General features: G+C 41.9%; 2 protein-coding genes across 3 annotated transcripts; one reads left to right on the forward strand and one right to left on the reverse strand.

Annotated features, from left to right (window-relative positions):
* The first annotated feature begins 4,508 nt into the window (after positions 1 to 4,508).
* Positions 4,509 to 52,227, forward strand: ESM1 (endothelial cell specific molecule 1). 2 transcript variants are annotated; one of them, XM_047092599.1, is made up of 4 exons: positions 4,509 to 4,726; positions 43,434 to 44,236; positions 47,992 to 48,141; positions 51,736 to 52,227. In XM_047092599.1, exons 2-4 carry the CDS (start codon positions 43,936 to 43,938, stop codon positions 51,831 to 51,833), a joined length of 549 nt encoding a protein of 182 aa, XP_046948555.1. In that variant the 5' UTR covers positions 4,509 to 4,726; positions 43,434 to 43,935; the 3' UTR covers positions 51,834 to 52,227. The 2 variants fall into 2 exon arrangements, with proteins under 2 accessions (XP_046948555.1, XP_046948563.1); XM_047092607.1 differs by lacking the exon at positions 4,509 to 4,726 and adding an exon at positions 41,425 to 41,830.
* GZMK (granzyme K) lies at positions 8,394 to 18,711 on the reverse strand. Its single transcript, XM_047092587.1, has 5 exons — positions 18,580 to 18,711; positions 18,071 to 18,218; positions 11,299 to 11,449; positions 10,251 to 10,520; positions 8,394 to 8,786 (listed from the first exon to the last, which is right to left on the reverse strand). The coding sequence occupies exons 1-5, from the start codon at positions 18,638 to 18,640 to the stop codon at positions 8,613 to 8,615; spliced, it is 804 nt and encodes a 267-aa protein (XP_046948543.1). The 5' UTR covers positions 18,641 to 18,711; the 3' UTR covers positions 8,394 to 8,612.
* Positions 52,228 to 72,089: the final 19,862 nt, after the last annotated feature.

Below are 72,089 nucleotides of genomic sequence, written 5' to 3' on the forward strand. Positions count from 1 at the left end.
TATATTGTGGATTTTTTCACCATGGAGCTCTAAGAATTATCAAATAATCAGGGACTTTTTGGGTTACCTACTTTACATCCAACATCATCTTACCCCTTGCCTTAACGAAGAAGTTTTAAAAGTGATTTCAAGCATATTATCATTACATTCTTAACTGGTTCCAGAAGTAGAGATTTAGTAATTCATCATTTATTTTTTTTCAATGAATTGTTCACCAGTATAATAACTTTTCCGTTCACCCATCCATTCACCCACCCACTTATCTAGCTACTTACAACTGTTTCTTAAACAGCCACCACAAGGGAGGTCTTATGCAGGTCTCAACGCAGACATGGGCCCCAGCTCTCACGGAACCAACGATATAGTGAATTCTATAGCATAAATTCTAGTAAGATCTCTATAATTATACTGTTTCCATCTAAAATATTTTTTGAAATATATTTTTCGCAATTAAAACTCAGAAAATTAATTTGAGATATATAATATAAACTACACAGATATAAAGGTAAGGACACTTCGAAAGAGAATGGAGTCCTTGTGTAAAGATAGCTGAGTTCAACAGACCCTGACCTGTGCAGGCTGAAGTGATTAGAACACACAATGAGTTGTGCCCATCCCCCACTTGGCAAAGCAGGGTGGTGGCCCGTGGAAATCAACAGAGTAGTCAACTTCTGTTTTAATGTTTTGTTGAAATGCCTTTTATTTTTTATTTTTTTATTTTTTTAATTAAGAGAACAGAAGCTACAGGCAAGGCAAAGTTTGGGCTGAGTCTGTCCTAGATTCCCATGTCAAGTTAGGGTTCACAAATTCTTCTGTTTCCTGGTCTCTGAAGCGTCTAAAAAGGCAGATTAATAATTATTCCTGATTCACAGGACAAACTGAATCATCATGCTAAGAGAAATGGAACATTTCCTCCTGAGAGATATCTACACATATTGCTTAGCTTTGGATGTCTCTCTGGGGGGATTAGCTCACAGAGAGAGAGAGAGTTCTTAACAAGAGTCAATGTATTCACCTTCATTGACATGGCTTCACTATAGCAATTGCCATAGCTGTTTTCTTTTATCTGGATTAGAGGTGGGTGATACAAATCTGGTAGTTTAGATCTTTCCCTCCCTCTGCCTTGGGAAATTGTTGACAAAACTACAAGAGAATCACTGGGGAGCCTGGGTCGCTCAGTCAGTTAAGTGTCCAACTTCAGCTCAAGTCATGATCTCACGGTTCGTGAGTTCGAGCCCCGTGTCGGGCTCTGTGCTGACAGCTCAGAGCCCGGAGTCTGCTTTGGATTCTGTGTTTCCCTCTCTCTCTTCCTCTCCCCTGCTTACACTGGGACGCTTTCTCTCTCTCTCTCCCTCTCTGTCTCTCAAAAATAAATAAACATTAAAAAAAAAAAAAGAAACAGCTACAAGAGAATCAGGCTTTAAATGTATAGACCCAGAATGACAGAATGAATTGTCCTGTAGGAATTCTGAATGACTCACACGAGCTTTCTGTTCTCATGCTCATGTCTCAATTATAACAATTTTTCGGATCATAGTGTAATTGTTTTGACATTCTCTCCATTATCACTATTTTCTGTATGTCACCTTTGTAATAATTTTTGGAGCATGGTGTATTTGTTTATTTGTGTGTCCATGTTTGCTCACTAGGCTATGAGTTTCTGCAGGGCAAGAGTTGTGTCTTTTCCCTTTGGTATCTCCAGCGACCAGCACAGAGCCCTATACACAGAGGAGCTCAGTTAAGCATTTGTTGAGTGAATGAATGAATGAATGAATGATTGGGAGAATTGCTCTGAATGCTCAATGGTGAGGATTCAGGAGTCTATATCCATTGGTTGTTAACACAGTCGCTCTGCACAGTGGGCTGGTCTGACCACATGTGGGCCTGCTTTGCTTTTCTATAACATTATTAATATTCAGGGTATTACTATATCCCACTATCTTCTAATGGAGTTATTTTTGTAGCTTGGATGAAAAAAAACTGCTATATTATTTCAAACGATTGTGAAATAATAAAACAAACAAAAACCTCAAATGCCAGAAAACATAATTTTCATGGAACTTCATGAAAAACAGCTCTGCCAGATCCACTCACAAATTATACCCACAAGGAGAAAATGGCCTTACAGAGTACCGAGTGCCATCCATTATTTGTATAATAGGAACAAGAATGTTTGCCATGCAGCACTGTGTGGTTAAGATAAAAATATCTTCTCAAGTAAGCCAGGGCATTTCCTCCACGTTAAGCCACATGATGGAACAGTGAGGGAGAAATGATTTATTGATTATAACAGTGAAAAGTTACTTTTCTGAATCAATTCTTGTTTAAATAGGACAAGGTTGAAAGCTAAAGCCATTTGAGATTTAGGATTTGGACACAGGGGCATAAAGAAATATGCTCGTCATTGTTTGGAGCATACATCAGGAAATTTTAGGTTTCTGGTTTTATCTATTAGGATTGAGTGGGGACGTATTTAACAGAAAGCTCCAAATAATAGTGGATTAAACCTAAGTGTTTATGATCTTTCATGTAAAAGAAGTCTTCAGGTAAAGAGTACAGGATTGACATAAAGGCTCCTCCTCCTTTCTGCTTCACCATCATAAACACTTGGTTTCGATTCAAGTTTGCCTCGTGGTTTCAGCATTGCTGCTGGCGTCCTAGCGACCACATCTGCACTCCAGGCAGTAGGAGGAAGGAAGGGGGAAAGGTCACTCCTTCCTGCCGAATCAGCTCTCTTTAAAGGAAATTCCTGGAAGCCCCCATCCAATGATTTTCACTTACATCTCTTTGACCGCTTCTAGCAGTGAGAGAGGCTGGAAAACACCATTTTCATTCTGTGTACATGTGTGACTCCAAATAAAATTTGAGTTTTGTTACCAGAGAAGAGAGGAGATGGCTGATGGGTAGCAAACCAGCAGCCTCTGCTACAAGAAGAACCAGACAGAACACAGCTAAAACAAAACATCATTTTTTCTCGGAGTTATTGGATAATCAGGGTACTAATGGGATCATGTATGCAGAGATACTCCAAGTGTGAGCACATTTCATGCCTGAGGCCAGAGCAGGGATGCGCAGAGTACTCTCTAGGGGAAAGGCAGGCTATTGATCTGTTGAAAAGTCTCATGGGGTAGTTAATATTCATTACCTTGGTGAATTTACCAAAGTTCAGGGTTTGGTCTCCATTATCGTGGGGATTGAGACTTGAGACTTGGCACAATGAGAGTGAATTTGACTCTTTAAAAAGATTTTTTTGGGGGGGGTAGGGAGGGCGCCTGGATGGCTCAGTCGGTTAAGCATCCGACGTTGGCTCAGGTCATGATCTCATGGTTCGTGAGTCCAAGCCCCGCATCAGGCTCTGTGCTGACGGCTCAGAGCCTGGAGCCTGCTTCGGATCCTGTGTCTCCCTCTCTCTCTGCCCCTGCCCTGCTCACATTTTGTCTCTGTCTCTCAAAAAGTGAATAAACATTAAAAAAACATTTTTTAAAATGTTTTTATTTATTTTTGAGAGAGAGAGAAAGACAGAGCATGAGTAGGGGAGAGGCAGAGAGAGAGAGAGAGAGAGAGAGGGAGACACAGAATCTGAAGCAGGCTCCGGGTTCTGAGCTGTCAACACAGAGTCCGATGCGGGGCTTGAACTCGTGAACTGCGAGCTCATGACCTGAGCCGAAGTCAGAAGCTCAACCGACTGAGCCACCCAGGTGCCCCAAGAGTGAATTTGACTCGTAAAGAGAAGTTCAAATAACCCTAATTTAGAGGTTAAAAAATATTATCACAGATAGCAAAATGTTTATTTATATGCAATAAGAAATGCCTGTTACAGGGAGAAAAACAGTCACAGAGGTTTGCTTGGTGAGTGTGGGATTAGGAAAAGACCAGGTAAGTCAGCTGAATGTTTAGTGGAATTGGGCTACAGTGAAAATGGTCTTGCTGGTCCCTCCTTCCCTTTCTCATCATTTCTGGTTGGTCCACTGCCTGTGTTGCCTCCTTTTCCCGGTATCCACAGCTGCCCTCCTCCCCTTCAGCCTGGGCTGCTAATCTTAAGAATTTTTGACCTTCAAACAGCAGTCTTGCAGGCTTGGGAACCTCACCATCTCTTCAGGGCGATCTTGTGGGTCTCTGCTTTGATCCCATATATACATGGAGTTTAAATTTTAACTCTCAGAGGACAATTTCCTTCTACTTACTTCTAAGTTCTCAAGACAAGCCTCAGGGTAAACCTCGAGTAGGCTGTTACATAGACGTGTACCGTCAAAACCAGAACATGAACAATCTTTTCGCGGTAGGGAATAAAAGGTGATGAGGAGAGGGTGCCATTCTGGAGCTGACCGATGTGACTCAGCAAAAGAGACTGAAGAAGTTAACGTTAGTAAACAGGAAGTCAACGTGTGAAACCTTAAAAGCAGGGCTGAGTCACTCAAGATACAAAGAACCCAAATGTGCAGTCAGAGTGCATTTGGTGCTCAAATAACTCGCAAGATGACATACGAATGGCTGTGCAGGTGTGCCTCGGTAATCCTATGAAAGGGTAACCTTTGGAGAGATCTAGAAGCATTACCCTAAGACAGGTGGAGCTATCTCCTTTCTCCATCACATGTGTTCCCTGTCCCAAACAGAGAGCTTAGTCAAGAGGAAGAGAGTGTCTGGCAGACTGAGAACAGCTCTCCTTTAATGAGACACCTTTCTGAAGTAATCAAGTTTGAAGCACTTCTCTTCCTATCATTTCAGGGTAAGTGGAGATTTATTACGTGCAGAGGGTCAGACAGTAGGACTAATTCTGCTACCTGGTTCTGGACTGGTTTAGTCACTCACCTGAATGCGTATCCGTTTAGTTCTTGCATTATATTGGTCCTAATTGCTTTTAGGGCTGTCATGTTGTGTTAAAAATGGTTGGACGTAAAGTGAAGCATGAAGCTCTTTTCAGTATCTGTGGAGAAGGCAAATGTGATCCGTCCACAGTCGCAAAGAAGGGAAACAGTGGGATCATTTAGAATGACAGCAGCCAAGCATATTCCCCTACAGTCTTTGAGCAGTTTTTAAAATCTAGGTATTTACCTCCTTTTGGCTCTCAGCTTTTCTTAGAGGCCATAGAGGGACTCAAATAATCTCTCAAAGATGAAATTACCCAAACTAAAACACTATAATTTTTTTTAATGCTTGTATTTATTTTTGAGAGGGAGACAGCATGTGAGTGGGGGAAGGAGCAGAGAAAGAGGGAGACACAGAATCCGAAGCAGGCTCCAGGCTCTGAGCTGTCAGCACAGAGCCCGACGCGGGGCTCGAACTCATGAACTGAGAGATCATGACCTGAGCGGAAGTCGGAGGTTTACCGACTGAGCCACCCAGGCACCCCCCAAGCTAAAACACTATATACTTTTAGTCTAGTTTGGGAAGATTTTGGTATGTTTCATAAAATACTACTTCCCTGGGAGGATGAGGGATACTTTTCAATTGTGGGCTCCATCATCAGTACTCGTCAAAATAAACTGTTGATCTTCCAGTCAAAGAGTCACCAGATGTACCATAGCTGTTGACAGAAGCTTCCTCTCTGGCGGTCTTATCTGGTTTGACTATTGGATGGGAACAGCATGGAGTCTAAAATCAAAACAAGTCTCAGGTTTTAGTGAAAGTTTTCAGGATACTCACCAACTGTAATCAGAGGGCATCTCAGTAGTCCTTTGGCTAGATTAAAGAGACTAGCAACCGTATATTCCATAGATTTGGAATTTAGATGAAATGTATAATACCTTCTAAAAAATGCTTATTTATTTATTTATTTTGAGAGAGAGAGAGACAGCAGGGGGGAGGGGCAGAGAGGGAGAGAGAGAATCGCAGTCTCCTTGCTGTTAGTGCAGAGCCGGATGTGGGGCTCTGTCTCATCAGCTGTGAGACCATGACCTGAGCCAAAATCAAGAGACGGATGCTCAAATGACTGAGCCACCCAGGTGCCCCTAATGGTGACTCCAGAGTCTCAATTTCCCCTCTTTCTTCTCTTAGGAAATATAGTCTGGGATTTATGGGTCAAAATCAGTATATTGTTAATGAATCAAAATGACACAAAATGGAATACCGAAACAACCTGTTTACTACTTACTTTCAAAGTGGTGCTATAATTTTAATTAGGTTCCTTTTTAACCCAGTGCATCTGCTCGTCTGAGTATTTCTAGTAGAGTAATCTTGGTGACTGATTTCTAAGAACCATGACAACAAACAACAACAACAACAAAACAAATAAAAGCATCCACCTTTATGTGAATGTAAGAAAACCCAATGGTGGCACCTAGAAATGAGCACTATTTATCCTCTGGAACCCAAATGAAATATGGAGGCTGAGATTGACTCTTTGGTTTCTGACTGTTGACGGAGAAGCCTGAATGACTCCCCCCATCCTCCACCACCAAATTAGAAATTGTCAGAACTCTAATCACGAATCAGGGGACAGTCACGGTCAAGGACAGTGAGACCCTTGGGTGCCCTTACTGAGTTGCACTCTGGTCTTCAGTTCGCAGTTCACACTGTAGGATTCATAAAAAACAATCCTAAGACACTTACTGTCCTTTTCTATTAGATGTTTTTAAGGGTGGCTTTATCAGTGGCTTTCAGAATTGCTCTTTTATCAGAATCAATTGAATTGCTTTTCAACAGTGCAGACTTTCAGGCCCACCTCAAGCCTATTAAATCTGAATTTCTGAGCGAGGGATTGGGACAATGTGTGTTACAAAAGTATCTTCACAAGGGATCTGATGCAGCTGAGAAGGATACGCTGACACAAGGTCCTTCGACACAGATCACCCCAAGTTCTCTCCAGGCTCTGTGCCAGCCCCAGTGGTCCTACTTCTGGGCAGATAAGTTTATTTTTATTTCCTGGATATCGTAATTCATATAACTGATTGTGTTCCTCTTTTTGCATCGACTGATGTGAAGCATAAAGGCAAATATGGCTCCTTTGAGCAACAGTGTGGGAAGAAAATTGTGGCCCTTTGGGTATTAACACACCTGTCTTCATCATTCTTCAAAGCTCTCATTTCCCCTTTGCCTCGGTTTCTTTACCAAATTATTTCTTTGTTTATAATTTAAAAAGTTCTTTTTTTACCTTTTTACCCCCTTCACCCGTTTCTCCTCCCCCCCAACTCCCCACCTCTGACAATCTCCAATCTGTTCCCTATATCTATAAGCGAGAAGATTCTGCATAGAAGAGAGATCATATAGTATTTGTCTTTGTCTGACTTATTTCACTTAGCATAATGTCCTCAAGGCCCATCCATGTTGTCACAAATGGAAAAATTTCATTCTTTTTTATGGCTGAATATTATATATATATATGTATATATATATATATATATACACACATATAGAACAGATAAAGAAATTATATATATATATATGTGCATACATATATATATGTGTGTGTGTGTGTATATATATATATATATATATATATAATTTCTTTATCTGTTCTTCCATCAATGAACACTCAACTTCTTTCCATATCTTGATCATTATAAATGATGCTTCAATGCAGATATTTCCTCTCAAGTTAGTGTTTTCCTTTTATTCAGGTAAATACCCAGAAGTGGAACTTCTGGATCACATAACATTTCTACTTTTAATTTTTTCAGGAAAAATATTTTTATTTTCATATTTTGTTTTACTGAAGGTATTTTTATACATTGCCTTAAACCCTCTTTGGAACAAAGTGACATCAGTAAATAATACTATTTATAGACCTTGATGATTCTTTCTTAACTTGAGTTGGAGTGTTTGCACTTACTGTTTCTTATTTTATTTTATTTTATTTTAAAGTTTACTTGTCTATTTTGAGAAAGGGAGAATACCAAACAGGCTCCATGCTGTCAGCACCGAGCCTGAGGTGGGGCTCAAGCCCACAAACCACGAGACCATGACCTGAGCCAAAATCAAGAGTCGGATGCTTAACCGACTGAGCCACCCAGGCGTCCCACTGGTGCTTATTTTAAAAATGCAGTTTAGGGGGCGCCTGGGTGGCTCAGTCGGTTAAGCGCGACTTCGGCTCAGGTCATGATCTCGCGGTCCGTGAGTTCGAGCCCCGCGTCAGGCTCTGGGCTGATGGCTCAGAGCCTGGAGCCTGTTTCAGATTCTGTGTCTCCCTCTCTCTGACCTTCCCCTGTTCATGCTCTGTCTCTCCCTGTCCTAAAAATAAAACGTTAAACAAAATAAAAAATAAAAAAAATTAAAAAATAAATTAAAAAAAAGTGCAGTTTAGGATAAAATCCACGGCAGAAATCACAGCATAAACCTGGCTGAAGGTGGAGCCTGGCTAAGGCCTTGCTTAATCACCTTTTGCCCTTTGTGAGAGTGTGAGTGGAGTGGGGGTTATATCGTTTGCCGGACCTCATTTCCATAAAAAGAAAACGCCATAGTCTTCTAACTTTTATTCAGAATGAAATCAGCATAGTAAAAATACAGCAGTTATAGATGTGGAAAAGAACTTGATTCCTTGACAAAATCAGTCCTAAGGGTCAGGAGTGGTCCCTGACTGAGTTCCACTTAAACGACACCCAACTACATATGAAGACAAAGTGGCCTCTGGAACATCTTATGAAAACACAACAAGCCAGCTGGTGGATCCAAGAAAATCACTGGTGGTCGTAGTTTGCATGAGATGGGGCAAGCTTGCTTTTAATCCAAGCCTGGTATTTCTGGGTTATTAGGGTGTAGATTCCAGGCTTCTTGGGATGGCCACATTGATGACCTCCAGAGACTAAAGCATGGAAGGCACCTTTGCAAACCAAGGGGCCACCCGAGTCACCCTGGAAAGAAGAAAATAGACAGATACTTGGTAAGAAGCTGTTGAACTTTTTCTACCACCAATTATTGATTATTCAAAGGATTATTACATGGGCCCTTGGTTTGGTCGTATCCTGAAAGAGGGCCGATACAGCCTCTTTCTCAGTATGGGTTGCCTCCGTTTCTGGCCAGGACAATGATTCTGTCCATCTGTCTGCCTGTCTGTCTGTCTGTCTGTCTCTCTCTCTCTGCCCACGTCTCTGTCTAGGACTACATGTAAAAACAACCTTTGGTAATCCGTGACTATAGAACTTTAATCCTTAAGGAATGAGTAAGTGCAAAGTTTAAAATAACCCACTGAAATGAGAGAAATGTTTCAAACTGTAAATTTCATGTTGGTGCTCCTGGATCTGAAATCAAGTTGCTATAGGAACAGGCAGTAAAGAGAAATATATTGTAGCAAATATGTTGGTGGCAGGGACTCTATCTTACTTTTTTCCCTTTTTGCATTCTCGCGTAATTGAACGTAATGCCCTACACGTACACAACACTTCGCGAAGACTTGCTCAATGAACTGATTCCAGAGGACTCGGTTAAACATGTAACTAAGATCTGTCAAGGAAAGTGACAGAATGATAAGAGGGGGCTTTCAAGTCTGGAAAGCGACCTTTGCCTCTGCTGCCACTCACATTGCAAATCACAGCATGTTGTGCTCTGGTCAGCCATGACAATAGAGGTGTAGGGGGGTGACAGTGTTGGGACACTTCAGATACACGTGGTCTCTGAAATCATTATACCCTCCCCTTGATAATGCTTAATACAGCATGATGCGAATAGTGCATTCTAATGTCTTAAAGATCAGAAATTCATCTGCACCATTTGTCACTTGTAAACACGAATACCTGTGGTTTTTTTGGTTTTGGTTTTTTTTTTTTTTTTTTTTACTGCCTCAGGAAACCAAAGATTCTGAAAAGTATAACTATGGTTCCTTTTAGTCACTTTATCAACATTATTGAAGAAACACATACTATATATTTCAGGTGCAGTCTGTTATCCTGATTAACAAATTTATGTATTTATGTATGTATGTATGTATGTATTATGTATGTATGTATGTATGTATTTATTCTTTCTTAAGTAGGCTTCCCACTCAGTGTGGAGCCCAGTGTGGGGCTTGAACTCACAACCCTGAGATCAAGATGACCTGAGCTGAGGTCAAGAGTTAGACACTTAATCGACTGAACCACCCAGGCACCCCCTGATTAACAAATATTTGGAGGGTGCTTATGTCTGGGGGAAGTTCTTATGACTCATTCACATGGGAGGATGAGAAAGAACAGAGAACTCAGTGGAGAAATGGAGAGGAACTTTCTGGGGTTGTGATTTTGTGTTCTCCTTACCTCCCCTCTGGGCTGGGGAGCGAACGGAGCCTTTGATTGCACACAACACAGCACTCTGAGATGCCCGTTTGCCTGATAATCTCTTACCTGGCAGGAATCTTTGTGGCCTCTGTCATCTCCTGCACATATCATGCCTTTAGTTATAACAGGGCTGTGGTTGTAATAACTCGGGCTGTTGCAAAGTTTTCGACTTATGACAGTAACGGTGACTTCATGCAGGGTATCAGAGATCCTTAAAAATTCTGGGTCGGTGGCTCCCCAGCCAGTAACCTGGCATTTTGTTCCAGCTCTAATATCATTTTTGGAGCTTGGGTGCAGCAGCTGAACATGTTGGTTGAGTGTTGCAGCCGTGTGAAGCTGACAGATTGAAAAGAGAATAAATAATCATTCGTTCCCAGTAGTATTCTGCTATTAGTCTAAGCGATGTATGTGTGGTCCCTTTGGTCTAGGAAGGCATCCCTCTTCTTGAATCTACTTTGGTGGTAGCCTGCAGCTGTATTTGTGGCTGTTGCTTTTCTGAAATGCTCCCCATTCCCTGTAGAGCTCAATGAGGCTTGGGGAGGGAGCTTACACAGAGCAGGAATTTTTGCCCAGTCTTAAGCAAACTGGCCTTTGCTCTGCATTGGATGGGTTTCTGTGGAATAACATCCATAGGTCATGACTTTGAGGGCTGGGCTGTTTCCGCTGGATAAGACCCTTGAGTATGGTCTAGACTGAGTTTGGACTAGACTAAGTATGGTCTAGACTAAGATATAACTCACTTCCGTGTCCCTGAATTCACTTGGTTGGCTCAGTTGTATAAAGGACTTGTATTTTTCATTTGCTAATGATAAAAGCATTTGGGAAAAAAGCTTTCAGTGGGGATCCTTGGGCTTGCTGGGATGTTCCCTTCCCACATGTGTGAGCATCATGGCTGCTTTTCCTTGTATAAACACAGCCCTCATGCATTTGTGATCAATTCTTGTTTCTTTTAAGGCTGTATATAGAGTAGAATGGGCCTTTATAGAATATGTCACAGTTACCTCAGACGTGGGGATGATGCTAACAAGATGCTTTTGATTGACAACTTAACAACTGAAATATGCTATGCTATATAAGAATGCTGGAGAAATTGAAAGAAGGCAATACTACATACCTGAATTAGCATAATATCATTTGATTTACGATATGATGTAAGTCTTGAGAATGGTATGAATTTTTTAATATCAAACATTTGTTTGGAGGCCTCATTCTTTGAGAGAGAGTGTGCTCCTAAAATCACTTTGAAAAGCTGGACTTTGTGATTCCTAAAAAAGAGCAGAGAATAGAAGGAACAGAATAAGTACCAAATACCCCAATGGGGGGTAAAAATGGTGGACAAAGAACAAGGACCGTCTCCAAGGTAACACATCTAGGATTAGGTGGAGTGACAGAGGTCTTTGTGGGCCCAAGCATGAATGGACAATATCAAAGGCCAAAGGTCTGCTCTCAGACTCACCCCAATTCAAAATTCCATAGTATTGGAAAAGGATATCAGAACTTATACCCTACTGTGGGGAAAAGGAATGAAGTTCTAACTGACTGAGATCAAGTTTACAACAAAATTATGTTAATTTACGTAGAAATACATTCTATTTCTTGAGTTGTGGGTTGAAATTTATATCCATCAATGTTAATTTTTTTAATTAAGGTAAAATATACATAAACATAAACTTTAAACCATTTTGAAGCGTACCGTTCTGTAGCATTAAATACACTTACACTGTTGTTCATGTCTCACTGCCATCAATCTCCAGAACTTTCTCATCTTCCCAACGTTAAGTGTTTTAATAACTAAAAGGTAAAACTCAACTCTGCATTTGCTAATCTTGTATATCTAGACCTCATCTCAGGGCCATTTGGAGAATAAGATCCATTACATGGCTGTCAGATAAGCTATGTTCTGTCCCTTCAATTAGAAAGGGTATTTGGACAAGAAAGGGAAAATGTTCCTCAAGGTGAAAAATAATTGCTAATTTGAAATAAAGACACTGTAGGGTTGGTAGACATTGAAAATTCCATTCTGGAGATTTAGAAGATATAAACAGGTGAGTCAGATAAAGAAACAATAGTTTTGTTTTGTTTTGTTTTGTTTTGTTTTGTTTTGTTTTACCCCTGGTCACACACAGTTGTAGTACCATTGTTTCAATAGTGCCACAATTGATTTGATTTACTGCATGTTGGACAAAATTACATTTACATCTAGTTATGACAATAGAAACAATTTTTTTTAAGATCTTGACAAAACCTTGGGGCTTTTGGCATACTGTAAAAAAATCCCATTTTAACATGTGCCTTTAGGAAGCCACTTCAAATCCTTTAGGAAGGAAGGAAGGTTATGAAAGGACATTTGTTTACATACAACTATTTCATTGTCACTTGACAAAGGGATCAAGACAGATTACAATAAAAACATCCATACCCACATGAGTCAGACGGAGAAAGACAAATGGTTTTTGCTTGTATGTGGAATCTAAAAAACAAAACACACGAACAAACAGAAACAGATTCATAGATACAGAGAACAAACTGGTGGTTGTCAGAGGGGAGAGGGGGGGATGGGCAAAATAGGTGAAAGGAATTAAGAGGTACAAACTTTCAGTTATAAAATAACTCAAGGGGATGAAAAGTACAGCATAGGGAATATAGTCAAAAATATTGTAATACCTTTGGTAACAGATGGTAATTACACTTATAGTGACCATTTCATTGTGCACGTAATTGTCGAATCTCTATGTTATACATCTGAAACTAATATAACATTGCATGTCAACTATACTTTAATTAAAAATTAAAAAACCACACATTCCCATACCTACAGATTAATAAAGATTAATAAGAATTTTTTAAAAATACAAAAACATATAGGAAAAGGAAGAAAGTGTTGTTTCAGCTTTGAAGAATAAGCTCATGACTATGGTAGGGTAGTTTTGAATATGGTGGGACTGTGGCTGCTGGGAATGATCACTGTTCAGTTTCTACCAAAAGAGTTTATTTTGGTTTATTTGGGGAATTTCAGCTCTATTTGTTGAAAAGTTTTCCTATTGCAAAATCAGGATGGGGATGAGATTTCTCAAAGGATGTGGATCAGATTTCCTAGGATTGATTCAAACTCAAATTCAACATACTCATTAAATCCAAACTTTGGGGGTGGGGGTGGGGAGGGTAGAAAATGATACCAAAGCCCCGGGACTACTGCTTTAACAGAAAAGTTGGATACATGCATAAATAACTAACACAAGGAAGCCTGTGAGGTTCAAATGCAGGGTGTGGAAGATGAATTTTGATTAGGGGATGGATGCCGAAAATTTTTCTGATCTTCCTCATCTTTTACCAATTTCCTTGATGAGTTAATGCCTTTGAAATGTTTTGATTATTTTCATTTCCACTGGGACATGTTAATATCAAAAACAACCCAAGCAGACCACGAACGCTCTCTGACTTCCCATTTCCGGGTACACTTCATCTGTAATCTATACTACAAAGGTCAATTTTTCTTCCCACAGAATACCTGGAATTACCTGAGTTCTAGGTTCCCCCTCCTTAGCTAAACCCACGTCTGAATTCACATAGAAAAGAAGTCATGATACCGGCGTTTTTCATTCATTTGTTTGTTGTAGGGTTTTTCTTGGACCACCTGCTTCAGAATCATATGGAGATGTGTGTTTATATTTTTTTAATTTTTTAAAGTTTATTTATTTTCAGAGTGAGGGAGAGAGAGAGAGAGAGAGAGGAAGAGGGAAGACAGAGAGAGTGAGAGAGAGTGAGAGAGAATCCCAAGCAGGTTCCGTGCTGACAATGCAGAGCTTGACACGGGGCTCAAACAGTGAGATCATGACTTGACCCAAAATCAAGAGACGGACACTTAACTGACTGAGTCACCCAGGTGCCCTTGGAGTGTTTAAAACAAAATACAGCTTTCTGAGTCCCACCCTGGACTTACCTGGAACAGAACTACATGCAGAACAGGAACAAAAATATTGTTTGCAGTTTTTTCTTGACATCCAGGCTTCTACTGAAACACCCTCACTATTGGGCCTAAAGATAACCCTTTTACTCTTCTCAGTATTGCTCAAGTTGATGTGCTGTATACTCCTCACTGGTAAAAGGGTTCTTTGGCCAAAGGTGACACACATGATAAGTAGGGAAAGCAGGACTCAAACCCAGCTTTCGTGATTTCAAGTCCAGTGCTCTTTCCATGACACCTCTGTAAGCCCCATGCCAAGCCCCTTTGAGACTCTTGTTTCCTCTGCCATTTGCCTTGGCACTGAGCCATGTTTCTGCTTAGACACTCCTCCAGGGCAGACAAAGACAGGGTCCTTATTTCCTGGAGGTCTCTTTAGTCTAAGAGAGGAGGGAATTACCTGGTTGTCAGAGAGGGGCTATTACAGTCCCATCCTCAACACGACTGGATCATCGGACTTGTGCCTCAGTGACTACCATGGAAAGTACAGATAATAACGTAATGACATTATATGCCATTTACTAGGTTATTGTGGTGTATCAGGTTTTGTGCTAAGCATTTTACATATTTTCCCTCATTTAAACCTCACAGCAGTCCTGTGAGGGAGGTATTACGATTATCCCCACTTTTCAGATGAGAAGACTGAGACGCAGGTAAATTAACAAACTTGCGAAAGTCCCACAGACATTAAGGGGAGGCTCCAGGATGCAATGCAGGCAGGACTGAAGTTCAGCTGGTTTGAGTCTGGGGTCTGAATCCTCACCATTTACTCTGGGTGCCCCGAGTTGTCTGAGGTGGGATGAGGCCATGTGGAAGGAGCGGGGGTGGGGGGGACGGGGAGGGGGGCGGCAGTCATCTAATTACAGCCCAAGCAGGTGAGAGGAGGGGTGCTCCGTGAGGGAAGGCATTAAGAGGGGATTCAGGAAGACGGTGGACAAGAGTTGGTGAGAATTTTGCTTCTGATAAATCGAAAGACTGAAAATAAGATTAGACAAAAGCCTTTTTACTGGTTTGCTTTTATAGTTGGCATGGCAACTAGTGGAGGGGCCAAGAGACGCAGTGGGGAACGGCTAGTGAGATGGGGGCACCCCAGGTTTGGCCTCCTTCACAGTTTTGCTGAAAGAGGGGCCTGGAATTAGTAAGCTATTCCCCCAGGATGCTTGGGAGTACATTTGTGGGAAGCCACCATTAAACTATTTCATAAATATTTTGGATTTCATAAAGCTTAATATTTTTCTAAGCATCAATCCGCCTACATTTTTACACCCAAGTGTCCTGTACAGGAAATGTGATCCACATATTCTGGAGTTCTTTAAACTCTGGCCATTGAAAATGGTATTTAGCAAGAGTTGGTTTTTCTTTCTTTCTGTCTTTTTTTTAAATTTAATTCCAAGACCTCTCTTCCCTAATTTGTCAGTTTGAGGACCCACTCCTACTGAGTTAAGTTCATTTGACAAAATTTTAAATTCAAATTAATACTATTATTTTGGATAGCACTTTATGGCTTGTGAAGGACTTCACACACTGTGTTTTTGGCTTAGGAAAAAAAAAGTCCTCCAATTTCTCTCCTTCCTTCTATCTGGCCTTTGTTGAGCATTTATAATAAGTCAAGCTCTGTGTCTGGGTAGGTTAGAGTCCACTTGAACGTGTACCATAAGAATATTTGAAGATGTGCATATTTTGAATTGGATGAACATTTATTGGTAGTCACCCTCTGCCTAGCTGGTCCCCGGGGGCCACACATGCTTTGAATAGGGACATAAGGGTGACTTCTATGACAGCAAACCTTCATTTGAATGAGGTAGCCATTTTAAATTGGAAATCAGTGGCTTGCTATTTAGAAATAAAACAGAAGTCCTCACTTTCCACAGGCTTCAAAATTCCTAATTTGTGTCTAGTCTTATTAAAAGGGGGGCAAGTCAATTCAGTTGTTCTGCAGCCTGGAGAGCAAACCATTGTGGCCAAGAGATTCTTAAGTGAAGCGCTCTAATGTTCGTCAGGAAAGAAGTCCCCATCTCTTCTTGGCTTATGTGGGCAAGAAACATAAGGAAGAAACACAAACAACAACAAAAACAAATAAAAAACAAACAAAAAACACCCTCTCCCCAAACCAAACAAGTAAACAAAACAGCAGCAAACAGCAAATTGGTTTTCCATTGCTTTTCTTTTTGCAAAGGTTACAGCACCCCAAGAAGAGTGTTGGACTTTTTTTTAGCTGACGTAAGAGAATCACAGACCAAAATGTAGCATGAGAGGTTATGATCTGTCTTCGGAAAAGCTTTGTTCTAAGTATTCCAGAAAAAATAACTCTTTCTCTCCCTGTGCAAATCAGCTATAACTTTTCTGTTTTTTTTTTTTTTTAATTTTTTTTTTCAACGTTTATTTATTTTTGGGACAGAGAGACACAGAGCATGAACGGGGGAGGGGCAGAGAGAGAGGGAGACACAGAATCGGAAACAGGCTCCAGGCTCCGAGCCATCAGCCCAGAGCCTGACGCGGGGCTCGAACTCACGGACCGCGAGATCGTGACCTGGCTGAAGTCGGACGCTTAACCGACTGCGCCACCCAGGCACCCCAAACTTTTCTGTTTTTAACTGGGAAGTCTGTTGTCCCTCTCCAGCTGTGATTCCCAAACTGTGGGCCTCAGGCCTCTGGGGTGGAAGGTGATGCAGAGGCATTAACATAAGGGGTCTAAAAATCCATTTAACAAAGCAGGCTTCTTGTACACATAACAATAACAGCTGCGATTTATTCGTACTTACTCTGTGCTAAGCAGACCAAAATCTTTAAAATTTTTTTTAACGTTTATTCATTTTTTGATAGAGAGAGACAGAGCGTGAGTGGGGGAGGGGCAGAGAGAGAGGGAGACACAGAATCCGAAGCAGGCTCCAAGCTTCCAACTGACAGCACAGAGCCCGATGCGGGGCTCGAACTCACGGACCGTGAGATCATGACCTGAGCTGAAGTCGGACGCTTAACTGACTGAGCCACCCAGGCGCCCCAGCATACTAAAATACTTAAATAGATACTATTTAATCCTCAAAACCCCACAAAGTAGGTACTGTTATTATTACTACCCTTTTGTAAAACGGGAAAGGGAAGGTGCAAACTCAAGTTGTCTGAAAAGTTCTGGAATGCCACTCTCCAACTACTACTGTTGCTGTCTTCCCTGGCATTACACGGAGGACTTGGATTTGTCCAATGGCTTGCCTGGGAAGGGTGGCCCAGCTCTCCCTGAAAAGGAAAACTCAGGGCAGAAAACTTGGGTGTGCAAGAGGCTAAGTGAGCTCCACCAGTTGGTCAGTGATCACAGCAGCTAAGGGTAGATCAGAATCTTGCCATTCACATGGCACAACACGGATGGACCTAGAGGGTATTATGCCAGGAGACAGAAGCCAGAGAAGGACTAATACCTTATGATTTCACCTACATGTGGAATGTAAAAAACAGAAACAAAAACAGTGAACCAATAAACAATAACAACAAAAAAGAGAGAAACAGACACAAAAATGTGGCGAACAAAATGGTGGTTGCCAGAGGGAAGTGGAGGGGGGGCTGGACAAAATGGGTGAGGGGGATTCCTAAGTCACGGGGATGATGAATACAGCATAGGGAACAGAGTCAGTAATATTGTAATGCACTTAATCGTGTTGAGCCTGTCAGAATATATTTAATTTTTGCATCACTGTGTTGTACATCTGAAACTCCTTTAATATTGTATGTCAACTCTACTTCAACTAAAAAATACGTATGTATATATGAACAGAACTGTCATGGATACCCCTTGATATCACATGTGTATTCATCAAACGTTTCTGTGCTCATCACATTTAGAATGCTCAAAAACAAAATTGTCTCCCGGGACAGGGGAGCTTCTCTTTTGGCCAGTCGAGGTAGAACACGAAAGCCCAGAGCAGGGACTCACCGGGAGCGGCAGTGGGCTGCCGAAAGCACCCACTGTGGGTGGATCAGCACTCCACCGCAGACATGGTGGCCGCTGTACTGGATGGAAGCCATGAATGGCCTGGAATGTGGCGACACTTCTCTCCCTCCAATAATCTCCGTGCTGAAACCTGCAGAAGAAAACCCAAAGATTCAATCAACATGAGAGATCTGAGCAGATTATTTCACGTCATTCTTCTTTTGACAGTAAATATATCATTTCAAGGATGAAAAAAAACGAAAAACCCTACAGTCACCTAAAAGTTATTACAATTTTACTGGTAAACAATTGTAAAACACATTTAATAATATTTAATGATATATTGGTTTAATCATATGTAATTTAACAATGATATAATCAACAGAAGAATTTAATCGTGCAGTTTAGAGGGATAGACATGGTTGTGAGAAATCATTTCATTTATAAGAAACAACACAATCACTTAGAAATTCATTTAACGCTCAGATGTGGGAAGTATAGGAGATACTTACACTCTGGAGTCATAGAAACGCCAGCTGTTAGGAAAATTAGAGAAAAGTAAAACTCCATCATTTCAAAGCCTTGATTTAAGAAGCGCAGGTGAAATATCCTGACTGCACTGGCAAAAGAAAGAAGATTCTGAAGACTGAGTGTTGATTTTGAAAGTTTTAACTGTCTCACCACAAGTGCTCCAGAAGTAAGGTTTTTTTCACACCTATGTGTGAAAGTGTACATCTGTTTGAGGAGATGGGATCCAAGGTGTTAACACTTTTTTGATGTGTTATGCGATAACGATCTCATTTCCTGTAACATCTTCGATATCTGAGTACTCGTGTTATAAAAGGTGAAAGAATAATAAATATCCAAGAGCTTAATGAAGTGGCAAAGTCCCAAGGTGTTTATTGCTCTAAATCAATACTTACTATTTTCCTGGCAGAAAATGGTGCCTATCATATTTGGTTTCTCACCATTTTTCATTTGGACATAGATGTATTAGGTAGAGAGACATGGAACTTTGCACGGAGCATGATTGCATTGCAATAAGGCTTGGTTGAAACCTGAACACCATCCAGAGAAAACCAGCTATATTTTGTAGCAAACTTATTCGTAGTCATGCCGTTTACTTTAAATTTGACTAAATCTGGGTTAACTTTGGTTACATTTTGGCGGGGGGGGGGGAGATTTCATCATGTATTAGAAAGGAACATTAGCAACATATTTGTAATTTGGAGTCTCTCCTTTACCCATTTAAAAAAATTTTTTTTTAATATATGAAATTTATTGTCAAATTGGTTTCCATACAACACCCAGTGCTCATCCCAAACTCCTTTACTCATTTTTAACTGAAAATTATCATACGGTTTTCCAGGGCCTTGATAATAATATCTTTTCAAAATGAAAGACCACATTTTGTCGTTCTCCCCGGGAACAGATGATACTGTATTATACAGCCTTTCTATGGTACTTTCTCATCACCAGCAAAGCTATTAGACTTCATATTCCTCAAGATGCTGTTTGTGCTTCATGCTGATCAAGAGCATACATTTAAAAAAATTTTTTTTTCAACGTTTTTTATTTATTTTTGGGACAGAGAGAGACAGAGCATGAACAGGGGAGGGGCAGAGAGAGAGGGAGACACAGAATCGGAAACAGGCTCCAGGCTCTGAGCCATCAGCCCAGAGCCCGACGCGGGGCTCGAACTCACGGACCGCAAGATCGTGACCTGGCTGAAGTCGGACGCTTTAACCGACTGCGCCACCCAGGCGCCCCAAGAGCATACATTTTATAAGATGAGTACAAACAGGTAAATCAGGCACTGGAACCCCAATCCAGAGATACCGACCAAAATTTACCTTGAATTAACAGACCTTATTTTCTTTTCTCTAAGATACATGCGTCTTATCCTCTATTTTTGTCATCAAGGAGAATTGAAATCTAGAGCTATTATGCTTGGTAGATTGCAAGAGAGTCCTACCAAACTGGTGTTTTTTAGCATAAGACAGTGGGGAAAATAATAAACAATTTTATAATTGTATATTATATCTTATACTTCAAAAATATAAGTGAAGTGTCTTAAATTATTTCCAAAGTTCTCTTTACATGATCACTGATATCTTTTCAATTCTTATGTCTGTGAGGAAGGCAGGTCAATTATACTCACATTACAACTGAAGAAACAGGCTCAGGGATGTTAGGTAATTGATCTAAGGTCACACAGCATGCAACTGGGACCAAATCATTTGCCTGACCTGAAATACCTTGTTTGTTAACAAATACATTGCCAGAGCACAGCCTTTGAAAAAGATCCTGTTTTCACTTCACAAGGGTGCAGCACTGGTGAAGGTCTTCTGAGTGTCAAATAAGCAGAATTAACAAAACCAGTTCAGAGCAGCGACTTCCTGTTGCAGAGTCCCATGGGTGAGACAAGGAGCCAGATCAAGAAAAGCCACGTAATAAACCAAACTTGTTAATTCCAGCCAAATGTCCCTATGAATTTTCGAGTCGTCTTTATCACCGCTGATGTGCCTTAGATCCCTCACAAGCCACTTTTCCAAACTGTAAAGTGGACCTGATGACGCCAGCTCCCTACTGTGTTGGGAACATAAAGAAAATAATGTGTGACACCCGGCAGTGGTTTGAACTCTGAGGAGGAAATGAACTGTGTAAAAGACAGAACTTCATTTCTGGAGGGGTCAGGGGCATGGTGAAAAACATCTGTGGGCTGATTGTTTCTGTGGAGTGAGGACTCACATCCACATAGGTCCTTGCAAATGACAGGGCATTTTCAACTGAATTTCCAGGGAGGTGGCCGTCAGTCTTGTTTTGTGGATAAAGACCTGCTGGAGATGACCGAGTTAGCAGGTGGCTGCGTCAGTTCTTAAACCCTTATGTGCCGGTCCCAGGCTCCACGTTGCCTTCAACCTGATCACATGCCTGCCCTGCTTTGAGAAGTCTCTGGGGTTCAGGAGTGCTAAGCGGCAAGCTGGCTGTGCAGAGGGGGAAAGGATTTAGCCATATACCTTGCAATTTGACATGGGTGAGATTTAGTTCAGTCGGGAGGACCAGTCTCCTAACTCTTTCTTGTAGCTGAGCTGGAAACTTCTGAGAATCAGTTTGGTTCCTAGTAATGAGTCATTCGCTTTTGGCTTTTGGACCAAGGCACCGGTTAATAGTATCATTTGTTATTATATTCAGGATCCTGGATTTGAGAACAGTGAGTTGTGTAACATGATGAGCTCGGCGATCCAATTCATTTCTGGGTGTTGGTTTTGTTCTGTTGAGTCTGCTGTGGGGAGAGCCGTGTTTGCTTTGGATGGCTTTTGCAGCAGCTGTGCCGGGCTGAGAGTGCGTGAGGTGATGCTCAGCGCGGGACTGGCTTCGCGAATTAGGGAACGTGTGGCCTGCTTTTGCTACGTGGTGTTCAGTGGTCCTCATTGGTTGCTCTTGGAGGTGCCGTTTTTTGAGCACAGAGTTTTTGTTTTCTTTCATCCATCCTCTCTTTTGATCCTCCAATATTTTGGGAGACCCTTACAGAACAGCTGTCGGTCCAGAGACCGTGGGTGGTTCTCTCAATTCTCTCAATGGGGCTGTTTTTCCTTTACCAGCCTAAACACCTGCTTGGTCACTTTCATTAGCCACGCCCTCTAAAGCCACGCCACTCAAAACGTGGCCCCAGAACTGTCTCAGTCTGTGACCTGTTCGTTACCTATCTTGGGTAAACTGAGGACAGAAATTGAGAGTCAGTTTAGAAGCTCTTTATGGCCATTTACCGGGGCTCCATACTGCTTAATTTTAGTTAATGAAATGCTCTTTCATATGTGTTCCATCTAATCATAAAATAGGGCATATTTTTTTATGCCTATTATAAAATTTAATGTTTCTATTCACTTGTGTTACACTGAATAGAAGTATCAGTCCACAATGGACTAAAACTGAAACCAAACAAATTAACAAACAAAAAGCCAAAACAAAACAAAAACCCAAAACACACCTAGTCTTCCCTGAAGGTAGTTTGACCGCTGCTCTGTAGATACAGCTACAAAGCAGATCTGTTTCAAGCTTTTTCTGTCTCTTCCCTCTTAGCCTCCTTTGAAAAAATTTCCCAACACCAAGGCTTCTGAGACTCCCCTGGCTGTCCCATCCTTCTCAGCCCCAGGCATGTGAGATCAGGATTAGGCAGAATTCCCCTGGGTCCTTCCTTTATGGCCCACCACCCTACTAGCCTTGACTTCTGTTCAGTAATGGTTTAGCTCATTTGAGAAATGAATCTGCCAACAATTATGATGAAATTATGGCAGTTTTTAAAAAAAAAATTTTAATGTTTATTTATTTTTTGAGAGAGATACAGAGACAGAATGTGAGCGAGGGAGGGGCAGAGATAGAAAGAGAGAGAGAGAGAGAGAGACGCAGAATCTGAAGCAGGCTCCAGGCTCTTGAGCTGTCAGCACAGAGCCCGATGTGGGGCTTGAACCCACAAGCTGTGAGATCCTGACCCGAGCCGAAGTCAGATGCTTAACTGACTGAGCCACCCAGGCGCCCCGAAACTATGGCAGTTTTGAAAATTGGATGGGAACGGCCATTGGGGTGCTGTATGATGACATCATGTCCAAAGGTCCCAAGGCAATATATACGCAGCATCAGATTTCAGCCATCCCTGCCAGAGACTTCTTAAAATAAATGAGCTTGAGAAGAACCACTAAGGAAAGCAAAGTACCCCTTGACTCAGACCTGGGCTGGGGCTTTGGCCTGAACCTCAAGGGCAGAGGTTTTTCAGTGGTCTCAGTAGTCAACTGTTTCTCTTTGACAGAGAAACTGGGTGACCTGGGTTGCAGCATGTGCAGCACTGGTTTTTCCTAAGCTACTTAAAACCTTCAGAGACCTCCCCTTGGTGGAGCGGTAGTGGGGTGGGAGAGTGGGATGGTAGGAAATTTATCATGCCTTCCTCCATCTTAACTTTTCATCAAAACATATTTTGCCTCTGAATCACCTTCCTTTCTCAAACATGAATATATTTCCTACCCACCACTGCTGAGTGAAGTAACACAGTAGGCCTTTCACCTCCTCCTCCCTTAATTCCAAGTCAGCTATGGAACAACGAACAACGGCAGGGGATGAGAAGGGCAGTGGGTAAATACAAGATCTTGGCATAAAGAGCAACCGCAGGAAAACACTTGACAATGGCAGAGGGGGCTCCTAGTGCTCCTGGAGCTGGCTGCCTGGTCAGACACTGTCTTTACTTTCTTTTTGTTTTCTTTTTTATCTTCTTTTCTCTTTCTTTCTTTCTTTTTTTTTTTTTTTTTGAGAGAGAGACAGAGACAGTGTGAGTGGGGAGTGGGGGAGGGGCAGAGAGAGAGACAGAGACAGAGACAGAGAAAGAAAATCCCAAGCAGGCTCCATGCTGCCAGGGCAGAGCCCGATGCAGGGCTTGAACTCACGAAACATCGAGATCACGATCTGAGCCAAAACCAAGAGTTGGCTGCTTAACTGACTGAACCACCCAGCCTCCCTGACACTGTCCTTACTTGTCTCAGCTGGGTCTCCAGGCCACAAGCTGCCCTTCTGTGACATCTCTTTTTCTTTTCTTCTTCAGGGTGGCTTTTGAGGTTCATTTTCACTGAGCTGAAATGTTATGGGAGACATGAAGAAAGTTCCACATGGGGTGGTCCCTGTGATGTCCTGGACCTGATGCAGATCCAGAAAATCTTGCACTCACACTGTCTGCAATCTTTGTCCTAAAAGATTTACACATGTGAAAATCCTTTCACCGGGGATGACTGCCAAAGGAAGGTTTGTAGCCCTGACCTCTCTTCCCGGCACCAGGCCTGTGGGGACACTGGCCTTGCACAGAGGAATTGAGGACTTTTGAGCCTGGTGGGGTTTTAGGGAAAAAACTTGGGTCGGTATGTAGGTCAAGTCAAGGAAAGAGCCAGGTGATAAAAATCAGAAGAAAGGTGGAAGCAGGAAGGGAAGGGAAGGAAATAAACATGGAAGAGAAAGATGGAAACAATCATCTGAGGACGGAAGAGCACGTCCATTTATATTTGAACATCTCAGATACTGTGGTGTGTCCCAAGCCAAATATATCATCCTTCTACGACTGAAACAGATCTTTAAAAAGGGCTTGTGTTATTATTTTCAAAGCAAGTCAGTTGTTGGAACTAATCACAAGGGTTTCATAAAATAAATAAAGTCACAACAGACAAAATGGTAGGTATTTAAAAGGGGATGATCAGATTTGTTAATGAGAGAAACAATGCATTGGCCTAGCTGGAACTCAGAAAAATCAATTGTTTCGTTTAGATGAGGTCAAGTAGAAATTGTCACATACACTAGTTCTAAGTATGATAGCAATACTCTTACCAAAGGTTGGTGGCTGACCAAACAACACTCATGCACACACACACGTGCTCTTGAACTTCTCCATCTCCTGCCCCGACTATCACTGATTCCCTATCCTATTCTTTCTCACAAATTCCGGGTGGATCAAAGACTGTCTATGAAAAACTGAAATAGTTATAAACCTAAGTGAAATGCAGATTTAAAATACCGTTTGAGAGAGGAACGTACAAAGGACCATCAATGTTAGAGCGTAAAAAGTTTTATGACTTACGTAAGGGAAACGATAGGTAACATCCAAAGACATTCCAAAATGTTTGTCATTTGTATCGAAAAACATCCCCCCCAATAATATCTTTAGTATATGAAGTTGTCTTACAGATCAATCAAAAAAGATAAGAGTAGTAATAAGTGGGTTCAGTTGGTGAGCAAATCAATATAAATACAAAGAGTGCCTGGGTGGTGGCTCAATCAATTAAGCATCTGACTCTTGATTTCAACTCAGGTCATGATCTCACAGTTTGTAAGTTTGAGCCTCATGTCGGACTCTGTGATGCCAGCATGGTGCCTCCTTGGGATTCTCTCTCTCCTTCTCTCTCTCTCTCAAAAATAAATAAACATTAACAAATTAAATAAATAAATATATATATATACACAAATAAAATAATACTTTAGTTAGGTGTCTTCAATAGGGACCTATCAATAATATTTTAAGTAATTATTTAAAATTATATTTTAAAATCTTGGTGATTATAGGATAAAAAATAAAGCACATTGCACAGTTTTTGAAAGCTTAGTAAGTATAAGTTTGATATGCTAACAGCATAACAACAATAGCATGTACTGATGAAAAGACCACTGGGCTAAGAAGAGAGAAGTCAACAAAAGCAGAATCTACTAAATTCTCAAGGTTGACAGGTCAGTTGATGGATTTTTAGCAATGGTGTAATTGTGATATTTCTTTTAGGTCTTGAACTGTAAATCGTCTTTCCTTCTACTGATTCCTTAGTTCACCTCTTCTTCTCTCCAAAGTCCAAAATACATTCTATTCTCACCAGAATTTTGAATCACCAACCTTCTTGCAATGTGGCCATGTCCACTAGCTCTCTTCTACACACGCCTGACCTCTTTTCAGTCTAGACAAGACAGTCATGCTAACAAGGCCCATATATCAACTCCAGGTTTCTCTACTCTCTTAACTTTCTACTGTGGAACTGCCCAACTCCATGGCCCCCTTACCGTTTGCTTTCTCAGATGCTAGCTTAAGGAGTGCTGATGCAGAAAACGCGGTCCCCGAGTGGTCTACCCCATCAACTTAAGAGCAGGGTGTTCACTGCACTCTAGAAAGTCTTTCCCTCATCTCTTATCCATTCTCTAGGTCACAGGCCACAGGACACAATACCCTTTCCATGCCTTCTTCATCTTCCCCAGGACCCCATTTCCCACTTTACTAGATTCCATCGTGCTACCTTGTGCTTCAGAAGAAGTTGAAGGAGAATCTGTCCCTTTAACTCATTCTCTTTTCTTCCTGGTCAAGTGGGAATACCTCTGTAGAGGGACACCTCTATTCTTTACCCCATCTCCTGGGGACTTTATCTTTTAATTATTCTTCATACAGCAACTTGAATTTCTACTTGTTCACTAGCTCATTCCTTCAATATTCAACCGTCCATCCACCATCCATCCATCCCTACATTAATTTTGTTTATGAGCTTACACAGACCTATCCATTCATGAAAGATATTCACTTGAACATGTTCACTCCTCAGTTAATTACTCCTTTTCTTTCCTTCTTTCTTTCCGAATCAATTTCTCACTGTCTCTTGTCATCCTGACAAATTGGTTTTATTTCTCACTTCACTAGTGAAACGTATTTTCAGTGACTCTTGTTGGCTTTTCTCAGTCCTCATTCTTTTTGATTTCTTTGCATCCTTTTACTCTGCTGACCATCTTTTCCTTGAAGCATCCTCTATCCCTGACTCCTGATACCCTGTCTTTATATTTTTCACCGCTTTGATCACTATGCGTCTCTTTACTGCCACTTCCTCTTCCTGTTCTCCAACTTCTTTCTCGAAGTCTCTCTACTCTCTTCAGCCCAGCCTTTTCCAGAGTGTGTACCCATAGCACTAGCCATAGGTGCGATGATGCAGTTGTCCTGAAGCAAAAAGCATTCTGTTGTCCAAGCAGCTTCCGCAACAAATAGGCAATTCAACAAAGTTAAGTGTAGTTCTGGTCTTTAGGACTTCTTTTAGCCTTTAAATGGTAATGTGCATTGTTCAAACCCAGGGCGATATGTAGAACTAGAGAATGTTCAGTTTCTCAAACTTACTTTGCCACAGAACATTTCTTTTTACAGAATGTCTCAGGACACCTGAATTCTATAGAACTCATGATGGAAAAGAGTGCACGTCTTCAGTCTTCCACCTTGACCTCTCTTTATAATATTGCTTCAACAGCTTTTTCTTCTATGGCTCTCCTGTAGCCTCTCCTGCTCTCTTCCACATGCTGCGTTTCCTGATCATTCCAAGTGGAAGTGTTTTTCCCTCTTCCAAAAGCAAGAGGAAGGGTTAGACTTAATATTTCACATCTGGCTTGATATTATTATATTTATCATATCCAGCATATTCATCTGAGATCGTTAGCTTCTTGAGAACTGTGTCTATGCCCTTGGTACCAGCGAGAAAGGATTTCAGTTGCAAGTAGCATAAATCTCATCCTAGAGGGACTTAAACAACAAGGAAATTCACTTTCTCATATAACAAGAAGCTCAGGGGTAGGACAGCGCCAAGGTTGATTAATTCAGGAGTTCAATGTTACTATCAAGACTCAAGTGTGCATCCTCAGTCCTTGTGTTCACTAACCCCATGACCCCAGGCGTCCCTTTTGGGTACAAGGTTAAAGGGAAGATTAAAGTACACAGCATTTCCTGCAGGTGTATTTTAGGATGCCACGCCTTTCCCGGAAGCACGCAGGCACATTTCCCTCCCACAAATTAGGGGTTCTGTTGGCAAGGTGGGAATGAGCAGAAGGGAATTTATATCTCAGTGTCTTGCTCCACTCCCCACAGAGAACAATGCACACTCTACAGACTTGCTAAGTGAACAAATGAACAGATGGACGGTTGTGCCAAGTAATGTGTTTAGTCAAGATTTTATAACTTGTTACCTGTTGATTACTTTTCCTGACTTTTTAGGAAGAAGACTCAGAATTTATCTAAGAAGGAATATTCATAAGTGAGTAGTTATAGTTGCTAACTCCATATTTGAAATATTAAAGCTTTTGTCCTCCCTATACTCTTTATATCAGTAATATCAGGAACAAGGAATAGAATAGAGCCATTTTGAGTAAATGTCTCCAAGGGAGTTCATAGTGCTAAAATCAAAATAACATAAAATAGATTCTAAATTAAGATTTTCATTGTTCTCATCCACAAAATTACAACGTTGGGAAGCTTCTTTTTCTTTTCCCTCATATTCAAGATAGCAACCATATTACATTGTAAGGGATTTGATGCCAATAGTTGAATCAGTCTGTACTTTAATTTAGTATTTCCTCCAGACATTCTTTGAACATGTGTCAACAGGAAAGAACATGTTTCAAAATCCACTTCTACTCATTTATCTCCTAATAAACAAAGTTTGAATATGTCTTTTAGTTCTGAAATTTGCCAAACTGTACACACACACACACACACACACACACACAGAAAAACACCAAAAACCAAACAACTCTCAGAACTGGTGAAGGCCAAATTCCAAAGAAGGTAAAATTGACCATGGGGACCCTTCCACCTCCACTGTCAGTATCGTCATTTCTCTTAACGATCCTCATCCATAAGGATTTATAGTCAGCAAATACCTGCCAACATCTCACAGCTCAAAAATATTTTAAGGTGTTGCCTCTTTGTAGCGTGTTCTCATTTTATTTAATGTTTCTTAAGTAATAATAATAAACTGTACACATTCAGAGGCAACATCTTTAATGATGGGCTGTCAGGGATGGTGGCAGGAATGAAGAAGGTTTGGGTAGAGATATGCCTTGCTGTGCTTAAGTCACACCACATTGGCATCAGCTACTCTGGGTAAGTAACGGGTTGGCTCTGGACAGATTTTGTTTTTGCATATTATTGGGAAACCAATAAGACAGAGGCCCCTGAACTGCCAATGCTGAGATGTCTATAACTGTTATTACAACTAGAAGTGTTAAGGCACATGTGTTTCTGCCCAGTGTGTGTGTAGGTTGTGCGGGAGGTGGCCAGAGAAATATTTTAAAGTTCGGATTTCAACCAGAGAGTACTCTTCTCACTAGAATGAATTTTGAATGCTTCTCTGAAAAAGCAAGAAGGTGAAGAGTGAGGTCCCAGGAACTATGGGCTTCCGATTCAGGGACTGTAGTCACACACACAGAAAAGCCATTTCCAGGTAATACATAGCAATTATAGAGGAAACTGGGCAGTGGGATAGCACGGCATTAAAGAAGAAGGCCCTTCTCTGAGTGACACTGCCCTTGTTTTACTAATTTCCAGACACCTGCTGTAAGGACAAAGTCTCATGCATTCAGAAGTCTTAGAAAAGTGTCCTTGTGACTCACTTGACAGGATCCAGGCCAGCAGATCACAGCACCTACTGAAAGATTCAAAGACACCAACTCAACCGAAGCCTAGGATGCTTGGTGTGGGATCTAAATCATGGTGCTTAGTATTCTATGAGATGAGGAGGCTTTTAATGATTCATAGTTCAGGGAAGAATAAAAACTCTCTTAGCAGACCAGTCCCCTTTCCATCCCAGACATCTAGAACAGTGTTCACTGTTTGCTCTTTAGGCTTTCATTTTGTGAAGGTGTCAGGAGAGATCCACAGAAAGAAGAGATCAGTAATGAGAAAGGTCATGTGCATCAAAATGACCAATTCTCTTGAAGAGAAGGATTACAAAAAAAAAAAAAAATGGATATAAAATCTCTTGGTCAAAACCAACATACGGTATATCTATTATTTTATCTTAAAAAAAGAATTTTCTGGGGGAAAATCTCTTCATACTCAAGTTTTAAACTACTAGTAATTACCACTGTCAACAATTGGCATCCAGAACTATATTTTTAACTTATTAAATACAAGATTTCGGTTCCAATGGGAAAACAAAGAATATAAGAAGTAGGAAGCCAGAATTTTGCCAAATGCATCAGAACGAAGCCAAGACTCCATAATCATTTAGCAGTGAAGGCTTAGTCTTTGCTGACATTCATTTCCTAGACAGAGAATCGAGTCCTGGGCACAAAACAAGGTCAACATGGAACATACACAAAAGGATTATCTGAATATGGACAATGCTAGTAGGAGACAACGGACAGTTCAGATAAGTATATAACAGGGTTTATTGTTTTCTCCAATACATTAGTAAACACAAAGTTTAAGCTTGAACACTTAGCAATAATACTATTTAGTTGAGATACATACATACATATATATATATTCATATATGTAATTTTCAAGGTAACTGCTTAGTAAACAACATAATTGGACTTAACCATTATCAACAGATCCTTTTATAGTTTAAAGTTCTGAGTTAAAGAAATAGCCTATGTGGAGTTACTTATCCACCTGAATCAGAAGTCCTAATTCTGGTGCCCATAATGTATGGTGCCTATCTTTCAGGATGTTGTTTCAACAAAGCATATTTATGTCTGTTTGGACCACAAGTGTGAAAATCACAGGATATTATTGCTGAAAGATACTGTTTCGATCAGATCCTGGCAGGAAACAGAATGTGACTCGGGTGGTTCAAATGAAGAGACTTTCATGAAGGGACTACTCACAGATGTGTGGGGAAGGCAAAGGACTTGATCGTGCAAGGACGCAACAGCAGGGAGCCCCTGCGACTTCTGGTGGTCCATGAGATCTCAGCTGTGGAGGAAGGTGCCCAACCGGAGCTGTAAGCATGGAAGGACACAGCCCCCACCATAAAGGCAGGCCAGAGCAGGGAAGGAGTAGGGAAGAAAGCCAAAACCTTCTCTCCTCCTCTGATCAACCCAACAGAAACTGGAAGGCAACTCAACCCAACAGAAACTGGGTGAGGTAGACCATGGAGGGCATGAAACACAGAAGAAAGAGGCAGAGACTAGATTTGGGGTGGGTGGGACAAACGGTGGAAAGCCACCTAGTACCTTAAAAATCTGTCCTTTGTGCTCAGACGGTCCATAGACAGGGCCCCAGGGGGGCAGAGTAGGTAACAGGTGTGTGACTATATGAAGCGGCTTACACCTGCTAGAGAGAAGTGTTCACTTGTTAAAGGTGAGCAGGCTGGCCTCTCCGTGGACACTTGGATGCCCCAGTGCTTAGAGCAGTTAGTCCTGGTCAGCCCATGATCATGCCAGGAGAGGGGCTGAGGCTTCCCCAACCACCAATGCTTCTAAGGAAATTCTGCAGCTGGCTTGTGGCATCTCGGTCCTCAGCCAAGAAAGACCAGTCTCTCCCCAAGCACAGATGCCTGAGTTGAGGAACTGACATGTCTCGTTACTCGTGTGTGCAGCCTCTGATGACGCCAGGTGAGAAGCTGGTGGTCCCAAATCACGCAGCCCAGGGTATAGATCTGTCTGGCTCTTGGTGCACTGCTCTAGGATGGGCCACAGGGAACGTGATCTCGTCTCCCCAGTGAACTCTGCTCTGTCAGATCTGGTGCATGTGTACTTCTTTGCCAGTTGCCCTTGTTTACAAGAAACCCAGGCAGGAACCGACAGGGTAGTGTGGGTGGCAGCAAGGCTCCCACAGCAGACGTGGAGAGTCCCCTTGTTCCCAGCAGTTCAGCCAAAATCTTTTTTAAACAACTGCATACCCACTCATGAGGCCAAGATGACTGTGCAAAGCTCATCTACATTGCTTTGCAAAGCGAGGTGATCCATGGGGTGGATACTGAATGTCGTGACCCAGTATGTGTGACATTACTCTGGCACCTGACCTGTGGCTGGTGGGCAGACATCATATCGGGACAAAGAATTAAACAGGAAAACAAAATACATGTGCCCTTTGAAAACAGTTACATAAGCGTCCTCAAATAAATAAGTAACGTTTATTTGTGGTGCACTGCGAGTTGCTCAATGCCATCTGCATTTATTTTTGATGGCTTGACCCACTGCTCAGTTATGTCTTTAATCTCTTCATCACAAGGAAGGGTTCGACTTCCATACATTTTGTTGTTAAGAAAAACGTCGCTTCTCCTTATTCTGCTGAAGTCCACTTTGTCAGGGATCCAAGTGCTTAGAGCAACTAAATCTCCTGTTGACTCCTCCTCTCAACTCAATCCCTGAAAATTAGTTGGAACAGATTAGAGCGAGCCCTCTGACAGTCGTCTTTTGGTTTGAGAGGGGCAGGAGCTGGAAGGCTCATCTGTTCTTTGATCCTCTGTGACTTCTCTGATCCTGGGAGTTGGGATGACTCATCTCATGCAGTCTGGTTGTTCTGCTCCCCTGGAAACTTCAGACTGTGATAAATAAAGCCCGCTCCTAGCCGCCTTGACCTTCAGCCTTGCAGCTGTATTCTGCGGACCCCAGAGCCCACCCCCCACCCTCCCCAAACCCCGGACCAATGCTGAGCTCTTTCTACATGTACAAGGCCATGCCTACAAAAATAAACCACTTTAACACTTTGGGGCTAAACTGACTTTTTACTGTATAAATTAAGCTTCATCCACACCTGTTCCCCCCAGTAAATAAATGGCATCAGACAGGTTAGTGGGTTGCCATATAGCCTGAGCATCTGTCACTTCCTGGGGACCTTCTCTCTCCCCTCTTTTTCCATTGTGTACATCCAGTTGGGTGCTCTGAGACCAGGAATCATGGGGTCACGGAGATCCGTGGCAGGAGGAGACATCTGGTAGAGCCCCAGCCCAAGGTCACCGTGTTATTAACCCATTTTGAGCGCTCACTGCTTGCCAGGAACTGGGCTCCGTGTGGCAGTTCCACCCTGTGACCCACATTCTTGTGTGTTTCTGCGCCTGGGGACATCAAGGCTCATAGATTTAAATGCTGGGCTCAGTTTGTAGTGTTAGTAAGTTGTACAGTCAGGATTGGCACTCAAGTGGCCTGGCTCCCAAAATGGATGTCCTTAGCCACTACTGCATATGGTGAAATAAATTTGCTGCTTCCACCCTTTACTTCCTGACAGAGGAGTGAGGAGTCACAGGGAGTAGCGGGCTTGGTGCTGGAGGGGGCGGCGGAGGCCGCAGGCACAGGGTAGAAAGGAAAGTGATCTGATCGATGTTCCCACTAACGGGCCAGTGATGTCTCGCAGGCACTGCTTCCGGCCTGTTCATTTTATAAGAGGGGGAAGTGAGAGCACGCTCCTTAAAACATGGCTCCTCGAGGCCACGGGCAGGGCGGGAGGACGCGGGGGCGGGGGGGGGGGGGAAGGTCCATCCCCTTCAGTATCACTTGAGGAGCTGGGGTTTGTGAGGCTGTCTCTGAAGCTTGCTTATTTCTTCTCAGAGGCTTTGCCTTTTCTTGACCCCGTTGGATGCGCAGAACCTGAGCCAAGCACTGTGAAGACCACGGCAATAATCATAAAATGATTTCTGCTCACAGGAACTGGGTGGCCCCCTGGATGTAAAGGGCAGGGCTAGAAGTGTAGAGATGCCAAGGTGGGTGAGGGATCGGGGAGGAGATCGGCCAGGGCAGCACACAGCCCCTGGCATCTCAGCCTCGAGGGACAAAGTATTTTGATGGATGGAGAAAAGGAAGTTAAGCGGGTGGATGGAGGGGCCAGCCTAGGCCATATTGGTCATTGACTGCGGACCCATTGGCCTACAACCCGGTCATTTTTGTTTCCGATGAAGAGAACATTTAGTCACTTATTAACCTATAAATACTAATGTTGTATGTCTATTACAGGGCAAGATTTTTTAAAACTAAAAAGTTTAAAAAATATATTTACTTAAAAAGTAAATAATAAAATTCAGAGGTATTAAGTGTTTCCTAACTCTGGTTTCCTTAGTAGCTGAGTAAGCAACTTAACCTGAACCACTTCTTCAGCCAGACTTTTTCCGGATCTAAGCTCAGAGCTCTGGTGTATTTAGGGCCTAAGAAGCTTTCTGGTGCCACATTTATTGCTTCTACCCACTCCTCCTCCTTTCAGGTACTACGGGTCTTTGATTGCCTGTTCATGCTAATTGCCCTGGCAGTGGGACTGTATGTGGAGGAAAGCATTACTTTGCATTTCGAAGACTTGGACTCTTCTAATTGAATGTCAAGTGCTCTGATGATGTACCTTCCCCCTCGAAAGAGAAGCATGTCTTTCTGCAGGGGGTTTGTGTAGCTTTCCAACTGCAAGTGCACGCTATTAAAGACTCACCATGTAGGATTGTTCAACAGGGTGGGTGCCTCACCGTTCTTGCTGTTGCTGCTGTTGTGTGGGTTGTGTGTGTGTGTGTGTTAGCCAGTTAGGAAGAGGTTATCATGGCAAGTGTGCCACACACGTTGTCCCCTTTTCAAACAGCTTTACTAACTGGTTTCCTCGAAGGTCCCTTCAAAAGTGCCCATCAGCTAGTCCCTGGGAGGATCAGATACCCTACAATTTCTTGTTTTCAATATAGGCTCTTGTCTGGGTATGGGATGCTTGAAAGGTGATCATTTATGGCCTTATTTGAAGTTCCATAATTTTAAGTTCATGAAATGAAGGCATTAATACTGAAAAATTAACATGGGTCAGTGCTCATCAACTTATCCATTATAATACGTGCTGATCCCTTATAAACCAGCTTTGTAGACTAGACCACATATAGGTTAAAATTTTGATTTGCCATCCTGAGAACACTTTGAAAATCTACAGAAAGCTGAAAGTACGTTGGATTCCTTTCATTCACGGAGACATTGTTTGGTGTTTTATTCAGTGAGTACTTCCTAGGTATATTTACAAAGGAGCCAGGCTCAGCATGTTGTCTAAAGTGGTAATGTGTGCAACAGGCTCACGATCCACCATTAGAAATGTGAGCTGGGTGTATTTGTGCACTTTGGAACTGAAAGTAGGATATTAAACTTGGGCACGTGGATCTCATATGTGGGCACACACATATACAAACATGTAGATATGTACATATGTGTACACACATATACGTATATGTACAGCACATGTATTTCACCCTAAAATACCTCTAGTCTGATCAATGTCAGGCAGCTTGCGAGAGTTAGGTGTTCAGTTCCATCATGCAAAGTTGTAGTGGATTAAAGTTTGGTAACAACATTTGCTAAGCAAACTGTTGGCGGTGAGTCAACAAAAGTAAAAGCAGGTCTATTTATTTGGAAACTACCATATCTCACTGAATCTAAGACGTTATCAGTATAAGAAGGCCATTATTTTTTTGTATGTCATTAAGGGAAAAATATTCTTCCCGTGAAACTCTTACATAATGCTTTTATATCTCGGGAATTTGTAATTTGTGCTTTACAAATAGTGTTTGTATTTATTGAAAGCACTCGTGGGGGGTTATTTGGGTATAGATTTCCATTATTTAGAACTTTTGAACATTCATAGGAAGAAAAATATAAATTCAATAAAGTGGTTAAAATATTTCCAAATGACTCTAAATTCGTGTCTGGTCCTTCTGAATCACATGTCAGTATCACGTCTTTTTCAGAGAGTATAGGCTCTGGGCCATTAAGATCATCAGTAATGCAGCATGACTTAGAAGCCAACCCTGCTACTGTCTGAGGTTCTCTTCCAAGTAACTGGCACACGTCTTCCAAGTTTTGATGTGTACACGTAGGCAATGACTTACATCATAATGGCAGAATTCCAACTTCAGTGATGTTAACATGTGAAAGAAAATGTGTGTCTCAGAATGAGAAAAATATGCTAAAAATTTTGTAAGTGTATTATATAGTTAAAAAATTCTAGGTCAACCCCTCAGAGACAGGCTTTGTCTATCAGAGATCTCCAGACCAAGGATTAAGTACTAATTCTGCTGACATGTGCCTGGGAGAAACCATTGGTCTAGAGGTTTCTGAAATTTTTAAGTTTGTCAGAATCGAGTGTCTTGTTAAAAATGTTGATTCCTGGGGCACCTGGGTGGCTCAGTCGGTTAAGCGGCCGACTTCGGCTCAGGTCATGATCTCTCGGTCTGTGAGTTTGAGCCCCGCGTCAGGCTCTGTGCTGACAGCTCGGAGCCTGGAGCCTGTTTCAGATTCTGTGTCTCCCTCTCTCTGACCCTCCCTCGTTCATGCTCTGTCTCTCTCTGTCTCAAAAATAAATACACATTAAAAAAAAATTAAAAAAAAAATGTTGATTCCTGGGGCACCTAGGTGGCCCAGTCGGTTGGACATCTGACTTCAGCTCAGGTCATGGTCTCGCAGTTTGTGGGTTTGAGCCCCGCACCAGGCTCTGTGCTAACAAACAGTTCAGAGCCTGGAGCCTGCTTCAGATTCTGTATCTCTCTCTCTCTCTCCCCCTCCCTTGTTCATGCTCTGCCTCTCTCTGTCTCTCAAAAATAAATAAACGTGAAAAAAAAAAAGTTGATTCCTAAGTCCACCCCTGACCCATCCAACTGGAATACCTGGCTGTGCCATTTTGACATCAGGACACTCTGATGCACATGGTCTGGGCAACTGCACTTTGATGCACCCGGCCCCAAGCCCTGTCTGAGGCACCGTCAATGTGCATTAAGCTCTCAGGTTGTAGGCTTGGAGGCTTCATGAAGTCTGTGTCAGTCAAAAGAAAGTAAGATGCTAAGAGGAAGGAGAAGGAAAGGAAAGGAAGAAGGAGAAGAAGAAGAAGAAGAAGAAGAAGAAGAAGAAGAAGAAAGAAGAAGAAGAAAGAGAAAAGAAGAAGGAGGAAGAGGAGGGAGAGAGAGGGGGAGAAAGAGAGGGAGAGGGAGAGGGAGGAGAAGAAGAAGAAGGTCACAACATGGCCCTTCACTGGGAGGATTCCAGGAAGAAAAGAGCCAAGATATTTCAACACCAGATTAGAAAGTGAGTCTGAAACTGCCAATTCGTTTAAAAAATTCTAAATAAGGGGCTTGGAAGTTACACTTCTTATTTATCTTCTGGTGCTTACCTTGAACTTTTAAAAAAAATCACTCAATTATTTATTCAACCCGCATATCATGTAAAGGCTAAGGCTCTTCATCACCAGACAAATTCCAGTGAGTCTGATGAGGGTGGTCCTGATTAATATTTTATTACATTATAAAAGAGGTCAGCTTAAGGTTAGGCCAAGGAAGTGCCATGTTATTAGAGAAGCAAAGTAGCAGAATCATTTCCTATGATTCGTGTGTTAATCAGAAATCCCCGTCCTTCCAAAATTCCGGGTGAAAATTCCAAACGTCTTAGCACTAACTTCTAACACGACTTTTTCAACCTATGTTCTCTTATGTCAATAGTTCCAATGTCTAAAGGACTTCCAACGCCTGAGCTAATTCTTTAGCTATTTAGGAAACTGGTAATTAAAAAACAAAAACAAAAAACAGAACAAAACAAAAAAAAAGCCTCTTTTGGCCCACAGTTTGTGAGCTGTCTAGTCACCCCATGCCAGGATGGGGCGAGGAAGGCTGCAGGGAGAGGAGGTGAAGTCTTCCAACAGGGAACGCAGACGCTCAGCGGTCGTTCTGTGAATTACGTGAATGAAAAATTACGCCATCTTGCAGAAGGTGAGGGGAATGGAGGAAAGGGTGAGGCCTGAGAGAGATCGCCACAGGCTCATTTTCTTTCATGGTATGTAATTTGTCTTTTAGAATAAGTCCTACTGTTTTATACTTGTTTAGAGTGGACAGCCTGTTTCCCCATCTATCTCATCCTCTGATCTCTTTGAGGGATCCCATTGTCTCTTTGAGAGAGCGGGCAGGATTTCCATCTTTTAGATTTTGCTGAAACAAATGACTTTGCGTGAGTCAGGAAGGCTGGTTGGTGTCTCATACAGGACTGACAGTGGAACTCAGACTCACACTTGGGTCTTCTGGTTCCAAGGTGGGAGCTACTTTTGCCACTCATGCTGCCTGTGGTCTTGTATCAGGACAGCACCCGGTACTTCTGGGTGTGGCTTTATGTGTGGAGAGGGAAGGACACTATATGACTGGAATCTCTTGCAGATGAGTTCATAGATTCAGAACCTTGATTTGAGATGGTATTTCTTTGGGGGAAACATTTGCTCCAAGACATAAGATCATTTTTAAAGCATGAAACAAACCTTTAGAATTTTGGATTCTTGATAGTCATAGCCAGGATGAGAGCCAGGAGAGCTAGCTGTTAGAAAAACATGCCCACCAGAATCAGGGGAATGGGGGGATAGAGTAGAGGGCAGATAAGTAGTGAGAGCTCCTCCCATGTTCCCAAGTCTAAACTTTCTCACTCTCAAAAACCTCCTGGAAGTGTGAATGCAAAGGTGAGGTTTCTAGATTTGGTCAAGGTTAAAAAACAACCAGTTTCCGCCTGCTTCCTTGGGGAACTCCACGGGATGCAGAGCCCTGGATATGGCGGCAAAGCTCTCTGAAGGGCACCCGGACATCCAGGGTTGACGTTTGCAGTAGGCATTGTGGGTGTCTTGTTTTTATCTTCTCAAACTCCCCCACACTCATTATTCTTGCAGGACTGTTTGCTGTAAGCAACTGCGACTGCCTCCCAGCTGCCCAGAGAATTCATCTCCTCCCTAAGATACATCAGAGGACCCCATGCAGGCAAGAACAGGTGCACGTCACTTTACTTTTCAAAGCAGGTGTAGTTTTTTTGTTTTGTTTTAAGTAGACTCCATGCCCAACGTGGGGCTTGAACTCAGGACTCTGAGATCAAGAGTCGCATGTTCTACTGACTGAGTCAGCCAGGAGCCCCTGAGCAGGTGTAGTTTTTTGTTTTGTTTTGTTTTATTCTTTAAGTAGACTCCATGCCCAACGTGGGGCTTGAACTCATGACCCTGAGATCAAGAGTCGCATGTTCTACCGACTGAGTCAGCCAGGAGCCCCCGAGCAGGTGTAGTTTTTAAAAATTGCCTGTAACATCCAATCCCCCTTTACTGTTAAAATTGTCTTTATTAGGAATGAAAACTTGGAGAACTGAAGAGATGGTATTTCCTTGGGGAAAACATTTGCTCCAAGACATAAGATCATTTTTAAAGAATGAAACCTTTAGAATTTTGGATTCTTGATAGTCATAGCCAGGATATACCTTTGGGTCTTCTTACCTAATTACTGAGGTAGACAGGAGGGATGAGGGGGGTGGTCTAAGGTGTGCATCATGTGACTCGCCTAAGATGACATAGCTTGTAGTGGCCGAGCTAGAATTCCTGCAAGCTGTTCCCAGCGCAGGAGGCTCTGGGAGGAGTCCCCAGAGCCTGTGACAGCTGACCTGTGACTGCCGTGAAACTCAGTTTGGCAGATGGGTTCACCAGGTTCTATCAGCAATAGAGGAGCTCCCAGGAACATCTCGGGATGGATGCGGGGCTACCAGACCCAAGGCTGGAAAGCCAAGAGGACAGAAGTTGGTCAGCTGTGCAGGAGCTGACACAACAGGACTCTGCTCAGACCCCGTTCCATCCCCAGCTGCTTCTGCTATCCCTGGAAACCTCCATCTCATTCCCCCAAAGACGCACCCGGTTCTATAATTCAGTTCAGCCTGTTCAAGAACGCGGGTTTCACTTTGCTTCCCCTGGGAAACATGGGTGCACATTTTAACTTACTACTCTCTGAAAATGATTTTGGGAAACAACTGGTCACGTGTACATGTTTACTAAGTACTGAGCTCTAGTTACGTGCTACACCTTGCGCTAGGCACATGCAAATTGCCATCAGCTGGTTCAAAGCAGAAAGACTTTCAGAAGGTACCAAAACCCAAAACTAAACTAAAAACAAAGTCTCATCCACCTAAGTTTCTCCACTTGCCCCTTGGAACATTTTGCCTTCAGGTCTGCCTTTATAATTCAATTTGAATTAAGCCTATCTGGGGGTGCCTGGTTGGCTCGGTCAGTAGAGCATGCAACACTTCATCTCAGGGTCATGGGTTTGAGCCCCACGTTGGACATAGAGATTACTTAAAAAAAAAAAAGATTAAATAAAAACAAACCTATCTGGTAAAGAGGTTTGTGAGGAAGGCACAGTAAACATGGGACAATTTGACTTGACCATGAGGGTTTGGAATCCTTTCAGAGCCTTTCCCACTTTGCCTATTCAGAAAAAAAAAAAAAAAAAAAAAAAAAAAAAAAAAAAAAAAAAAATGCTGGGTATTTGGTTACAAGCAATCAGAATGTGCAGGATTAAACACAAATTGCCAGAGCACATTACCTAGGCTTATTTTCCTTCTTGGAATAATGCCAAGTTTAAGGGACAAAATCATGATGGGGTTTTTAATGAGCAAGGTGTACTGGGTTGAATACTCAGTTTTATTGTTTCTCTGGCCGCCATTGCAGAAGGCCACAGGCTTTGAATCCCAAGATGGTATGGTTTGACCCACCATAACATGAACTTGCCTTTTCACAGTTGTAGAAAGCTTATGTGATTTTGGCCTTTCTCACTCTTTGGTCTGACATCTGATGCAGGGCAGAGCAAGGTTAGAGACTTGCCAACCCCAGCACGTGGCAAGCCAACCCAGGTGGGCCTCGTGCCCTCATCAGCAACTGCGTTGCCTTCACCTTAATTTGTTTTGTTGCAGATTAAAGTTGCCATTTTTTGTTGTTGTTTGTTTACTCATGCTCCAATTTCCTAACCCTGTGTGGCCATTGGTAACTTCCCTCAGAAGAGTGGTTGATCTGGGTTCCTGGTTGGGAAAGACCAGAAATACAATGAGATGTAAATCCCATAGGGATTGTGCTGGGACAAACAGTTTTTGTCGGGTCTTGGAAGGAATGGAACGTTCCCCAAGAATGAGATGTTAGAAACTACGTGTGGAGATAGTTCCACTGCTTACGAACTCTGCTGAGCGTATTTTCTCCACCCTTTTGGGTATGCATTTAGCTCACTATTATTGTGGATTTGGGACTCTCAACTTGACATCTTCTCTCTGTTTACTTGTCCTTCACTGAAAGTGTTACCAGTTTTTGGAAATGCAGAACATGGGTTCCATGAGCTCCTCTTCTTCCCTCAGCACTTGTGATATTGACCTCTGCAAGGCTTCTATTGTTTCTTCCTTACATTTCCATAGAAGACCAGGAAGTTCTTATGCTTTGACTATTTTTCTTTATTCACTGCCAACTCTATGATGATTATATTTTTAAAATGAAAAATAGCCATCACTTCGTGAATGTGTGCTACTTGATAGACATTTTCCATCCCATTTTATAGGTCCGAACAATAGCCCCGTGAAGAAGCTGGTGGTCCCACTGTACACAATGACAAAATGGAGGCTTAGAGATGTTAAACTCAGTTTCTGAGCTTTTTAGGTAGTGAGTGGCAGAGCAAAGACTCAAATCCAGCACTGGCAGAATCCAAACTTTACAGCAAGACCAAAGTGATAGGCAGGCTGGATCCTGCCCATAAGAAATAAGGGTGCAGGGGCGCCTGGGTGGCTCAGTCTGTTAAGCATCCAACTCTTGATTTCAGCTCAGGTCATGATCTCACAATTCGTGGTGTCAAGCCCCACGTCGGGCTCGTTGCTGACAGCCCAGAGCCTGCCTGGGATTCTCTCCCTCTGTCTTTCTGCCCCTCCCTGCTCATGTGCTCCCTCTCTCAAAAAAAAAAAAAAAAAAATCAATAAAACTTGGAAAAAAAAAGAAACAAGGGTGCATATAATGTTTCGTAATTTGAATGAAATAGTGGCCGACATTTAAAAATTAGGGCATTACATTTAAAAGTCTAGATTCCAGCTTCTCTTAAAAAAAAAAAAAATAGGGGCGCCTGGGTGGCGCAGCCGGTTAAGCGTCCGACTTCAGCCAGGTCACGATCTCGCGGTCCGGGAGTTCGAGCCCCGCGTCGGGCTCTGGGCTGATGGCTCGGAGCCTGGAGCCTGTTTCCGATTCTGTGTCTCCCTCTCTCTCTGTCCCCTCCCCCATTCATGCTCTGTCTCTCTCTGTCCCAAAAATAAATAAACGTTGAAAAAAAAAATTAAAAAAAAAAAAATAGAAGTTTCGGCCCAGTGGGCTCAGAGTCCAGCATGGAAGCAGTCAGCCATTCTTGAGGAGGCACTGCTTCCCTTAGTGGGGGCATGCCCTCTCAGGTGAGCAGCTCCCCTCCTTCTCACGTACATCTGGCGTATCTTACCACTTTACCCGCTTAGGTCACTGGATTGGTACCTGTATGTGTTCGATTTTGCAGTCCTTATTCCAGTCTCTAGAAACAGTCTGTTTCAGGGTTCGAGTCCTGGCTTCACCGTTTGCTAACTTTGTGCCCCTGGACAAGTTACGTAACCCCTCAAGGCCTCAGTTTTCTCACCTCTGAAGTGGGGATAAGAATAGTCCCTACCTCTTGAGGCTGCTTTGAAAATTCAACGTGGCACTCCTTATAAAGCGCTCTACACGGTGTCTGACACACGGTAAGTTTTCTCTAATAGATGCCATCATCAACCGTTATTGCATAACCACTCTTTGCTCAGAAAGTGGTGTTCAGTAACCTTTTCCAAGGTCAGCCCTAAGTTGTGAAGGAGGCCATCAGAACAGTAGTCACGGAAGCACCACTGTGCTTAACAGGCAACCGAGCGCACGCCTTCGACACTAGGCTGACTCCGGTCGGGTTCTACCTCGGACATTAGGGGGACCTGAGCAAATTATTTAACCTCGTTCTGACTCCGTTTCCCCACTCAGGGAAAGGGCACGAGGACTGTATCTAGTTCATGAGGGTGTGGTGAGGAGCAAGTCAGTTAATACGTGTAAACGGTTTCAGAACGGGCGATCGGCACACACCGGGCCCTCAGTGGATGTTACCCACCGCTGAAAACAATAAATCAGATTGTGCCTCTGATAAGCGTGTGTTTGCTTCTGGGGAGATGCCGATAGAATGTGTCAAATTGGATCGCATGGGAAATCTGGAAATTGGAAGCTGGGACTCTTGCTTGGTCTTCTACCCCCTCGGTTCCGTGACACATTCCAGATTCGGTTCCTTCCACCTTCCTAGAAGTGCGCTTTGGAAGGCTACTCAGCAAGTCACATCCAGTGGCCACAGCCTCATCTTCTAATGGGGATAAGAATTCTGGAGACCAACTAGACTAAAGAACACTGTCGACTCTCAAAAGAGGAGGCTGAGGCTGAGAGAGATCCTGGGGCTCGCCCATAGCTAATTGGGGACAGACCAAGAGTCATAGATCAACTTTACTGGTTGAGTAGTTGCTAGAATGACGGCGGGTTTGTGCCTATTTTGACAAGTCGGGGGTGGGGCTGGGGACCCGACGTGTGGCTGATATAAGAACTCTGCTCTCTCCGATCACCTTGCTCTTTCTGGCCCAGCCCCCTTCCTTCACGAGGCCCTGGTCCTGCCGATAGTGTGAGAGGACGGCTTTGTCTTCCCCAGGGGGACCCAGGCCCTGTGACCCTCCATTGCTTGAAGACCCTGTTTCCTGAGGGGTAATGTTTTCCCTTCCCCGTGACTTGCCTCTCTGGGCCACGTTCCGATTTCCCTGCTGGCTCGCTTGTTTCCTTGGGCTGACTGCCTTGTTTGGTGGTTTTTAGTGAGGGCTCTGGGAGATGCCAGGAGTGAGGGGATAGAGCTCCGAATGGCCTCAGTCATTGGACAGCCAGACTCGGTGATGGATGAGCCCTCTCCCCAGGGAGTTCTGGGTCAGAAGTCCAACTGATAAGTTTTTCCAGAACTGAGGAACCCAGAAACAGCGCCAGCAGCATCGTACCTCTTTTGTGGGTTTCGTATTACTTTGAAAGAAAATTCTCAGCTGCAGTTCCACATCTTACTAGAAATACAGCTCCATCCATGATAAACTTAGATATATGTGCCATGAATTGTTTTAGAGATAACATTTGGGGGGAAGGGAGGGAGGAAGGAAGAGAGGGATCTTTAAAAAATCCCTTTCCAAATATTTCCTTTCTTCTAAGTATTGAAAAGGCACAATATAACCCTTTCTTCTCCCAAGTGAGCTCATAACTGTTTACCGAGGGGAAATACCAAATGTTTATTTATTTTGTTTAAAGGAGCTTCTTTCGTCCTGATGATTCACGTCGATGTCATTTTCCTCCTGACTCCAGAGGCTCTGAGACAAAGCCACAGCCCAAGTGATATGCCGGTGTCAGAACAATTCCTGTCCCGAAGGAAGGTATGCAACCTTCTTTATTCCCCCTTCACAGACGTCCTTGAGCCCTCGAGACGGATGTGAGCGAGTTTTTCAGTGCTCATGCAAAACAACCATCTAAACATAACAGATGACATCAGCTTGGGCTTTTCAATTCCTGGATGGCAGCGGCGTGTTAATCCAGCCTTCATCCTGGATTTCATAAACTAAAACAAGAGAGCCTGGCAAGAGGACAGCGCTGCTGCTGGGTTGAGGAAATTGATGACGGGGAAGCATGCGGGCAACCCAGTGTATAAAGCTCATAAACGTGTAGGCAGAGGCTCGGCTACCACTTTGGACAGCTGCTTCCCGCCAGCAGAGAACCACGCCGCCCGCAGGGAGCTGAGCCAGAGCCGGCGGGAAACATGAAGAGCCTCTTGCTGCTAGCCACGCTCCTGGTACCCGCGCACCTGGCGACGACCTGGAGCCCCAAGTACGCGGTCGACTGCCCCGAGCGATGCGACCGCGCCGAGTGCAAAAGCAGCCTGGGCTGCAAGCGGACAGTGCTGGACGACTGCGGCTGCTGCCGGGTGTGCGCCGCGGGCCTGGGCGAAACCTGCTACCGCACCGTCTCCGGCATGGACGGCGCCAAGTGTGGCCCGGGGCTCAGGTGTCAGTTTTACAGTGAGGAAGATGACTTTGGTGACGAGTTTGGTATCTGCAAAGGTAAAGAGTGACCCCCTGCTCCTCCCCGTCCAGGGCACACCGAGGGCTTTTAGCCAGCGTGGGAGGCAAGGAGGCTTCCCTTCGAAGGACGAGAGGGAAAGTGCAGGTGGCTTAGGAGCAAGGCCCGGCACGGGTGTTGTCACAGGGAGAGAGAGAACTCTGCGAACAGCAACTGACAGCCAGTGTGCAGGAGACCACAGAAAGCAAGACAGCATTTCACTCATTATGTGTGTGTAGGAGACGGAAGGAACAAGTTGCGATGAGAAATCGTGTTACCTCCCTTTCTGGAAAACTTTAGAAACTTGACAGGTAATCTGTTTGGATGGTTTAGGTGCTGTCTCCTCTGCAAGGCAGTGATTACAGAGGTCTGCGCTTAGATAACCGCTGGTGGTGTCTAGGCTGGGGCTTAGTGAGTCTTTGATGTTGAAAGGGTCCATGGGTTGGTGGGCATCTCTCAAGGTCAAGTATTTCTGATGAACGGCTGATGCACTTTGTGAAACAGGGTGGGGTTTGATCATGAAACGAAATGACTCACATTCTTGAAGGAGGGTACCCTGAAGTATAAAACAAGCCTCGTTCCACTTTATGGAAGTGTTTGATCACCTAGAAAAATGGCAGATGGTCTCAGACAAGTACAAGTAACAGTCAAGAAAAATAAAAATTGGAAGTCTGTGAAGAATGAGAGTTTACAGACTTAAAAAAAGTGTCATTAGGTTGAAATCATAGCTAAACAATGTAGTTACACATCTGTAGAATTTATTTCAAACTCAGTGACTGTAGTTTAAAAAATGTTTGGGTCAAAAGAATGGTGATTTAAAATATATATATGGATACTTCATGATCTCATAATTAAAAGCTATTATTAAGATGAAACACATAGGCTATAGCCCCATGCATCAGTTTTATAATACAAAGCAGCTTTTAAAATGATTATAGAGGCTGGGTAAGGTATTTCTTATATTTTCTTTCTTATTTCATTCTTATACTTTATGTAATTGAAACAGTTGTATGCTTTTATGAACGATAATAATCCACCATTGATCCAGTCTCATTCATACACCTACCTTTTAGACAAATATTTTATAAATCAATTACCTTTTCACCCGCAAAACGTAACTAAAGATTAGGAAATGAATGCTCGCAGGAGGAAGAGAATTTTATTTTTTGCTCAGTTTAGTTTTGCTTATGACCACTAAAAGGTAGAATATTGAGGAACCTTTTTTGTGCGTGTGTGTGAACATTCACGAGCATTTATTTAAGCTGAGGAGAACCTGTATTTTCTATAAATTACAGGATTTCACGTAAGGAATTTAGGGAGGAAGTAGTTCAACCGATCATACTTGTGACATAGTAAATATTTGCAGTGGATTGTTTTTTTCTCTGGACACAAAAATTGCCTCTATCAATGGGACTGTAAATGCCCTGTCACATGTGGGTAAAGAAATGGCACAAGGGATCTTTAGCAATCTACCCTTCTACTGAATGACTGAGGCAGCTGTTACCGGGATAGATTCTTAAAATGCACTTAAGATTGTTCTTCTTGGCATCCTTCAGACTGCAAGCGAGTCTGGTTTCAAACATTTTTCTCTCTGCTGGAAACAGTGACCCTGCGTGAAACTCAGCAACTTCAGACAGAGACGTTGGATTGTGCTGTAGGCGGACTCCCTCTTTCAGCCTTTGCACAGAACCGTATACGTTAGCTGCACATCCAGATGTTTTCTCAATATTCAGATGTTTGGCGTTAGGCTGCCGACTTAACAATCAGCCAGCCAACATCTATTTACTGAACACCTGCTATCCGCCCAGCACTATTCAATACGCTAGGGGATGAAACAGAGGCATGATTGAGAATTTGGCTAAAGTTTGAGTTTTCAATGTCACTAGAGACGCACTCAAATTCCAATCCTGTATGCTCTTCCGAAAGCATACAGGGGATCCTTTTTTTTTATTTTTTATTTATTTTTTATTTTTTTATTAAAAATTTTTTTTTCAACGTTTATTTATTTTTGGGACAGAGAGAGACAGAGCATGAACGGGGGAGGGGCAGAGAGAGAGGGAGACACAGAATCAGAAACAGGCTCCAGGCTCTGAGCCATCAGCCCAGAGCCTGATGCGGGGCTCGAACTCACGGACCGCGAGATCGTGACCTGGCTGAAGTCGGACGCTTAACTGACTGCGCCACCCAGGCGCCCCAAGGGGATCCTTTTTAAGGGCTGTTCTTGCGAGCAGAGAGGCCAGTGTTTAAAACCAGGCTCCTCCGCAATCTGAAGAATGCCAGTGAGAAGAACTCTAAATCTCTTCCCCAAATAAAGTTCATTCATGTCTACCTCGATCATTCTTGTGGAATATTAGATTGCTAAGGGCTCGGCTGCTTCACAGTTCGTTTCTCCCCCATGTGTGACTGTACACGTACGAGAAGATTCTCATGCCAAGAGAATACGTATTCTGCATCTATTCTGCTTGGCTCTTAAGGATAGGGGGGTCTATCGGGATGCTGTTTATGTCATAACAATCCTGCATTTTTAATAAGTGATTTTGTTCTTTTCTCAGCGTAATATGTTTGAGTCTAGGTATGAAAACACTGATGCTCTAAATGCTTCCAGATTTGAGGTATATAGGCAAAGTCTCAGCTTTCTCGTTCTTCCTAGCATGCACATCTTAGGTTTGCAGAACATTTTACTAGAAAATCCTCTTAACATCCAGGGGAGCTAGGTGACCTGTACTGCCATGTCAACAGATAAGGTAGCTGATGAAAGCTGGCACAGACTGAGGATTGAGCACTTGGTGGACAGCTGGCATCGACACCTCTCTCAGTCCCTGGGTAGCGTGGGGTCCTTTCCTATACGTTGCTATTTTTAAATTTTTTTTTTCAACGTTTATTTATTTTTGGGAGAGAGAGAGACAGAGCATGAACGGGGGAAGGGCAGAGAGAGAGGGAGACACAGAATTGGAAACAGGCTCCAGGCTCGGAGCCATCAGCCCAGAGCCCGATGCGGGGCTCGAACTCACGGACCGCGAGATCGTGACCTGGCTGAAGTCGGACGCTTAGCCGACTGCGCCACCCAGGCGCCCCAATACGTTGCTATTTTAAAATAGCGAGTTGTTTGCGAGTACAAAGACAGGTGGATTCAAAGACAGCGACACATCTTTTATTTTTTTTTTAATTTTTTTTAACGTTTACTTATTTTTGGGACAGAGAGAGACAGAGCATGAACGAGGGAGGGGCAGAGAGAGAGGGAGACACAGAATTGGAAGCAGGTTCCAGGCTCTGAGCCATCAGCCCAGAGCCCGATGCGGGGCTCGAACTCACTGACCGCGGGATCGTGACCTGAGCTGAAGTCGGACGCTTAACCGACTGAGCCACCCAGGCGCCCCTAAACTCCTTCGCAGCTGATCCGTAGGTCTGTTCAATTGCCCACCTCACCGACCTGTCACGGCAGCAGTCTCGGGATCCTGTCTTTTGGTACCTAAGAAGAAAGTGAACAGAATTAAGGTTGGTTCAAGGATGTTGGTTATGTCTAGCCGTCTTCAACTAAACTCCAGAGCAGGACACTAGAGCCAAGGTGTCCTGCTCTTGGGGTGTGATTTCACATTTGTGACTTAAAGTTTCCACTTCCCAAACTTGGGTTTTTTTAAAGAAGTGGTTTGTATCTGACAGTCAAGGTTCACGAGGCGTGTTCAGATATGGAGGCTGTGCAGGCAGGGGCTCGTGCACAAGGAGCAGCTCCCTCTCTAAACCTATCTTGTGTCCTCAGACTGTCCCTACGGCACCTTCGGGATGGAATGCAAGGAGACATGCAACTGTCAGTCCGGCATATGTGACAGAGTGACTGGCAAATGTCTGAAATTTCCCTTCCTCCAATATTCAGTAGCCAAGACTTCCAACAGGAGACTTGTTTCAACAGGTAAGAATTGACTTCAGTATAGGGGCACCTGGGTGGCGCAGTTGGTTAAGCGTCCAACTTTGGCTCACGTCACGATCTCATGATTCGTGAGTTCTAGCCCCATGTCTGGCTCTATGCTGACAGCTCAGAGTCAGAAGACTGCTTCACATTCTGTGTCTTCCTCTGTATCTGCCCCTCCCCACCTCCACCAAAAATAAACAAATATTAAAAAATTATTTTTAAATAAAAAAAAGAATCAATTTCAGTACAAACATCAGAACAATAATCTCATTTTCAGTTTGAATAACTTAAGCAATATAGAGGATTAGAATAAAGCATTGGTTTGAATGATTTTGTTTTTTATTTTACTCAGGGGAAAGGGGTGGTGATTGAGTTCGGTTGCTGTTGTTGGTTTTTTTTTTTTAAAGATTTTTATTAATAATTTTGAGGATTATACATTTTTCCATAAAGTTTACCCAGCCATATGGAGAATAAATATGATTGATTACCAAAAACCTGTAATAATAAAATAAACAAGATACACAAATTTCCCTAAATTCTTCAGTGATGTTTATGTATAGTAGACAAAGTTACTTCTCTCTCAACTTCACATAGAAACAATACCCTCAAGAATTTATTAGATAAGGTTTAAGAGCCAAGATAGAAAATATAGAACACTGCTTCTTTTCTTAACCAAATGGAAGTATTTCCAAAGACTATTTCCCAGCATGTGTTTTTATAGATTTTGGAGAGGATAAGAGACAGTATCTGTGACCGAAACTTGGGAATTATCTCTAAGCCTTTGAATGAAATTGTAGTAATAGCCACATGATGCTTGTTCATGCATGTGTATTTCCTATCAGGTTGTTGGAATGTGAGAAATACAACGTATAAGATGGTGCTGTGCACATATTTGGTTACCTTGTTGGATAAACAATCAGTATCGTAAAACTTCATTAAATTGAAAATAGCACATTTAAAACAACATGTGGTCACAGAAACTGTTAGTATCAACAAACCATGCAATTTCTCCCCCTTAGATATAAATAGTTGACAATCCAAGTCCATTTTATTTAGTTTTTGTTTCTGGTTCTTTGTGCTTCAAATTAAGATTTGAAATATTTGGCAAATGTACTTATTTCTTAATTTTACCTCCTTCTTACACATGGATACAATTAAGTATCCATTAAGAGAGTATCCATTAAGAGTACATTAAGAGAAGGAGGAAATATTGTGCTAAGAAGGGAATTATTATGCTGAAGTGTGGTTATGCCCCTAAACATTCATCTAAACTGAAACCCCTGTTTTTAAAGCTATTAGGTGAGCATCTTTGTGACTATTTGATCTGGAAATTGAGAAAGTCATTAATAGGTTAAATACTTAGGACTTGTCCTATGGTACTTAAAAAGCAAAATGGAAAAAGATTGAGTTTTAAGTCCTAAAAAATTTGATATTAAGGTGAAATTTACACAACATAAAATTAACCGTTTTGAAGTGAGCAGTTCAGTGGTAGCTAGTACCTTAACAACGCTGCATAGCCGCCACTTCTGTCCAGTTCTAGAACATTCTCATTAGCTCAAAATAAAACCCCACTATCTGTTAAGCAATTGTCCCCATTCCTCAACTCCCAGCCCCTGGAAACCATCAATCTTAGACCTGCACATTTTTTTGAATGATTTGACTACTTCAGTACAGGTTTGAAACTTACTGTCTCAGGACAGTCAGCTGTCTCAAATGCTTGCATCTTTTTTTTTGTCTTATTTCGCCTTCTCAAAACTGCAGACTACAAAACACTTTAAAGAACTTCTGAATTCCTCTTCATTCATTTATGGTTGTGCCTAAACCTTTTCCACCAAGAGAGAGAGAATGGACTCCCTTGTGAATCTTATTGGTGTTTGGGAAGAATGCTTGGGAGGCCATGAGAGCACCTTTGGAGTAATCCTCAAGAAGGATAATAATCCTCACGTCCATCCCTCCCATTGTATACCCAGCCACATGCCCTCTTCTCCACTGGACTGTTGGACAGTCTCTTTCCCTTCGGCGTGTCACCCTTGCTTATTTGCTTGCAGATTCTGCAGATGTCTTGACTACTAGATAGATGCCTTGGCCACACATATTTTTCTGGGTGGAAGTTACATTAGGGGTTACACACAAGAAACATTTCTATACCCAAATTAGGTATCAAGATTCTTAGTAGAAATCTATGGGAAAAGCATTGTCTGACCCGAGGTGTGTGGGTTCCCCCCCCCCCCCCCCGTTAGCTAAGGAGCAACAAAAATGATTACTGGTTAATCTTGGTAAACCTTAGGTTCAGGATGGGAGCAGAATATCCTAAAGGCTTTGTGGAGAGGCAGCATAGGAGCTCCGCTGCTCAGTGGTACCTTGTCTCCTTGTGACTTTCCAGGGTTCATGTGCTACCATTTATAGGAGGGGGCTTGTCTGGCTATCAACTTCACATCACCTCTGTGCGAATCTGTTTTCAAAGCCTTTGTAAATGGTGCCAACGTTCATCAGCACAGGGACTTCTGGAGGTCCCTTCTATGCCCTGATTGCATGAGCTCGTCTTCTCTAGATTTCTATCTAATGGCTACTAAGATCTTGTCAAGTGGGTTTCCTATTTCCATTTCTTGTTGTTGTTGTTTTGTAGTGAGATTTCCAATTTTCTGAGATGGGGAATTTATAAGTAGCTTTTTTTTAGGGGGACAGGGACAGTAAGATCTGGAATATTTGATTACTTTGCATACATTCATCTGCCGGGCTGCACGAATCATACAGGGCTCCATTTTAGGATGTGCACTGTTGAGGCAAATACACTTTGCTACTCTTAGAAGCAGACAAATTTCATTTTGGAAAATTCTAAATATTACAAATTTTTATTTGAGCAAGAACCGTCTTTATAAAAGTTCTGCCCTTTGGTCTGCCTTCTGCCTTCTAGAGCCACAAAATAAGCTAACCCTTCTTCCATACCAGATAATAGGAAAATCTTATTAAAGATCTACTCTTATAGCATTTGCTCATTCCATAAGTATTTATTAAGTGCCTACTATGTTCCAGGCACTGTGGTAGCAATGAACAAAACAAAGCCTCTGCCTTCTTGGAGCTGATATTCTAGTGGTGGAGTGAAATAACACGTAAATAAAAAAGGCAAATGCATGTATAAGATAATGCCTGGTGGTAACAGGTGTATGAAGAGAAATCAGTCGGTGGCAGGGGCTGACTCAGATGGGAGGTGCCAATTAACAGAGAGTGGGTGAATACAGTGAGTATAGATTCTTTGAATCTATAAAAAAATTATTGTAAATCCCTTGTGATATGAAAATAATATAGGGGCGTCTGGGTGGCTCAGTCGGTTAAGCATCCGACTTTGGCTCAGGTCATGATCTCGCGTTTCATGAGTTCAAGCCCCACATCGGGTTCTGTGCTGACAGCTCAGAGCCTGGAGCCTGCTTCGGATTCTGTGTCTCCCCCTCTCTCTGCCCCTCCCCTGCTTGTGCTCTCTCTCTGTCTCTCAAAAAATGAATAAATGTTAAAAAAATGAAAAACAAAATAAAACTGTTCTTGATCTTAGGGTATCAACATTTGGACATGCATGATTTGTATTCCTTCTCATTTCAGAGCATGACATGGCATCCGGAGACGGCAATACTGTGACAGAAGAACTTGTAAAAAAGAATACCCGCTCGCCTGTAATGAAATGGTTAAATCCTCGCTGAGCCTGGGTGGGGTTTCTGAGAGAAGACTCTTATCTTAATGGTCATTCAACACACAGCCAACATTTTAGGAACTGTCTAGATTATAGCATATGGACATGTGATATCGGGAGGCCAAGTGTGGGGGTCCAGAAAAAAAAAATAATAAAGTAGGCTACTAACAATCCATAAAATGCATATGACTGAACACTTTTAGATCTTTGTGAAATATATGAATACATACAGATTTGTTAAATACGTGTTTATAGTAATACTGAAGAACGGAAAACACAATTTAGATCATATAAACGTGGACGCAGATCAGCCCCAGAGGGAGCTAAAGCTGAAGGCCACAGTGCCTGTGACTCGGATGTGCATTGATGCTGGGATACAGGATGGAGGGAGAGTTCGGAGCGAGAGAAGGTGGGGGCGGGTGGGGGAGTATGGTATTTAGGTCTTCCTTGTAGTAGCACCAATAGAATTTAATTGTGCTTTTTTTTTTTTTTTTAACTTTGGGAAAAGTAAACACAAAACCAGCCCTGAAGGAAGGGGGATAGTTGAAGCTTGTAGGAGATTGGGTAGCAGCCCCCATAGTGAGGCAGGTTTCAAAGGCTGCTACGTGTCATTCCCAGATGACCGCATCTGAAGGGAGATTCTGGGGCAGAGGGCAAACTCCTGTAAATGGTTTTAAAGAAGGCCACCTCAGACCGAGAGAGCCAGGCAGTATTTTTCCCACTTAGAGGAGGTGGGAAGGTAAATATTTACATAATTTTGTCAACGATTTATGTTAGTATGAGTCATCCTAACAGACATACTCATCACCCTCTACTGTTCGTTTAAAACGGGTAGAACAAAGGTATAACTCTCTAAGGTTTCCAAACCCCCAAGGCATGGTAAATTTATTATTAGTAATTATAGTAATATTTACAGTAATAAGCACAAGAGAACCCTGGGAAAAACTTAGTCATGACAGATGTATACAATGTCAGAAAATGAGCAACAGAAGGAATTTATTGAAAAGTCAGTGCAGTGACTTAGAAGCGTTTTAGATTTAAAGTAAAAAATACTTTTTAGGAGGTTTGGAAGAGAGTCAAGAAGCGTCAGCTTTAAAATAGGGCTCATTTTCTTATTTTTCTTTCCTTCAAAGTCAGTTGATAAGTGGAATTATGAGCACACGGGAGGATCTCAGCACAAACGGGACGGTTGTACTAGATTTTGTTAGGAAACGTTTGCAGACCTATTTTATTTGGAGTGAAGATTATTTAAGGATTATTTCACTATTTGCCTATGTTTTATTCTCAAAGTTTGCCACAGAGTTGTGAATGCGTGTGTGGGAAGGTCTTGGATCATGAGCTGCATAAGCTGTTGGATTTGTTTTAAAAGGAAAAGTTTATGGCTGCTCAATAAAAATACAAGACAGCTGCTCTGAGTCCATTCATGACTTTGTTAAATCATTAAAAGTTATTTAAAAGATTCACTTGATGGAGTGCTGGATGGCTCGGTCGGTTGAGCGACCCGCTCTTGATGGCTCTTGATTTCAGCGTTGGTCATGATCTCACGGTTCATGGGATCAAGCCCCGGGTCGGGCTCTGCACTGACAGCACAGAACCTGCCTGGGATTCTCTGTCGCCCTCTCTCTCTGCCCCTCCCCCATTCGCTTACACGTGTGCTCTCTCTCAAAATAAGCATTTTTTTAAAAAAAGTTTCATCCAATGAACAAAAAGTCTGTGTGCCTATTAAAAGTTGGCTTCTCAACTGAATTTGCTGCTACAGATAAGCATTTTCTGTCAAAACATGAGGCTAGAATATTTATTTCTTTGCCTCACATTTTTGGTCTACCCATGCCTTATAGTTCCCTGAAACGTAGGTCCCTAAATATTAATCCATTCTGTAGAGACAAAAACAAAACAACACTTCTGTCAGTGTTTTGAAGATACTTACACTTTAGAAGGTGTCTGCAAAGACAGATCTTTCGGTGTCTGTAAAAGAATAGAGTAGCATTTGGCTTTGGAGCTTGAGAGTATCGTGTCCAAGAACAGTATAGTTTCACTTAGCTTTATTATGGGCAAATTAGGAAACCATTTAAATGAATTGACACAATGCCCCCCCCCCAAAAAAATTTGTCTGTATTAGCAAAGCATCAATCTGCCTGGTCTTTTTCCTTTTTTTAAGATGGAAGAAACAAAGTGAATGAGATAAAAAGTTCTATCAATGTGTTATCAATGTGAGATATTCATCTTATTATTAAATAAGAACAATGTATGTTTTTATGTCTTTACATAAGACATATGTTTGTATGTCTTTACTCTTACCAGTGTGCAGTGGGTTTCAGGACATGCTTTCAGGGAGTGAGATTACTTAAATATCTGCATCTGTTATCTGTATCTGACTTGGCCTGAAGCCCAGGCTGCAGTCCAAATGTCCCTCTGGGGAAGGGTGGACAGTGGAACAAGAGCTAGACCAGGGCAGGACTTGCCTCTGGTCCTTGTTCTGCAGCCTGGGAGATCATGGTCAATATAATTGAACAAAGGTGGGTTCATCTGTTCTCAGTCGCAGGCATGTTTTCTAGTTGCCCAGCTTCCTGTTACTGGGACCCCTCTGTGCATTTCACTTCAAGTGCTGGTACTGGTCTGTCTGAAATTGCTCTGTAGCCTTCTGACTCTATTCTTGATGGAAGTGGCCTCCAAAATCTTTGGATTTTGTACTCTTTGACTGCAATACTTTTGAGCAGGCAAGTTTAAACTGAATACATAGCATAGTGTTAATACACTATGTTCGTTATAGCACATATACTCAAAGTAGAAATTTTTAAGGGATTAAAAAATAAATAGAAACAGGAGTTCTGAGATTTTTTTCCTACACCCCTATGGACTATCATGGGAAACACTGGAGAAGTAAAAGAAAATGCCAAATGTCACTGGTTCCTAGTGAGGCTCAACCTCATTTGATACTGAAGAGAAACCAAACTGGCACATATTCCACACAATAAATAGTTCTGGAATGAATGGGTTAATGGATGAATAGTTGGATGGATAAATGGATGAATGGAAGGATGGATGGGTAGATAGATGGGTAGAAGGATGTTTGGGAAGAAAGATGGAAGAGACTTGGGTGAGTGGATGTCCGGAGGAACGAATAAACAAATGAATGAATGAATGAATGAATGAATGAATAAATGAATGAAGCAGGTGACAGGCCTATCTCCAGCAGAACCGATGGAGCAGATGGCCTCCCATCCCTTTCATCTACCAGCTCCCATCTCCTTGATGGCTGTTATCCTGCCTATTAGGACCCTAGGAGATTGAAAAACTGGCTGCATCCGTGAGAGTCAGTAAATCTGACAAGTAAGGTTGTCCAAGGCCACAGCAACAGGGAGTGCTTCTCCATCGAGCAGTGGGGACATCACCTGTGGTAACAAAATGTGTAAGGTAACTTTAGTGGTAGCCAGATTGCATTGTCATTTTCTGTGAAAGGCCGTTCAGGAGGACTGTTGTTTCCATTCTGTATTTGTTTCCTTTCCTTTATCCTGAGGTCCCTAGGAGTAAAGGATCCATAGATATAATTCAACATCACAACAGATATTTGGAGGGAGAACTGATTATTTCTGATTGCCCATATGTAGTGTTAATTGTTGAGTTAAGCCTGGCTTTGAAAGGATGCATGTTATAGACCTGCAATTCTTTATTATTCATTAGAATTACCTAGAGGCCTTGCTAACACACAAACTGCTTATTTGTTATGTCTGAGATGAGGCCCAAAGATTTTCCACTGTTACAAGTTCCCCAGGCGATGCAGACACTCTGGGTCCAGGGGACCTTACTTTGAGAATCACTGATACAGGGATATCTAGACTTGCCTAGAAAGGAAAGAAACTAAGGTATGATCGAAACCAATTCTTGCTGGCCTTATGAAAGAATGTGCTGCAAGATTTCTTAACCGGTTGTTTCATTCAACTTATTTTTGTTGTTTAAAGATACTTAACTAAGCCACGGGGAGGGTTGAAAAATGTCAGAGAAGCTTTAAATTGTGGGGACTTGTCAGGGACAAGTGGCAAACCATCAAAGAAGGATGGAGGTGAAAGAACCAGAGAATTTGGAAGTAGTCAGGGAGTTTGTGGTCTCATAGGAAGACATTCAAGAAGAGTGACCAGTGGCACCATGTGTCATGAAGAGACCAGGGAGAGCTAAAGAGTCCTCAGGAGGACCATTCTAAAGCAATGATAGAGTCTGATGTGATTATATTAACTCAGTTAATACAATTCCATTTATACAGGTCCTTGTGACATAACTCTCACAGAGTAGATGTGTTTATACGTTTTCCAGCCCTCTAGGAACTACGGGAGTACACAGAAATCTGAAATATTGGAGTTCAGAAGAGAAGCCTAAAGAATTCTAGTCTAAACCTTTTATTTTACAGATGAAACACCTAGACCCAAATAAATTTGGTGATAAAATGTGTGTGGTAGTGAAAACTACTACTTATCATTGTACCACTTTTAGCCGTTCAATTTTTTAAAGGAAAACATTCATATTTGTAGTTTACCTACCACATATTTAAAAAATATATACACATAGGGGTGCTTGGGTGGCTCAGTCGGTTAAGTATCTGACTTCGGCTTAGGTCATAATCTTTCGGTTCATGAGTTCGAGCCCCCCACATCGGGCTCTGTGCTGACAGTTTAGGGCCTGGGGCTTGCTCCAGATTCTATGTCTCCCTCTCTCTCTTCCCCTCCCCTGCTCATGCTCTGTGTCTCTCTCTCTCAAAAATAAACATTAAAAAATTTTTAGAAATATATACATATATATCTATATTAAGACCTAAAAGGTATACATCTTTTCACACAAAAATTCTATTGTTATGAATTTATTCTAAGGAAATAATTGTTTTGAGAGTACAAAAACATATACAGTAAAACCTTGGTTTGCGAGCGTAATTTGTTCCGGAAACATACCTGTAATACAAAGCCCTTGTATATCAAAGCGAATTCCATTGGCTCAGTTGTGATCATGTGACATTCGGCGTCACATACTACTTGTACAGCAAGACATTGCTCCTTTATCAAGTTAAAATTTATTAGAAATGTTTGCTTGTCTTGTGGAACACTTGCAGAGCAAGTTACTCCCAATCCAAGTTCTTACTGTATACAAAAAAAAGTTGCAATGTTTTGTTAGTAATTGTAAGTAATCTGAAAAGGTCATTGGTGGGGTATTTGATAAAGAAATGGCAGTGTAACCATGAACTGACTACAACCTAGCCATTGTAAATGATGAAGTGTGTTTAGAATGACTGACAGAGGACGCGTTCACTCCAAAGCACAAGGTGACAACGTAATCAGGGCCAGGAGTTGGTCAGGCGTGTGGCTGCCTAAACAGAGTCCCTCTCCCCAGTTCGAAAGCAGCTATTTTTTTTTATTATCAAGTTAAATAACATATAGTGTAGTCTTGGTTTCTGGAGTACAATCCAGTGATTCATCCCTTACCTATAACACCTATTCATCCCAACAAGTGTCCTCCTTAATACCCATCACCCATTTTCACCATCCTCATCAACCCTCAGTTTGTTCTCTGTATTTAGGAGTCTTATGGTTTTCCTCCCTCTTTATTTTTACTGTATTTTTCCTTCCCTTCCCCTATGATCATCTGTTAAGTTTCTAAAATTCCACATATGAGTGAAATCATACAATATCTCTCTTTGACTTATTTCTCTTAATGTAATACCCTCCAGTTCCATCCATGTTGTTGCAAATGGCAAGATTTCCTTCTTTTTCATCATCGAGTAGTATTTCAGTGTGTGTGTGTGTGTGTGTGTGTGTGTGTGTGTGTATCACATCTTCCGAATCCATTCATCAGTGGATGGACATTTGGGCTCTTTCCATAATTCGGGCGTTGTTAATAGTGCGAAAACAGCTACTTTGTAAACACTTTAGTTTTTTATAGAAACAACAATCCTCTTTTTGTGTTGCTGGTTTATTGACCTACACTGAATTTTTATTCAGGTTTGCAATAGTGATAACTGGTGCAAACAGGTTCGGTAACAAATACAACAGACTCTTGGTATGCCTCTATTTCAACTGGCAGAAATGCAAGTCTTCAGGTGCACCCCAGAGGGAGGTCTGTGTGCCTGCACCCTTTAGCGTACACCCTGGATATCACAGCTGTATGTTATCCAGAGAGAACAGAGACACATGGTGATCTCGGTGAAGTCACTATGGGGAGGTCGCTTAAGAACACTTCTCTATAGTAAGTGGAAAAAAGCATGCTACGATGCCATGGGGATAATCTTATTCTGTGAAAAAAATATATAAATAGAGATAGTAAGAGTGATGCCTATCTTATTCTTTAATCTGTACCTATATTCTGAAAGTTTTGCCACTAATTTTATAATTGGCAAAAAGAATAAAGCTCTCTTCGTTTTTTGAAAGTTTCAATTGTAGCAAATGTAAACAAATGAAGATGACTTTGTGGTTTATTGCATACATGGTGACTAAAGGGAATAATCCTATATTTCAGTGGTTTTGTGATGTACTTTGTCATCTTGGCACTCGGTTAGATACAGAAATAGGATTTCAAACCAATTCAATGTAGAGAATTATAATTTTCTGATAAATCCTAGAAAGGCTACAAAGCACATTAGCACATTATACTTCTCTCTTCTGGAAGAAAATCTTTTGGTCTGACAGAAGCAAAGCCAGTGAATCCTTAGTAAGTATAGATGAAGGTCTCTGGATCATAGGTACACATTTTAAAGTACAATATACCTTCTGCACCTATGCACAGAAATGCTATCTGCTTAAGCTGGTGGTTAGGCCACCAGGGTTTTAAAGTATTTCCTGACACCTGTGAAGTTGGTAAATATTTCCTGTTTTTGTTGTGTCTAGAGAAAACAGGAATTTACAACTTGGAAGCGATTATTAAACAAACGTTGTGAACGACCTCTACGTATGTACTTCCCTGGTATGAGGCTTCATTTTCTTCAAATCTATCATAACATATTTCTCTTAAGGGAAATATGTGATTGTCACACTAATCCGACAGCTAACTGAATGGTGGAAGACAAACCTTTGAACCAGGAGGAATGGCACCTTATCTTAGACGTGGGGTGGGTACTATGCAGTTTCAGAACTTAAATATAAATTTAATTATAAGTCTTTAAGAGTTAGCAAAACAAAGAAAGTGAGCAATAAATCCCTATCGATGGCTCTGGGCTAACAATACATAGTTAACCTATGTGAAAAATATTTGTGATTATCTTAAGTACTATTGAAGGACCCTAGATTTTTTGAGTCAAAGGGAGCCAGGATTAACTTATTATCATATTCACTAATTATTGACTTTGGTTTGTTACTTACCCACGCTGCCCCTTAGTGTCCTCTGCGAAAAGTGTGGCTAATGGCTCATGTACAACGTTGTAAGGACCTTGACCTATGTTCTATGCATGCCATTTTATCCTATCATTGCATCTGCCATGTACTAAGCTTTCTAATAAATGGCAGATCATTTAAAGCATTGTCATATAAGCCAACTTTCTTGTGTATTTCATATGTCCATTAATTGCAACAAGACTGAAGCATTTCAAACATTGTAAGTGTTCCATTAAAGACAGATGCATAAAGACATTGAAGAAAACTGACTCCTTAACACACTTGAAGACGTCCATAAAAGGTAAATGGCCATGAGTGAAATTCAATTAATATCATTTGAAACTCTCTCACAATTCTACAAAAGACGTGACTATTTTTAAAGAACAAATAATAGTGTTCTATTTAAATCTCCAAACAATTATTAGCATGCTCCTGAAAGAAAAAAAAAAAAGGTACAATGCTCCAGGAGAATGCAAGGGAGCCCTACAGATGTGGCACACTTCCCTGCATGTTATTTTTAGTTTTCTATTCCTGCCTTTTATTTTGGGACTTGGCCCGCTTCCTTTGTAGTTTCCCCTTAACTTGTTCATACCTTTCTTTCTGATATAATGCATTTTAAGCTGCCTTTTTTTTTTTTTTCACCTCTCAAAGGAAGCTCAAGGAATGTTGGCCAGCTCAGAAATCCCTGCTAGTCTTGGCAGTAGCCGAGATCTTGGTTTGAAAACAACCTTGGAAACCCAGGATCATGGTTGACTCTCTAGTTATTTAATGAATCAGAGCTAGGGAGGCATCTGAGACCAGAGATCAGTAGATTTTGAATACCATTTTCTCGAAATTGTTTCTTGGCCTCTGGAAACCAGAGGAATTTGAAAATGGACTCATTTCTCTTAGACTCACACAAAAGCTAAATCCAGTTTAAAAAATGAGAAAGCGCGGTAGATGTACTAGAAGGCTATTTCGCCTTTTACCCATGAGCAGTTAGGTGGTCTGCTTGGAGGAGAATTCGTTTCGCACAGGGTCAACGGAAGCAGGGTGAAGAGATGAGGTGTGGTCCCTGTCTTTAAAGAGCCTTGTGGAGATGGGATAGGGAGAACTGAAACACACAGGTGCCCAATTCAATCATGGGGGTACTTTGTGGTTGTTTGGTCGAGAGCAAAATGAAACAAAACAGTGGAAAAATGGACTCCGGCCGACGTCAACAAAAATGTAACGTCTTGGTAGGATGGGGGTGCCTCACAAAATGGAAAAACAGGGGCAACTGGGTGGTTCAGTCGGTTGAGCGTCCGACTTCAACTCAGGTCATGATCTCGTGGTTTGTGGGTTCAATCACCGCGTTGGGCTCCATGCTGACAACTGGGACCTTGGAACCTGCTTTGCATTCTGTATGTGTGTGTGTCTCTCTCTCTGCCCCTCCCCTGCTCACTCTCTCTTTCTCTCTCTCTCTCTCTCTCTCTCTCAAAAATAAATAAACATTAAAATGGAAAAACAAAACACCTGCTGAATCCATTGGTTTGGAGGAGGCAGGGCAGCTGGGGAGGTGCAGGTGACAGGAGCGACCACACATTACACCGGGGTGCTGCTGCTGGGACAAAGAGTCACAGTCATTTTGTGCATATTCTAGTGCTTCTCAGTTGTTCCACGCCTCTCTGAAACTCCTTTTTTGGGATGTTGTCCTCTGACCTTATGGCCCTTTTTAACAAATAGCTCGATGGTGACAAACATTCTTCCCTTGTAGCTGGGTTTCATTTTTGGATGTAGCCAACGCCCTTCAGAACCCAGTATGGCCCATAAGATGTTGATCAATTTGGGCAGTGCTGTTTTGCTGGAAAACAAGTTGTGAAGACAAGAAGAAAGAAATAGTAGAATCTGAGCCGGAAGGAGTGCTTTAGAGAACCACAAACTCACTCCATGGTCTTGGGGATTTAGGAAGTAGGAGCCCACTGTAGGTCATTTCTCTTGTTGGTGCTTTTGGGAGAAACACTGAAAGTGTTGCTCAGGTGTTTTTTGCAGGTTGGTTGAAGCTTCTTCATGGATGAAGCAGAGGCGTGGCCAGGTTCATGGCCATGGTGTCAGTGGCAGGAAGCAATCACAGTTTGACTGCTCCCTTTATCTATCTCATAGTCTGGCCATTGATTTCTTTTTTTTTTTTCTTAAATAACTTTATTTGATATCAAAGGCAAAAACATTATTATTCACAATTGCTTGAAGGCAAAATTGTCTTTTGAAAAATCCACTTATTTAACAGCTATTTTTATATTTTATATTTTTATATATATTTATGAAGAATAGTTATATTCTTCATCTTGAAGTATTATTTTTAAAAACCTTCCTCCCTTCAATGCTACCTAAATGGCTGCAACTTAGGCTTCAACGGGAAAAAAAAGCATACAATATGTACACAAATTGAGAGAGGGAACCTTAACTTTTGGGGTATTTGGGTGAAGGGTATGTGAGAATTTTTTCTCTTCTTAAAGTTGTCTGTAAATCTGAAATTAGGTCAAAGCAAATGTTAAAAAGGGGATCACTGATGGTTTGATGAGTATTTCCAGGCTGCTTCCTTTACTGTCTTTTCTCATTGTCTTTATAACAATTAGATCAACATAACGCCTGTTACAAACCTTGAAAAGCTGCCATCTTAGGAAATATGCTCAGGGTGGTGACCCCCCTCTTGCTTCAGAGGCTCTGGAAAGCATTATCTCTCCATCTTTGAGTCTCCATGGGCGCCATGACACACAAAAGCAACAATAAAAGCCAAGACAGAAGCATCGAGGGACTAGAACACCTACTTTTTGTAGGCAGAGAGCAGCAAGGCCAGCAAGGGCCAAGCCAAGATGGCACCAACACCCACAGCAGGGCAGCGATTAGAGGGGGTGTCCACACCCTAGTGAGATGATACATTGGAGGCTGGGGAGGAGTTCCCCAGGGCAGGTGCAAATCTCCTCTTAACCCTATGATCATTGTCACTCATTCCAAAGTACCACATCTGGTCAACATGCCTTTTTTTATTTGTGCAATTATTTTCCGGGCAATAAAGAATGCATGGATCCAGTAATTCCATGTCTGGGCATTTATCCAAAGAGAGTGAAACCACAAACTTGAAAAGATATGTCCCCCCCCCCATATACACTGCAACATCATTTATGATAGCGAAGACATGGAAACAATCTAAGTATTCATGGATGGTTGAATAGACAAAGAAATTGTGGTACACACACACACACACACACACACACACACACACATACACACACACACACACTGGAATATTATTCAGTCATAAAAAAAGAAAATCTTGCCATTTTTAACAACATGGATAGTATGCATGGATCTTGAAGACATTATACTAAGTGAAATAAGTCAGACAAAGAGAGACAAATACTAAATGACCTCATTTATATGTGGAATTTAAAAACCAAAACCAAAACAAACAAACAAAAAACAAGTTAATAGATATGGAGAACAGATTGGTGGTCGCCAGAGGTATGGCAGAAATGGGCAAAATGAGTGAAGGTGGTCAAAAGGTACAAACTTTCAGTTATAAATAAATCAGTCATAGGGATAAATGCAGAACATGGTGACTAGAGTTATTAACACTGTACTGCATCTTTGAACGTTGCTAAGTAGATTTTAAAAGTTCTCATCACAAGAAAAAAATTTTGGAACTAGGTAGGGTGATGGATGTTAACTAGAGTTACCTTGGTGATGATTTCACAATGTATGCCAATTATTAAACCATTAAGCTGTGCACCTGACACTAATATAATGTTATATGTCACTTATGCCTCTACAAAAAAAAAAAAAGAATTAATGAACTATGTTTACTTGTTCTTATTCAAGCAAGATTAACATTCCATTTTCAGAGATGAGGTTTTAATAGATGGGGAGATTATTAGTATATTTATACACTTCCATCTTTATAGGTTGGTGGCTGTGCTGGAGATTGCCCTGGCATGTCAGGGCTGTAATTCTGAAACTGTGAAATTCAGGATAAACTTGAATTTTGACTGCTCAGTGGGTGAACACTTCAGATGGGAAAAACTGGACGGGATGTTTTCATCTTTTCCAGAGCGTTTTCTTTCCCGTGAATGCTGCCCTCATGGAATTTTTTTATGTGTTCTGAAGTAAGGAGAAAAGAGACAGGGAGCCAGTCACCTGGGGAAGAAAGTGTCCCAGGGCACTGGGGGGACTCTTCTCAGATGCCCTGTTTACTGATGGACAAGGGGGCTGGGATGTGGGTGGCTTTGGGATTTCTTCTTTGGGGAGATTTGATGTGAATTTTAGAATGGCACACCTTGGCTGTGATGAAGTGATCTCCACTCATCACACTGTGGGAAAAGTTTTTCCTTTAATGACTCGAAAACATGGGCTTGTTATTCTGAAAAAGCAGAGCACATCCTCATTCCACACAAACAATGTGACACAGACCTGGACCTGGGCCAAGGTTTTCTATGAATAGAACTTAGCAAAGAGCATGTTAGAAACACCCTGGATTCACATGGCAATCCTGGATGCCTGATCTCAACAAAGGAAACGATTTACCTGCTCTTCAAAGGTGGAAATTAAGAGGATTCCCTCTTGAACTCCTACACATAATCAGACCAGGGCTTCCTGGTTAGATCCTGTAGCTGTCTGCACCACTGAGATGATGTTGGTGCCTGCCATCTGGGAGGCATTTGCTTCTGAGGTGCATTTCAAGAATTCTGATGGATTTCAACTGAGAATACACATCAATAAGATGCCCCAGGGGCAGTGGACGGTGTTGAACAGGCAAGTGCCATCTGGTCCGGCCTGCACTGTGCTCTGCACATGTGATGTTTTTGTCTAGGTTTGTTTGATCACAAGGAACAGAAATCCAGACAAAAGGGCTCACGTTATAAAATGGGGGGGGAGGCACTATTTTGAGGATATAGAAATCTTATAAAGTAGGTTGGCCCTATGGGAATTAAGGAGGCATCTGGAACAGACACAACTCCTCTCTCTCCCTCTGTTGTCAGTACTCTTGGGACTTTGCTCCTAAGCTTGTTTGACTCTTCATGCCTGGTCCATCCTCTTTGCTGTCAGTTGGCTTCTTCTGGTTAACCATAATGTTAATAATCATAATGTAATACCAGTAGTGGCTAACACTTTTTGCGTGTTTATTCTGCGCATGCCATGTTCTAAGAGCTTTACGTGTATTAAAATTAGTTTAGTCTTCACAACAGCCCCATGAGGCAGGTACTACTTTTATACCCATTTTTCCAATTGAGTACGTTGAGGCATAGCAAGGTAGAGTAGCTCACCCAGGATCACACAGCTGGTACGGGCAGAGGTGAGTCTCCAATTCGGGCAATTTGGCTCTGTTTTAACTCCTCCATTACTTTGGCCTGCTCAAGGTATTGCCATGTTTCGGCAGTAATTCCTTCCCCAGCCCTACATAAAAATTTTTTTCTAGAGTTCCAACACACTAGTTGATTACAGGATAGTCTCTGAATACATTAGCACAAATTTGTGAGAAAAAAAAAATTTGCTTCGGCACAGGCCAACCAGCTCACTTTTTTAAAAAAAAATGTATCTATCATAGCTCTTTCACTACAAATTCAAATTATTTGTTGGTGGCAAAGGACAGAAACTCAGTATAAAATCATTTAAATAAAAAAAAGGGAAGGTATCAGCTCTTTAACTGGGAATCCCAGAAAGTGGGTCCTGCCAGCTTCAGGCTTGGCTTAATCCAGGGTCTACACTTATGTCATCGGGATTCTATCTCCTTCCTTGTCTCTCAGGACCAGGCAGTCTGGGGGTGCCCATCTAGTGCAGTGACTCCAGAAGTTCCTCAATTAGCTATAGCAGAAGAGTCCCAGCATGTGCCTTGGTGGGATAGTCTGAGTGATGAGGCTATGGTTGGGGGTGACTATAGGAGAATCCTCCATAGTCACAATCAGCTACACCTACAGGTGAGATGGGGCATAGTTCACAAGCTACCAAGGATCTGAAGGGCTGGAGCCAGGAGGAAGTCTCCGATAAGAGGGCATGGGAAGAGCAATGTGGTGACGTTGACACATCCAAGTAGATAAGTTCTGGGAAGCATATTACAGCACCTGACCTTAGGAGAAAGAAACGCTTAGGTTCCAGGGACATGAATCTGGTTCATGTTGCACAACTAAGGGAATAACATTTGGCAGGTAACTCAGTCTCTCTGGGCCACTGTTTCCTCATCTGTAAGATGAGTGGCTTTGTCTACTGACCTCTGAGATCCCTTTGCATTATTCTATCTTTAAAGTCTTGAATTAGACTTTGATCCTGTAGGCTGTAGTGATTCATCTCATTGCTTGAGATGATCGAGAATAAAAAGACTGAGTCTAGGAAGGATGTACTCAAGATCCACGAGCATACTGTAGAGCTGGCTTCCCATGTAACACAATTTGAAGGCAATAGAATTGTCACTTGCCCTCAAACTTCCCCCAGTCTAGCACAGTGCCTGAAACTCCAGTAATGATACATTTTTAGGTTTGGGGTCAAAGACCCAAGTTATTGGCCACTATGCTTGTCCATCTCTCACTAATCACACTGGATTTAATGCATCTTGTTCTCTTGCCTATAATGTGCCTCTGACTCCCATCCTTTGCCAAGTTAACTCTTAGTCATTCTTCACATTTCTATGCAACCATCCATTTTTTAGGGAAACATTTCCTGAATTTCTAGACTTGGCTAAATTCCTGTCTGACATGCTCTGCAGGCACCGATCAAATTTTTCTGCAGGCATCTATGGCGGATGCAATTATCTATCAATTAGGCACACACTAAGTCTTTTCACGAGACTATAAGCTCCATGAAGATACAAATTGCATCTAATTGTTTTCATTCACTATTTATCTCTAAGAAGTACATAGTGCTTGGCCTATAATAGAGACCCAATAACCATTCATTCCAAGTTTAGTGTTAAGGTGGTTTGCTTCATCAGGGAAAATTGTATATAGTAGCAAAATTTATCTTCGTGCATTTCCCTTCAACTTACATTTTACAAATGTGGTCTATGATTGGCTAAGGCAGTGAAAGGTGAGAAAAGAAGGTCCCAGAACTTCCACCCTTTCATTTAGTCAGGAGATAGCAGATGTGATCAGGCTTTTCCTCCTTGACATTTACCCTCCCAATATAAACCCTTAGCACCTAGCATCATGTAGGACTCAAAGTCTCTCTTAAGAGACCCCATGTTCAACTTCCATTTGGCAAGATATCGAAACCAACTTGCCTCTTCTGGGGAAGGCTCAATTCACATACCCGGGGCATGTTTCTTGTTAACTAGTATTCAGTGATCACAGATAGAGCCTCAGTGTTGCTGACAGTGGCAATGAGAGAGGTGGAGCAGAACCGTCTTGTATTCCACACATCTCTCCACTTTGCAAGAAAGACTGTTACTTCCACGGATCCTTAGCGCCTGGGCTGCACCATCTAAAGAACAGACACAAAAGCAAAACAGGAATGTAACACTGGAGTGTGCCTCATTTCCTTCCAGTCTCCTCAGGATCCGAGAAGACATCAGGTTTGATTGTATGGGGTTGAAAAGGCTGCAGAGATAGTCATGGCTCTGGGAAGCAGTGAGCGTGCTAAAATGGGGAGCATTGACAGGCAGCATGGAGGGCCATCCATAGCTGGAAAGGATGTCTTAATGGAATCCCCAGCTTCAAAACTTTCAGCAGGGTCCCCTGAAGTTTCTGTGGAGACTCCATGACAGCTTAGCTTTCCCTCTGTCCAATCCTGTTCCTTTTTTCTTCCTTTCCCTTCCTTTCCTTTCCACAGGTGTTGCTTCGAGAGGATGCCCTGACTAACCACCTGTGCACTCATCTCCTTCTCCGAGTTGGCTTCCCAGGGAGTTCAACCTGGAGCAAGGACCCAGCCTAGAGGGTTAGTAGGGGTTTCCATGCAACACATGTTTGGTTACCAAGGTGTAGCTGCCTTTTGTGGTCATTTGCCCCAGTGGGAACCTTTTTTGAAGCTCCTCTGTCCGGAGGGAACACATTTGTGTCACTCATCAGTTGGGAGGAGCCACCTTTATAATACATCTGCCTAGCTGGAGTTCTTTTGCAATTTGCGTTAAGCCACCAGAAAGTGTCTTTTGCCAACCCAAGCTCTATATCACCAGGGTGCAGGCCTATTACTTAAGTTTGGATAAAGTAGAAACAAAAATAAAAATATTTCTGGGAAAAACATTAAGGAGGAAGTGAAATAGAGTGTCTTGAATTTGAGGAAAAAAATAAACCAAAAGGAAATTCCATAGGTAGTTCTTCAGGGCTCAGGTCCTTGTGATTTTATTAACCTGAGGGAGAAAAAATGTAAAACGGAAATCACTCTTCAGATTTAAAGGCAGCTCCTGAGGTGACAGGAAAATGGCTGAGAAATCCATTCCTGCTTGCTATTTAGGCCCAATCAAAAAATATTTTTTAGTGTTGTGTGGCATCTCCTGGGTATTGTGATAGCTCCCCACTATGCCCATGGGCACTTGGCAAACAATAGACAGGAACCAGAGAAAAGGCACAATTCCATCAGGACTATTTAAATTTAATTTTAGGCCAAGTAAAAGAAACTCTAGATGGAATGTCCAAAGTGACCACACAGTAAAAATAGAAAAATTCCTTTGTAAATAGGACTTGGGACAATGAGATAGGTTGGAAGATTTGCCTTGAATTGTTATTTGTATGTATTATTACCCTGAACAGAATGTAAGCTCCTTAAAGACAGGGAGGTCATTTGTATCCTTGATAAGGCTGGCCCAACATTTCACATAGGTTAAAAGAGCAGTAAATGCTTAGTCATGAATGAATGAATGAATGAATGAATCCAGCTCCTACCGATCAACCCTGGTCTTTCACAACATATGTTTTCACTGATTTATTCATTCAACAAATTTGTTAACTGCTTTCTATAAACCAGATGCTGGATCTACAAAGGGAGTGCACAGTTCAAGAGAAGGACAGACTATTTTCCAGAGAGGATAACACATTGGGCTAGCTATGAAGTAAGGTGTGTCCGGGTCAACGGGGGCCTCAGAGAAACATCTCAGAAAAGGTAAACTGAGATTGGTAGGAGTTTGATCAAGAACAGTGTAAAAACGGTTGATGAGCATTGAGGAGGACACTTGCTGGGATGAGCACTGGGTGCTGTGGGTGAGCGATAAATCCCGGGAATCTACCCCCAAAACCAAGAAGAGCACACTGACAATAAATTACATGTGCATATAAAAAGAAGAACAATGTAGGTCAAGGAAGTTTGAGGCAGAGGGAACAGCATTTGCAAAGTGGAGATTTGTGAGATCATGGCACCTATGGGAAATTTTAAGTATTTCTATATGAGTAATATGCTTAGGGGATGCAGAAATTTGAGATGAAGTTGCAAGAGAGGCTCAAGACAGATGGTGCAAGGTCTTTAGCGCTGTATATAGTGACTGATTTTCCCCTCTAATAAACAAATAGAAGCTGAGCACAATTCTGTGCACAGTTGTATAATGATGAATTCGATTCTATATGTGTATACCGATGTAACAGATGCAGAATGACGGGGGACAAGTGTTCTGTTCACTTTTTCAAGGTAGAGGTAGCCCAGTTATGAAACAATGAGGATGGTAAGTGCTACGAGCAGGATATTTGACCTGTCAGGCTGTTTATTATGTTGTGGGATGACCTTATATCCAGACTTGGATAAACACAAATAATGCCCTTACATCGATAGAGAATTTCCAGTTCTCAAGTCTCTTCTAAATGCAATACCATTTGGATCCTTACACTAGACTATGAGATGGACACAGACAACAATATTCCAGACTCCCCAGCATGGAGTGAAATGGCATATCTAAAAGCACACAGTGATTTATGCCAGATATCTTCTTTCTATAGAAATTTAGGGTTGCCAGAAGTGATCCATTTACTGGAAAGACAGAGATCTGCAGGTGGGCCTTTGCACGCTATTAGTTAATCATCCCCATGGAAATGTGGCCCTGGACTAGCAGATCCACCGAGGGACAAACCTACACAGGAGATACAGCTGGGTAAGGTGACCTGGCATTCAGAGCATTGAAGGAGGTATGGGTTGGGATGCTTTGTGACCACAGATTTACCTGTTCCTGATACTCTAATCATCTGTAGACCATGTTAAAATTTATTGGATCTGGACAAAGTAGTACAGTGTTCTTTCAGCAAGACTCCAGAATAGAGATAGAGAGCTAACTATAGTAAGGAGACAGCAATACAGGGGAAGAATAAAATTCTTCATGAAAAAGAGAGCAGGCACCTTTGGTTCCAAATTCTACTGTTAGATTTAGAATTTGTTTGCCTGTTTTAGCACTTTGTACAAATGTGAAGGTTACAAAAGTAGAATAATAATAATAATAATAATAATAAAAATTTTAAATATGTTTGGGGACAAATAATAGGCTAAAGACTCAGATTGCTTTTGAGTGCCTTTTATTTTTCAAATGGAGTGCTTGCTTAGCGAATGATTGCATTTTTAAAAGTTTGGCCAAAAGATCCATAGATAGACATATTTTGAATTTTCTATCCTACAGTTTAAATGGAAAATCTTGCCATATATTTTTGTGGCTCTCCAAAGCAGTCATTAGTTTTATACTTACTATGTTGAGTCTGGAATTTAAGCGCATACAGAGTGTATTGCCAGGACAGTTTTTTACTTTATGCTGGATGTTTGTTTTTTTTTTTTTTTGAAAATGGAATATATTTATGACTTAATAGTCAAGAACCAAAATTACTGTAAAACCACATTGCCACCAACATTCAAAAAATGTCTCCAGAAATAACAAAAACTTTAACAGAAAAAAGACAACACATTGAAATTTTTAAATTACAAAGTTATCTTTTACAATTTAAAATGAGTTTCCATTTCATATTTTTTTTACCAGTCGAGCTAAGATTTAAAAAGAATGTGTTACTTTGAAAAAAAAAAAAAGTAACTACATTTTTCTTTTTGTCATTGAATATAAAAGCATTGGAAGATTTCTGTCAAAATGTCTTAAAAGGTTCATGTATGAGTAATAAGACACGTATACTGAGAAAATAAAAAAGACTTAGCCAGATTGAAAACAAGATAAATGCCCTCATGAATAATCCTCTTGAAATGGAAGATGCTTGAATGTGGTGAGCAGGGCTCAAGCCATGAGCCAGTTCTGGGTTGGAACTGAAGGGTTAGTCTCTCCAAGGGTCGTGGGGACAAGCAAGCATTTTGAAAGGTAGGACCAGGACTCAGAATCCCTTGAAAGCCCAAGTGGACTTTCATAGGTGTGGAGGAAGGTTGAACCCTCTGCCAGAAACTATGATTTAAGGAAGCTGTTGAACTGGGGAAAACCTACCAATGTAGTTCTATGAACCAAGATGCCCTTTGGGTGAATGAATCTGTAGTCTCTCCAGAAACCATCACTGCGGAAACTCCCTGGCCCGTTAGGTTATTTGCAAGGATGGTGGCTTCTGATGGAGTCAACTACAAAACTACTAAATAGGGATGGGAACATGGAAGCGGAAGGGAGAGAGCAAAAAAAAAAAAAAAAAAAAAAATCCCACAGAAACAAAATCCTCAAACTTTCCACTCAAAAATATGCCTGCACACCAGAATTCCAAACTACATGCTAAGAAAGACGGCCAATAAAATCAACAATTGAAACATGCATTTTCTAAAAAGGAAATTAATTTTGTAAAACCTGAGGACCTAAATATACATTTAGATGTTCACACAGAAGTGACGACACACATGCAAATAGAACAGAAAGAAATGTGTTAAGAATAGATGGTTTAAAAATCAGTCACAAATCTTGGAAATATAAAATTTATTTTACCCCAAAGGGTAAAAATTAAAATAAATAAATCCATACTGAGGTACATCAGAGTGAAACTGCAGGATATTAGGAATAAAGACCAAAAAAAGCTGAAGCTTCCAGAGTGAAAAGAGAGATCACTTTAAAAAGAACAGCAATTAGTCTGGAACAGTCATTGGTCTGGCAGGAATTTCCTACTGGCAACAATAGATGCTGCTAGAAACTGGAATAATATGTTCAGTATTTTAGGAAAAATGACTATCAACAAGACTTTTTATATCCAGATATACTGTCACTCAAGGATAAGGGCAAAAGAGGGCCACCTGGGTGGCTCAGTTGGTCAAGTGTCCAACTTCCGCCCAGGTCATGATCTCACAGTTCATAAGTTCAAGCCCAGCATTGGTCAGCAGAGAACCCCCTCCAGATCTCTGTCCCTCTCTCTGCCCTTCCTCCACTCGCCCTCTCTCTCTCTCTCCCTCTCTCTCTCTCTCTCAAAAATAAATAAACATTAAAAAATTTTTAAGGATAAGAGCAAAATAGTAGCGTTTTCTGACATACAAGACTGAAGGACTTTACCACCCATAGGTCTTTACTGAAAGAATTACTATTGTATCTACTTCAACAAAAGGAGAAGAATATGCATGGAATTAAAGACACAACTGTGAACACAGAAATAAATGTTTTTAAGTTGGTAAATTTGATTAAAAATTGACTTGCAGGGGAGCCTGGGTGGCTCAGTCGGTTGAGTGCCTGACCCTTGATTTCAGCTCAGGTCATGATCTTACCTTTCATGAGATTGAATCCCATTGTGTCCATTGAGTCCCATCTGCACTGTCAGCGCAGAGCCTGCTTGGGATTCTCTCTCTCCCTTTCTCTCTGCCCTTCCCCTGCTCATGCTCTCTTTTTCAAAATAAATAAATAAATTTTAAAAATTAAAAAAAATTGAGGGGCACGTGGATGGCTCAGTCAGATAAGCTTCCGACTTCAGCTCAGCTCAGGATCTCACAGTTCGTGAGTTAGAGTCCCAAGTCGGGCTCTTTGCTGTCAGCACAGAGCCCTCTTCTGACCCTCTGTCCCCCTCTCTCTGCCCCCTCTACTCTCTCTCTCAAAAAATAAACATAAAAACAATTTA

Source organism: Lynx rufus, unplaced genomic scaffold (assembly GCF_022079265.1).
Source record: "Lynx rufus isolate CCGP_SWC_20201006 ecotype Redwood Valley unplaced genomic scaffold, mLynRuf1.p SCAF_1, whole genome shotgun sequence".
NCBI classification, from domain to species: Eukaryota; Metazoa; Chordata; class Mammalia; order Carnivora; family Felidae; genus Lynx; species Lynx rufus.

Bases quoted from the DNA above. Each gene is read 5' to 3' on its own strand.
- GZMK (XM_047092587.1), bottom strand. From the start codon at position 18,640: ATGATGGAGTTTTACTTTTCTCTAATTTTCCTAACAGCTGGCGTTTCT. The intron at 11,450-18,070 runs GTGAGTCCCTGC...GCTCTTTTTTAG, and splicing joins GCAGCCCACTGCCGCTCCCG to GAATCACAAAGTCCAGCTTT. The intron at 8,787-10,250 runs GTAAGAGATTAT...TCTTCTTTCCAG, and splicing joins GCCACAAAGATTCCTGCCAG to GGTGACTCGGGTGGCCCCTT.
- ESM1 (XM_047092599.1), top strand. From the start codon at position 43,936: ATGAAGAGCCTCTTGCTGCTAGCCACGCTCCTGGTACCCGCGCACCTG. The intron at 44,237-47,991 runs GTAAAGAGTGAC...TTGTGTCCTCAG, and splicing joins CGAGTTTGGTATCTGCAAAG to ACTGTCCCTACGGCACCTTC. The intron at 48,142-51,735 runs GTAAGAATTGAC...TTCTCATTTCAG, and splicing joins CAGGAGACTTGTTTCAACAG to AGCATGACATGGCATCCGGA.